Genomic DNA, 72,089 nt, shown 5'->3' on the forward strand with positions numbered 1-72,089 from the left:
GAACAGAAATCGTAGAATGGGACATGTTCCAAATCTTCCTGTCCCTTTCATTACCCGTTCGTAATCAGGGACTGTTGATATTGACTTTATATACATATCAAAACTCGTTTTATATTATCACTGTCATCCGAGCTAGTTTTCTGTTACCAATAAAAGTTTCGCATATACTTCACACATGAAAAAAAGCTTAAACAGGTTCATGTGGGGAGATAGTAACTCGCTTTCAGTGGTAAACAACACCCCTCCCTAACAGCCACTATACTGCAGAGGCAATAAAAACAAGTACTTTTATTATGCCAGTGAATAGAGTATGAGGAGTCTGTGTAATATATTTCTCAACAAATAGTGCAATTAGAGACAACTGGGATAAAAACACTAATTAATGAATCACATGTCCACTCATACAGAAACTATGCTGTATAGACTGAAACAAAACCACATGTTGCATTGGCAAACACAGTACCTAACTAAAAACTATTGTTATTAATTAGATGTGTGTGAGTTCGATTTCCCAAGGCAACAAAAAAATTCAATGGAACGTGTTAAAACTAAGTAATATATATATATAATGAATGTTATGGCAGTTTCACACATGGAATTCTTTTGAAGAGAGTTAGTATTTCAACTCAATTGTCAGCTATGCTTTTATCTTTCGGTTGGGCGATCTTTTGTTAATACCGCACCAATCATATGTGCGTTTTAATAACCTGCCTTTGCTGTCTGTTTCGCATTACATTACCGTAAAGGGAGAAAAGTCACAAAAGCGAAAAATGTTCCTGGTACGGGGATTCCCTTCTTCAGGTAATATTCACTAATTTCATGTTATCAGTCTGTGGTGTGCCAGTATCGGTAAGTGGTGATATTATTTGATCTATTCTACATTAAAAAATTTAACCCTGAGATGGATAAGTGGCTGATAAAAAATATAAAAAAAATCTTGCGAACAATCAGAAGAAGCAGAAACACTCAAAAAAAGGACAGTATTTCATATTTTACCAGAACAGCCCGCATCGTCTTAAGAACCAAACGGTAAGAGGCAAAAATGTAATATATGCATTTGATTTTTGCAATATTCGCTGTCTATGTTTTATATTGAATATAAATACAATAAATATAATAATAATATATCTCTATTACGATTTTGTTTCGAGGGGGGGCTGTGATATATTTTAATTTTTGCAAAGGGGGCCCTGACATCCAGAAGTTTGGGAAGCATTGCTTTAGACAAAAAAAAAGTCACCACAGGTTGCTCCACTAGTTCTATTTTCGAAAAGTTCGGTTTCTTTTTGGACGGATGGTGTAGATATTAATACGAAAATCTTTAATTATATCAAAATGTGAAGTGTATATCATGTAAAATTAGAAGGAAGTAGATATTTTTAATTCGTTTACTATGAGAGGTCGTGGCATTGGGACATGGGGGGAGGGTTAGAATACTTCAAAATAAAAAGAAATTTAATCAATTGCATATAGGATGCTTATGTCTCAGATAATTGCTTCATACACATGTTTGTTGCTTTCACTCACAAAAGGTTATTTTACAATGGTAAAGAAACGGCGTTAATGTTATTGAAATGAGCATTCCAGAAATAAAAATTCATTTGAAATACTACTGAATATAATTTTGTGATATTTTAAAAAACTTGAAATAAGAATGTAATGCAGTTTAACTTGTTCATAAAAGCAGAAAGAGTTGTTTTCAGCCATCAGCAGCAGATCTCAATCTGTAAGCATAAGAACGTGACATGCATGTTTTCAAACATCGTGGTAGTGCAAAATAAAATAAAAAGTAATGTTCAGAACTTGTTTATTGCAATAACTTTTGCTTGATAATATTTTTTTTTTTTTCAGAATATTTTAAAACAATTGTGTTACGCTAGTGCGGAATAGGGCAGGTCCTCTCCCCCCTCTCCCCCCCCCCCCAAAAAAAAAGAGCTGAACACTTGTACAACACATGGACAATTCTTTTTTTTAATTCAAATATTTCTTTCTTTCTTAAATAACTGCATCAAATAATTTATGTTTTCGATAATAAAATTGAAATTGTGATTATTGCAAATTAAAAAATTATTTTGAAATAAATATTGTATCTAACTAAAAGAAATAAAAGAAATATTGGTGTTTCCTATTTAGGAAACAATTGAAAACAAAATAAGACTGCTAGTGTATTATGCAACACTGCTTGAGGCTCTTTAGTGTCACTTGTAAAGAAGTGGTCCTTCTTTCGCAGCAGCTTTTAGCCGTTACCTACAACCGAGGAGAATGTTGTTAAGACAAAAGTTATTTCCAGCAGCATTAAAAGTCGTCATATTTGGAATTTTTTAAGGGGGAAAAAAACTAATACTACTGAGCTTTCCTTTTTTTTTTTTTTTGTTGTTGCATAGATATAAACTATTTTTATTTTTTTTTTAAATGGTGAAAATGTAGAATAGAATTTTTATAACTTAAAATAATGTCAACAGACAGCTGAACAAATGATTGTAGAGTGCAAAATAAAGTCAGGAATTGGAATTATCTGCGGGTACAAAAATATCACTGGCTTACTTCTTTTATCAAACGGTAAAATGCAGTCATATATTGAATACAGTCTGTGAAAACTTTCGATCACTAAAAAGAATATCCTGATCCATCAGTTGGATCAATGAAGTAGTGTTTGGAGGGAGAAACATGACCTTGAACTTGGTGAAGATCATCGAGATAAGACGGATGACCTGGAGCATTATCTAGAATTAATAATTTTTAATTCTACATTTTCTTTCATACAATCGCTTTCCATTTTACTCGCATTATAGTTGCCAATTTTTGAGTCATCCACGACTTCTTATATCTCTGCTAATGAACTGGAACGTTTTTGAAGGCTCATGGATTTCCATATCAGAAATGGTTTCAGTTTATATCCAGTCACATTACCCCCTAACAGAATCATAACACAGTGTTTATGAGCTTTGAGACCAGGAGTAGATTTCAGCTTTTTGTTGATGAATTGTCTGCTCTAGCATATTTTTCTGAAACAAGGAAGTCTTATCCATGTTAAATATTTGCTGTTGCAAATAATTCCCTCTGTAATAATTTTATCCAATTTGTACACAAACTCCTTATTCTATAACTTTTTTCCACTTCAGATTCCCTTTCAAACAGATTAAGGAAGGCACTTTCTCTCTAGGAGTAATTGGCTGTTCGTGGTCTACAGGGATGGGGTTTAGTGTACCGGATTCCCTCTCCAACTCAGCCCTCAAAAGAGAGGCTTGGGTTATTTCCTTTAATCTCCTTTCCAGCTTCAGAGTGAGATTGAAGCACCCATCAAAATCCCTGGCTCCCTTCTTAAAAATCACCCCTCAAATTATCTTGTAATCCTATTTTAAACTGTTGAAAGGCCAGCCATATTAGATGGGTGCCTTCCTCTGGGTTTGATATCCTTACAGAATTTGAGATGGACAGTACCCTGTTGAAGAAACTAGTCACTCCTTCATTATTCCCTTGTATACACATATAATTTCTTCAATACCTGGGGAGTTCCTCTCTTCTGAGTGAACTTATCAATTAGTATTTCTTTAAACCTTTGGTAATTGGTCAATTCTCTTAAAGGGGGGGGGGATGAACACAAGAAGTTCATAGCCTTTTCTTGTAAACTATTATGGAGTAGGACTAACAATTGAAAATCGGACCATCCCCAGCCCTTTTTAGCTCTTCTATGTAAAAAAAATGTGAGATGACATCATCCGAATCCTCGCCCGAGAACTGAGGGAACACTTGTTGGGGGATTGATGCATCGAAAAAACTCATTGTCTTCCATTATTGAACTATTAGATGGGTTTGACATGCTTACCTCTAAGTTAACACAAATATTAATTAATCTTTGCTTTTGTTAAGAATTTCTGGTTGGAATCCAAAACCAGCTTACTGTGATTTGTATATGGTTCTTATTTTAGTTATACCAACCACATCCTGTCGGTTGGCTGCGCCATTTATGTTGTGTCGACTTTTTTCTAATATATCTACCCTTTTGTAGATATATTACCGGCTTTGCTTCTCACGCCATCGACACAAAACAGAGTTCACTTGAACCTGTAGTGTAGAAAGATGCTACAGTACAGTACGTTCAAATTTGATTATCTATTTTATCAAGTGAAGCTGTGTGCCAACGTCCTAATTTTAATTGGAAAGACTGTATGCCTGTTTCTAAGTTGCGGGAAGTGATTTCTGTTAATTGGTGGTAATTTTTAATATTTTGTTTAATTATTTCTTAATTAATTATATATCTATTCCTATGTCTCTGAACTGTAATAGGTTTCATTCTAATGGATAACCCACATATGAGATAATATATGCATGCTGTATGAATCATTCTTGTATCGAGAATTTAAATGTTTTTCTGTCTTCTCCTTGAAAGTAGATCATCGCATATTGAGTGAAATATAAAGAGGTAATAAATTTTATTTTCTCTTGCAGGTTATTCAAAATCTATAGAAATAAATAAAATATCAGCACACAAAGTGTAAAGATTTAAAAAATTACCATAGAGAACCCCTTATATTCTAAAAATAAGTTACTTCAGTTAATAGAATAACGTAAAACAGGCAAGTAAAAGAAAATTGTGAAAAGCATGGAACACTATCGAAGACTATGAAGCAAGGATAAAGAAGACTTCAAGAGAAAACCAACGGAGAATTGGATAAATTAACTTAATGAAATTAAATGTGAAAAACGTGATAAAAAAATCAAATAATTCTCTTCAAGATGGAATATCTTGAAGACTCATACAAAGAAGGAAACATGAATAGTTAAATTTCCGAACAAGAAATCTTGAACAAGAAAAATCGCATGAATAAATTTAAACATAGATCAATGAACTTGCTATCTGAATAACCGATCTGCAACAGATGAAACATCTGCTGAAGTTCTAAGAATTGTTGTGTTGCGTCTGCATGATTTCGTCTTCCCAGATTCCTTCTGGATAGATAACAATTAGAAAGCATTTGTTTTCTAGTAGAGTTTTAACTGTATTAGCAGAGATTCAACAAGTTTAAAATATTTTTAAAATAAAATTTTAAAAAAGTTTTAAAAAGAATGGATGAGGTTGTATCTGATCATTGGCTTTAATTAAATCAATAAAACAAAAACTAAAATAATGGTGACAGCATCAAAAAAGTAGAAGATAAAATTGTAATTAGAGGCAAAAATGATTAAGTAAAATAAGTCATATAACATAGAGGAAGTATCTAAGAATATGGATGATGTGTGGTGAAAATAAAATCAATTCCTATGGCAAAACAAGTATTAAAGAAAAGGATCATATAAAGTAGGTTTAGTAAAAACATAGAGAAAGGAAAACTAATGAATAACTTGCAAGAAATAAGAATCGAGTATTGAAAACAGTTATCTCCTGGCACACATGAAGAAACATAATGAATGAATTGTAAAAATTATAGAAGGGGAAATATACATTCTAGATGAAGAGTTTACATTTTCGGAAGAAGTTATAAAGTTGTTAAAGAGGAAAGCCTGAAATAGATTGATCTGGAAGAAGGAACTCTGAATATCCACAGGAATTATCCTTTAGAATGATGAAGAGAACGAAATCTGAAGAAATAAGAACAGAGAATAATATCGACCATAGAATGGCTGTTTGTGTTACTTATAATTTTAAATCACAATTGCTCGTCTGATAATAAATGACACAACTGAATAAAGTGGTATTTCTTAAATTCAATCCCAGATTGAAGAGCCATCTTTAAACGTTGACCGTTATTTTGCAGTTTCCATGTTTGTAAGAAATGTGTTCATATCTAACTTCATCCTTTGTGTTCTTCCTCAGGACATGTTCAACTTCCGATTATAATCCGACCCCATGGCTCTTTGCTTAGCTTATTTTGTCATGATGCCTTTTAGCAAAAGAAATCAGGTTTTATTACTCCATTTTAAAGAGTGAAGATACTCACTGTAATTGTCCATTGAAAGTTTTAGTGTTATTTCTGTGTCAACGATTCATTACAAATATTAAATTTCTAGATTAAAATTCAACATTAATTGCTATTAAATATTAGATAATATGTTGAATATTTTATTTACTAAATGGAGTTTTAATTTAGCATTAATTACCTCGTTTTTCTTTTTCAGATTGTTAATATGGTTACTACATGAGATATTTTGCATACTAATGCATTAAAACCAAGCTGATAATCAGCAATGTATGAAGATTGTTATCTTGTTGGAAACATTTCATGTAAGATTTCCAAAATAAAATTCAAATAATTCCGAGGAGGTAGCATATCTAGTGGCATAAGAGACAATCATCAAAATGAGAATGGAATCGATGACCAATTCTCCTCCTGCAAGAGTAAAGAATCCGGTTGAATCGCAATTTCTATTAAAATATCTAAACTGAGATAAAAATAGTGAAAAGTACTTTGAAGAAGTTTTCAAATACTTCGAGACTGAAAATACATATGAGTTCATTCTGGTGAGAAACTTTTCTCTGCGAAATTTGCAACAAGATGTTTTCAGGCAGTTCGAGACAGAAAAGTCAACTAAGAGTTCATACTCATGAGAAACCTCTATGCCAAATTTGCAACAAGAAGATTTCAAACAATTCAAACCTGAAAATACATCTAAGACTTCACACTGGTGAGAAACCTTTTGAATGCGAAATTTGCAATAAGAAGTTTTCAGGCAGTTGGAGTCTGAAAAGTCATCAAAGAGTGCATACTGGTGAGAAACCTTTTCTATGCAAAATCTGCAACAAGAAATTTTCAGAGATTTCGGGTCTGAAAAGTCATCAAAGAGTGCATACTGGTGAGAAACCTTTTCTATGTGAAATCTGCAACAAAAAATTTTCAGAGATTTCGAGCCTGAAAAGACATCTAACAGAGCATACTGGTGAGAAACCTTTTCTGTGCAAAATTTGCAACAAGCAGTTTTCAGACAATTGTGTTCTAAAAACTCATCTAAGAGTTCATACTGGTGAGAAACCTTTTCAATGCGAAATTTGCAACCAGAGGTTTTCATATAGTTCGGGTGTGAGAAAACATATAAGAATTCATACAGGTGAGAAACCTTTTCTATGCGAAATTTGCAACCAGAGGTTTTCGGAAAATTCAAAACTGAAAAGACATCTAAGAGTTCATTCTGGTGAGAAACCTTATCTTTGCAAAATTTGCAACAAGAAGTTTTCAGACAGTTGTGGTCTGAAAGCTCATCTAAGAGTTCATACTGGTGAGAAACCTTTTCAATGCGAAATTTGCAACAAGAAGTTTTCAACCAATTCGAGTCTGAAAAGCCATCGAAGAATTATTCATGCTGGTGAGAAACCTTTTCTCTGCGAAATTTGCAGCAAGACGTTTACAGTCATCTCGAGTCTGAAAAGCCATCTAAGAGTTCATACCGAAAAGACAAGAAAGTGTTCACCCCAGAGAGAAACTTTTTTCATGTGAAATTTGCATCAAGAGGTTTCACAGAGTTCGCATTTGAAAACACATCTGTGAATACATATTGATGAGAAACATTGCATTCTCCAACGTGCAGGAAAACATTTTCGCTAAAGGAACATCTTGTGACCCACTCAATAATTCAACACAGCTAATGAATGGTGGGTGAATGTGTCCTTGTCACATATGTACAATTATATTTGCATTTCTCCATGTCACCCTTTTAAGCACAACTTAAAAAGTATTCCTTGTGAATGAGTTCATTATTAGTTTTTTGAAAATAAATTATATATTACAGAGAAGCACTGCCTTTCCAAGTGTTACTTAAGTTTTAAAATAAAATCCTCTTGAAAGAATGGATACACAGTTTCTTTAACCGAGGACCTGCGATTTTGTTTTTGATGGCATGTTGTTTAAATTAAATCGAAGGCTTCGCACTTTATGATGAAAAGAGAACAAAAATCTTTTTTGAGAGAAATATTTAAAGTACTTGGTTTTTCTTACACGAGGCGGATGAAAATTATTTCAGATCACTGATTATTTTCTTCTGTGGGAATTCTCGATAGAATTTTATTCGTGGTAATATCTAGTAACCATGAAATGTTTCTGCCAAACCTTTTTAATGTGCAGCTAAACTACCCCTCGTTCTTTGAAGTTCATATGTTTCAAGACCATCAGAGTAGGGAAGAACACAAAAGTAATGAAAATGAGAAGACAGCAGCAGCTAGTATATGGAAATGCACAACTTCAATGTACGAGGTTTGGATTTTTTTCCTCTTAAATATCAAAGAGAATTTTTTTCAGTGACTTTTTTGATGAATAAAAAATTTAATTAGTTTTATTGTACTCATTATTGGTTTATTTATTTTTGTTTTCACTATCAATTCATATTTTCCACGTTTTTTAATTTAGTTTGAAATCATAATTGTTTTCTTCTGCTTTGTAGAAAATTTATTACTCGTACAATCTGAATCATAGATTGTAATTGCTAAGCAATTTCTGTTGAGGTAATTCACTTTCTGAAATGTAATAAAATTCAGTTAGTTTTGTAAATTTGTGAGAATATTTAATATAACTGCTTTTAACAAATACATGTTTTAATGTATAATCTTTTAAAAATAATATAACAGAGGCTTTAGATATGAAAATATGTCTCCAGGGATATAACTGAAATTCAGTGCTAAAGAATCAAATTAGATCAAGTAATCACACACACACACAGTCATTTCTCCACTTCAAAATAAAACTTCTCTCCTCAACAATTTGTTCATTGAAATTTTACTTTCAACTTCCTAGAGGAAACTAAATGAATTGATCCGAGTATTCTCTTATATTTATGACAGTGATTTACCTAATTTCTAATCCCATTTGTATTCACTTTAAATTCAATTATTTTTCTCATTTATTTCTCTCATGATGCTCTATTGGTATGCAAAATTTCTTCCCTTCCATGTTTCATTTCATTTCAGATGACACCAAATCCACAAGATTTCATAATGACCAAACTATATTTATAGAAGTGCAGCAGAAACATTTGAAGTGTTGGCTATTATTATAACTTACATTGGTAAAAGGTGTCTGATGAGATTCAAGACAATGTTCGAAAACGTTCATAGTGTTTTCTATTTTGGAAACATTTACAGTCGACTGTAATTGCCAAGTGTTTTACGATCAATTAGTAAAATTTCTGGCTTATTTCATTTATTAGCATTAATCTTTGAACTATAAAATAATAAAACTGGCTTCATGGAAATGAAATGAAAATGCCACTGTCATACTGACTGCAAAGACAAAACACAAACTACTAAAGTTAAAACTTCAGTTCCACTGCACAAGGATGCTAAATCACTACTTCAATCCTTAACGAATAACCATCAGCTTGTCACATAAATGGACTGCATTCACTCAGCTACATTAAATAGTGATTATTATGAGCATAAAAGTCACCTGCGGATCCCACACCTCCGAATTAAAAAATTAGAATAATCAAAGAAAATGTGTTGAATGATTTGGAATTCTAATTTATTGCAGAGAATGTTCTTCTTTCGCTATGTCTAATCCCATGTTAAATGGGGTCGGCATTCCCATCTTTAATCTTCCAGATTCTCTGGTCCAGGGTATCTTCCTGACTCCATCCTTTCTCCCTAAGATCCTCTGCTGCATTATCCCTCCATCTGAGTTTGGGCCTGCCTCTTTTCCTCCTTCCCTCCCCCTCCATATGCTCCACTCATTTACCAACATACTCCTCACTCCTTCTCTCTACATGACCGAACCACCTCAGCTTGCTTTCTTGTACCTTCTTACTGATCGGTCCCAACCTTGATCGTCCCTCTGATGTTGTCATTCCTTATCCTGTCGTTCTTTGTCACACCACTCATCCATCTCAACAGCCACATCTCTGCCACCCCCATCTTCCTCTCCTGTGCCTTTGTTATAGGCCACATCTCCATGCCATGGAGTATTCCTGGCCTCACCACTATCTTATACAGCTTTCCTTTCATTTTAAAACTCACTCTCTTGTCACACAGGATCCCACTCATCTTCCTCCAGTTCATCCAGCCGCATGTTATTCAGTGCTGCATTTCCTCATCTAGGTCACTTCCTCTCGACTACTGACCCAAGGTACTTGAATTTCTTCCCTGAAGTTAACCTTTCACTCTGGAGTTGTGTGATCATATCCTCGTCACTCCCTGCTGACATATATTCGGTCTTTACCTGGTTAATTTTCATGCCTCTCTCCTCCAATACCTTTCTCCACCCTTCCAGGGTCTTTTCAAGCTTCTCTCGGGATGATTCGCAGAGAACAGTATCATCGGCAAACATGCTCCCTGGCACCTCCTCGATGTCCTCCACTAGTACATCAATGACCATTCAAAGAGGTAGGGGCTCAGAGTTGATCCCTGATGGAGCCCTATGACAATGGGGAACCCCTCTGTCATGCCGACACTAGACCTCACCTGAGTTTTTGCCCCTTCATACATCTTCACCAACCTCATGTACTTTTTTGACACCCCTTTCTTCCTCATACACCTCCATACCTCCTGTCTGGCCACTCTGTCGTACACCTTTTCCAGGTTTATAAACATCATATGTAGCTCCACCTGCATCTCCCTATATTCCTCCATCAATCACTTTAACACAAATATTGCATCCGTTGTCCCTCTTCCTGGCTTAATCCAAACTGCTCCTCACCAATTTTTGTTTCCCACTATATCCTTCCTTCAATTACTCTTTCCCATATCTTCAATGTGTGTGTCATTAGCTTGATCCCTCTATAGTTGCCACAATCTTGAACATCTCCTTTTCCCTTGTAGATTGGGACAAGAATGCTATTCCTCCATTCCTCTGGTATCTTTTCCTGTTGGGCTATTTTCCTCATCAGAGCCCATAACATGTCTATGCCCTCACTGCCCAAGCTTCTCCACACTTCTCCAGGTATCTGGTCCCCCCCCACAGCCTTTCCATTCTTCGTTTTTCTCAGTGCCCAGTACACTTCCTCTCTGCTTCTCTTGCACCAATCCTTTGTTTGCCTCTCCATCCTCACACCTCTCTTGGATTCTCCTCATTTAGTAGATTACGAAAATATTCTTCCCATCTTCCTCTGATTTTGTCCTCCTCTTGTAGTACTACTCCTGTGACATCCTTTATCTGCTTAACTGATATGTCTTTTGAGGCCTTATCTCTAGCTTTTGCTATTCTCAACAACTTAGCTTCACCACCGTTTCTCTACAGTGCTTCATAAACCTCTTCAATTGTCCTTGCCACAGCTCTCTTTGAACTTTTCTTCGCTAATTTATATGTCTCGTCGGCTCTGGTTCCAGTCATGTCCCATTTTTTCTTTGTCTCTTTCTCTTTCCTGATCTTTAACTGCACCTCCTCATTCCACTACCATGCCTCCTTATCCTCGGGCAGCCCCTTTCCTGGTTTCCCCTTTCCAATTTTACTAATATTTCGACTGTTTACGTCCCACCATTCTTCCACATCCTCTGGTAACTTCATTCCTTCCAATACCTTTTCTTTAAACTCATTCCTTGGACCTTCCTCTTCCAATTTTCACCACTTTATTTTCCTATTTTTCTGCCACTTCTGTCTATTCTTCTTTTCCTCTTTTATATCACAGTCTACCACAACCTACCTATGCTGTGCCACTACACTTTCTCCATTAATCACTTTACAGATTTTCACCTCCTTCAGATGTTTCCTTCTGCACATAATATAGTCAATCTGACTCATCCTATCCCTGCTCTTATAAGTTATCAGGTGTCCAACTCTCTTCTTAAACCACGTGTTAGCTGTAGCCAGGTCGAAGGCCACAGCATGCTCTACGATTCTTTTACCTTCTTCGTTTCTTTTACCATTACTCCAACCCCCGTACATCCTTTCTTCACCACTTCGTCACCTTCCTACATGCCCATTCAGGTCTACTCCGACGATCACTCTCTCACCATTAGGGTTTCCCATTACTACCTTGTCTAGTTCTCTCCAGAATGCCTCTTTCTCTTCCTAATCACACCCTACTTGTGGAGCGTAGTAGGGTGTGATACAAGGCTCTGATAGTTGTATCCTCCAATCTCAAGTTTAACACTCATAATCCGATCGTTCTTCCGGCACACCTCGCCGACTCCACCCTTCAGCTCCTTCTCGATGATGATTCCAACTCCGTTTCTTCCATTCTCATTCACCCCGCTGTAAAACAGTTTATATCCTTCTGTTTATATCCTCCTTTGCTTTATTGCCCTTCCACCTTGTCTCCTGCACGCACAAGATCTTCAGCTTCCTTCTCATCATGTCTACTATCTCCCTACTCTTTTCGTTCATTATACCCACAAGTGACCCGATTCTTACTTTACACACTTTTTCTGTTGGACTCGCTTCTTTACCTAAACCCGTCCTTGGTTCGTTAGGCCCAAGCCCACGGGCGACAGAACTGCGCGTCGTTTATGGGAGATGCCCTAGACATTGTCCTTTCTCTGTTATTCGACTTTTCATCCCTGGTTTTGCCATGTTTTTTACGGCCGGATGCCCTTCCTGACGCCAACCCACCCCATTTATCCGGGCTTTGGACCGGCACTGAGATGGGCTAACTTGCCCTCCCCAGTGGCTGGCTAATTTATTGCAAAGAATAATTATTACAAAATATGAAATAGTGTCATCTAAATCAACTTACTTTGTAGATTATATAACCATTTAATCACAAAAATGTAATTTTATTTAAAAGAAAATGGTTATTTGAAAACCTTCAAAATATTAGAATAATTTTTTTATATCACTGAAAGTATTACAACATTCCAAATATCTTCCATCGCTTTTGAGGAGAGCATAGAAATAGCATTTATTTCCTAAGCTGCGGGATGGGATGACTCGTGTGTGAGGAATTGTTTGCACGTGAATTTCAGTTAATCATTCGCTAAACAGGTCGAACGAGTGACATATTGGAAGCTAAGAAGTTTCGTACGGTGTCTCTATGCAAAGAAGGCCAAACTCCATAGTTTTAGCTAAGGAATTGAAATGGTGTCAAGCAAGCATGAATAGATTATTGAGATCTGATCACCGGAGTTTTCGAACCTTTCGTTATTACTTTAGTTATTACTAAAAGTAATAACTGGGTGTGAATATGTCTAAATCTACGATGTTGGGACAAATTCACAAATTAGGTTTTCAATCGCGTGTGCCTAAGATGAAGCTCTTTATGACTTCCAAGCAAAAGGCGGCTAGAGTGCGATGGTGTTAGCAAGGACTTTGTAGGGTCAAGAGGACTGTAAAAAGGTACTTTCATGCGATGAAATTATGTTTCGTGTGCAGGGTCGGCATAACACGTTAAGCAGACGATGCATCTCATCGCGGCGCCTTCTTCAGTGGCCACTGAAGTGAGTAGAAATATTAAAATAAGAACATGTTTTAATATTACAGTTTATTAAATGGGGATATGCACTAAATAGATCGTATTTAATACTGCGAATTTTAATAACATTTAGCAAACTGCAAGATTTTTTGTTGTGTGTAGTATAGAGTTGGCAGAAGCAATGGATGAGTCCGGTTGTCGCCCAGGGTCCTGAGTTGTAGAGTAGATGAGAGTTGTAGAGTAGAGGGCATCTACTCTACAACTCTTCGTCTCACTACTCCATCAACACCATCTATCGCGACAACCACCACTAGTACTTTCACAAACATCCACGCCCAAGGCGGGATTCGAACCCACAGCCTTTTGGCTGAAGAGCGGATACGCTAACCACTCGGCCAACCAGGTCAGCTAATATACTGCATAATTCCCGTATATATATATGCCCATAATTACCTTCACCTCACACAATTTAAAATAAAAATTCCAGTACAAAAAAATGCGTAAATATAAAAATTCGTTTAAGCGGGAATTCGTAAAGTGAGAACTACCTGTATTGTTTTATTTTACTTCATTATTTTTTTATGAAAAAGTGTGTACTTTGAAAAACACATGTTAACCTCCCAACAGGCCAGAACATCTGTTTATATACGTCCAGCAAAATTACTAGCTATTATAATAACGGAATTAACTTACGTCAGTTATTCTTTATTCGTATATGAATAAAGAATAATTGACGTGAGTTAATTCCGTTGTTATAATAGTTAGTAATGTCTACTCACGGTATTTCCTTACTGAAACTTATGTCCAGCAAAATCTGGATACGATGCATGCTCTGTTGAAAGAAAAAGAACAGGGATAAAAAGTGCACTGTGGACGTTATGTTCATTTGAATATGCGATAAATCTTCATGCTGAAGAGAATTCATGATTATCGAAGCATCTCATTTGTGAATAACAAGAAACACAATTCCTTTGTCCATGCTGGTTTACTGAACCATTACTTATATGGGATAGACAAAAAATATAGAAATTATTTTTGTTTATTCCTTTTTATTGTACAATTTTTAATGCCAAGACAAAATAAGAGATCCTTGCATACTTTATTCATTTGAATATTGCATTATCTTAAAAAATTAATGTCATTTTTAATTTTATATGCTGATTTTGTGTAGTCAACAATACATTTTAGTTGTTCTCAAAGAACTTTATTCAAGATTATTTAAAGTATTGTATTTTGAAAAAAAAAAAAATAGGGTGTCGACTTTCCAGATTGTTATTTTTATTAAAAATTAAATTTAGTAGATTGCCTGAAGGATGCACTTTGACGACTTCGCTTTATAGATAATAATACGAAAATCATCAGTCATATCAAATGTGAAGTGAACATACTGTGAAAAGTATATAATGTGAAATTGGAGGAATGTAGATATTTATAATACATTTACTATTAGCAGTCGTAGCAGATCGATAAAACGAGGGGAAGGGGGTTCAAATACTTAAAAACAAACGAAATTTTAATAAATTGCATATAGGATGCGTATGTCTCAGATAATTTCTTCATATACATATTTATGTTGCTTTCACTCACAAAGGGTTCCTTTACAATGGTAAAGAAACGGTGTTATTGAAATCAGCACTGTAGAAATAACGATTTGTTTCGTTTTACAACTAGAAGTTCATTTGAAATACTACTGAATACAACTTTTGCGATATTTTAAAATTAGCCTTGAAATAAGAATGTAATGCAATTTAACGTCTTGTTCATAAAAGCAGAAAGAGTTGTTCTCAACCAGCAGCAGTAGATCTCAATCTGTAAGCATAAGAACTTGACATGCATATTTTCATACATCGTTGGAGTGCAAGATAAAATAAAAAGTAATGTTGAGAACTTATTTATTGCATTAACTTTTGCTTGATAACATTTTTTTTTCAGAATATTTTAAAACAATTGTGTTACACAAGAGCAGAATAGGTCAGGTCCGCTCCTCCCCCACACCAAAAGCTGGACACTTCTGCAACACATGCGCAATTTCTTTTTTTTTTTTTAATTCAAATATTTTTTTTTCTTAAATAACTCAGTCTCCCAAATTTGGGGTGGTCTCATGCACCCAAATTTGTTGAGATTTGGAATGTTTTGTAGAGCTGAGGCAGATTCTATGAATAATTGATATGAATAATGAAAACTTACTGCAGTGTATTACTTTGGCTTTCTTCCAACGTATTCTGTGGCAGGTATCCGGAGCATGGTCTGCAAGCCCAGAGTGGCTGTACTGGTGAAACCAGATGTAGTCTTTGTGTTCCGAAATCCTGATATTCGCTGTTTGGCCAAACTAGAAAAGTTTACAGCTGCAAGGGACTTGATATACCCTAGGTAGGTTGGTTTTTAGTAGAGCGGATAAGGGATGCCAATTTTTTATATGGTTTATAACAAGAAGTGAGGTCATATTTTTTAAGGATTTTGGTTATTTTTTCCGAGGTTCACTGGATGTAGGGAATGAATGGTGATAAATTTAGTGTAATCTTTATTGTGGAGGGGGATTGTGGTTTACTGTTTTAATATTTTTGGTGGGTTGTAGCCATTGGCTAAGAAAGTTTTAAGGATGTGGTGTAGTTCCGTGTTTAGGGCCTTGTCATCTGAACAGATATTTTGCCCTGTTATATAGTGTTTTAATAATCCCATATTTTTGTGAGGGTGGATGCTGGGATTGCTGGTTGAATGTATCAGCCTGTATGGGTGGGTTTTCTATAAACAGAGAAAACGAAGGATCTATCAGGCCGGTGTATGATTAGAGTGTCTGTTAAAGGGAGGCTGTTGTTTTTCTCTTTTTCCAAGGTGAACAGGATTCTGGGGTGTTGGTTGTTTAAGTATGTTATCTGAGCCATGTGTCCAAATAGTGAATACATCATGCACGTAGCGAAGCCAAACAATGGGTTTTTGTGGGGCAGAGTTTAAGGCTTTCTCTTCAAAAGTCTCCATAGAGAAGTTAGTCATGGGTGGGAGGAAAGTGGTGAGCCTATGGCTGTCCCCACTATCTGTTTGTAGAATTTTCCCTGCGAAACGAAATAGCCCGAGATCATTGTGAACTGAAATAGGGCTGAGATATCGGGAGGAAATTTGGATTGGATGAGCTCTAAGGTTTCCTTCAGTGAGACATTTGTGGATAGGAATGAGATGTCAAAAATGACCATTATGTCAGTATGTTGGAGTGAGAGGTTTTTTATACTTGCTTCGAAGTGGGCTGAGTTTTTTTGTGTGTGATGATGTGTGTTGCCAGTATAGTGTGTGAATGCTTTGACTAATTTATATGTGGGGGAATCAATGCCATCCACTATGGGACGAAATGGCACGTTTTGTTTACGAATTTTTGGAAGTTCATATATTCGGAGTGGGGGGGGGGGTCTAGAGTTAAAAGGTTTTAGTTTGTTGGTAACTTCCACAGGCCAAGAAGTGACCTTCTTAAGAAACCTATGGAGTGGTCTAATTTGAGAGCTGGTGGGATTATATTCAATAGTAGGTAGCCGAATCTCATAATAAAACATTAAGTAAGATTTCCTATGTAGTCCTTTTGGTTGAGAACCACAGGGGCGTTTCCCTTATCCGCTTTGGTGATTATTATTATTTTTTTCTCTCATTTCCTGTAGAGCTTTATATTTGCCTCAGGATATGTTGGTTTTTGGTGGTCTTGCTTTGGTGAGAACACTGCTACATCCAGTCTGACATTGTTGGCAATATGGTTTGGAAGGTTGCGGATTACATGTTCTATCTGGATCATTATTTCTTCGGCGGGTATTTTTTTAGGAGATAAGTTGAAACTGTGGTCACCTGCAAGAGCGATGAGTGCTTCAGGCTTCAAAACAACAGAAGAGAGGTTGAGTGGTTGCTGTAGTATGGAGGTAGTCATTTTTCAAGTTATCAAATTTCTTGGTGTGCCGACTATATTTTATCAAATTCTTTTGTTGCAGAAGTGCACGTGACATCATAGAGTTGGCAACACATGACTATTAAATTATTTATGGAATTTACAACGTATACTGGAATATTAATTAAAAGAAACTTTAATAAATACTTCCTATATTTACTTTCGTTGGCTGATGTTAATCAGCCCAGTGGCCAAGACACCCAATATCGCCCACTAGGGGGTGACATTAGGAACAAAAATAGTTTCTTACCTTCATCGTCATTTGCTTTTTCTAGTGCCTACCTGCACATATCATTTGTATCTTCCCATGAAGATGGCAATGGGACATTGCCAAAATAGGAAATATTTATTAAAGTTTCTTTTAATTAATATTCCAGTGTATGTTGTAAATTCCTTAAATAATTTAAGTCATGAAAGCCTTTCTACAAGAATTTTAAAAATATTGGTGTGTAATTTGTTAAAAAATAGAAAGTAATTCATCTGGAAGATTTCAAAAGATACCTTATTTATAAATAAGGATTAACTGGCTTATTTATATACACAGTTTATCTTCAGTAGACATGGAAAGTTAGAATTCCAGCAAAGAAACAAAAAGTGCGATACTATTTATGAATGACACGACTTGTGAAAATATATTAGAAAGTTGCATTCAGATCCGAGGCCATTATTTGTATATACTAAATATCACGCTAAAGATCGAAATAGTGGGCTCCCAATCGGTGCCTTTCGAATCCAAGAACGCGTAAGACACCTTCAATAGAAGGAGCATACTTTGCCACCACCACCTTTTTGTTCAACTCCCTAAATAATGAAATTTGAATGCATACTGTTCGAAAATAAATTATTCTCTTCTTTTTTAATATTATTTTTCCTGGGATATGAGTATTATTAATTTAAATATGGGCTTTCTTTCGTGAAAGAATTAGGACTCATTTCCTGTGTTGTATTCCAGTCAATAAAAGAACAAACGTGATTAAGGTAGTTGAAATCCGGGAATGTTTTCTTCATCCACGAAAAGCAATGTGTAAAGAAGTTAACATTTCAACATAACAATTTGTTCTGTACCGTACTGTTATGGGGTGACCAACTGCTTTTTTTTATGCATTTTAAAGAAAATTAAAATACGCAGAGACAAGCACAGCTGGGGAAAAAAAGCTCAGATTTTGTTTACTCTACATGGAATGCAGAACATAATTTAATGCAAGATAAGGAAATTAAACATCAGATTGTTTTAAAGGAAAACTGTGTGAATTACAAATAATTTATAATGGTTCCCAATATCTTTATTATTTTTTTTTTTATTTTTGAGGTTTTTTGATCAACCGTTTAATTTTAAATGCTCATATTTTTTTTAAAATAAAAAGAAATAAAGAAAACTTGTTATGCAAACAGATAAGATTTGATTTACAAGAAAATGAGTAAAGTTCGTTCTATTAAATTCATTATTCACTAGGCAAGAAAAGTTATTCGCATTATTATAATTGTAGCAATTAAAGATGATTCCTCATCAGCACTCTAAAAGACGACATGCGATTCTGAAATGAAAAGGACACGGCTTTACAATGCTTCTACTTGAAAAGGAATATTATCTTGTTGGATCTGTTGCACAATCAGTTCTGAATAGGCAATTACTTCATTTCCCTGCAAGATAAAGATGCTGTAAATGAAAAGGAAATAATCAGTTGGCATTTGAAGAAACAAATATCTTAATATGTGTTTAATGAGATGAGATGAAATCAGCTGCATAGATGAATGAAAACCCCAAAGCATTCTATCGCCATAAAGCCAGAGTATGAAGAAAGTCTCTAATGAAAAATAAATCTTAAAAATTCTGCTGGTATGATGGTAGAAAAAACTTAAAGAAAGAATTAAATTAGTGAGTGATTATTTTTCCAGTGTTCTTCATCAGGCTGCAGTAAATCAGAACCTCATGTGGCAGGCATGGACGTCACTATGAGGTAGATAAAATGGAGGTGCTTGAAGTGTTGAAAAATCTCAATAGGAAATTTCATGGAAATAGATTATATCTGGGGGCGTATATTGCATAAATATGCACAAAGTGAAAGCAAGGGAGTATTAATACTGTTTTAGTGATTATGGTTTTAAAATAAGTTGGTTAAATCAGAATTCGAAATGGGCTGATAATGATGTGATACTTTATGGATGATGAACATTGCTTGTACCAGGTGTGGGCCAAGTTGGATAAAAGATAAATCATAAAGTACAGTACTGTGGTTCTTTGCTCAAGCATTTGGTAGAATATCGAATGAAATATGTTAAGTAAACTGTTGCAAATAGTGATGAATTTTTGACTGAAATCAAAGAATAGTGTACATCAAATATTGGATACAGTGGTGTATCCAATGCCCTTCTTGATTAATCTATTGCTGCTTATTTACTATATTAATAATAGCAGAGATACTACAGTCAGAGATATTCAGTTATAGTAATGCTGATGAATAAAATAGGCTTAAAAATTATTTACGATTACTTCAAAAAATTTTGACATTATGGGCAAAGGAAAGCTGTTTTTTAATGTATGAAAAGGTAGAGTTATGTTTGAATAGAAAAAGTTTCAATCTGCATATCACACTGATGAAATTTCAATTCTGGGAATTAATGAGAGCATGGATATCCTCATGGATCTCCATATCCTCATCAATTCGATGAGGATATGGAGATCATGTCTGATGTCATTTCGATTTTCAGAGATAATCTTAGAAAAATTGGGAAAACTGCACATCAAATCATTTGGATGCTTAAAAGCAAGCTTCTTTATATATAGCTTTGATGCATGCAAATATGGAATTTTGTGCTCAAATTTGGTCAGTGGGTTTCTTCAGGATGTAGAAGTCGTTGAGAGCATTCAATGGCAATTCCTCTGGATATGCTTTTAGGTATGTGGAAGAAATTCCTAAGGCAGAGGAGCAAGAGATCACAGTTGGAAGTTGAGTAACAGTGTACTTGTACAGGTGTAAGGTTTAGATTGTTTTGCCATGAGTGGAATCGTATGCGTGAAGTGGTTGCCAATTAGAACCTCCGATAGAATTTTTTATATATGATCCACAAATGAAAGGCCACAAGACACAGCACATTTGCACCCATATGGCGGCAAGGAGGAATTGTTCACATGTTGTGTGAACAATTTTGGGTTTGTTCACAAAGGACAGAAGCAGATTGAATGAAAGAAGAGGCAGTGAAGTTGGTTTGTTGAGTGTCAAGTTTGACTGTAAAAGAATATTTATTAGCAGTGGCTGTTGGTCTAATGATTTTGAAGTAGACTGGAGGAATAATAGTGTCAATTCAGCATTACACTGTGCATTAAAGTATCTGTAGTAGAGGCACAGTGCAGAAACAACATATATGAGAGGGCGATTGAAGTGGTTGTAGAGTATTGTCTTGTGCAAAAAAAAAACGCACTAAGTATTTTGGAGGCTGCAGAAGCTGTAGTTGAAATGTGGTTGTGCCAGGAAAAACTGGATGTACAATTCAGTCCAAGAAGAAAAATCTGATCATGTTTGGATATCTGAATATTACTGAAGGTTCTTACCTTCAGTAATATTGATGCAAACTCTTTCCTGCGAGAGATCAGACAGATTTGGTGGCATTAAAGCTTACAAGGTTGATCTTGTCCCACTGGAATATAACTATGATTTCCGAGTTCAGGTCACTGCACATGATAGACATCGAGGATTCTAATACTTGAGTACTACAAGGCTTTTCAAAAGAAAAGGAGGAATGGAGTGTCCTGTCATCATCATCAGCAGAGCTATGGATAGATTTGAAAAAGACTAGATGATTTATATATGAGAGGAAGTGAAAGAACAAAACCCTGGGGTACCCATACATAATTGAGTAAATGTGATGAGGGTAAACCGTTCACCATGATTTGTAGTGAGTGACCAGTGAGAATGTTAGTAAGGCAGAAATTAGAAAGGCAGTTGTTAAGAAAGTTCCTTGGATAATTCTTTAAAAATGCCTTTGAAATGTCGAGAGCAACCATGGGGGTGTCTTGAAATTTTTTAATGGCTTGAGTCTAGAGGTGGGTGTTGAAAGAAACAAGATCAGCTGTAGATTGAGAGTAGCAGAATCGATAGCGTTGGTTAGGATTAGTTGATATGTCTCCTGTTTCCATGTTGTGAAGTAGATGGCAGCTGAATATAATAGGCTGAAGTGGCAACACAGGATACGTCTTTGTTCTCAGGCATAATTTTTAACACAGTAGGTGGGATACTATCGAGACGAGGAGCTTTCTTTGTGTTCAGGTTAGTAAGGATTTTTCAGATTCTTTTTTGTCGGAAGACTATGGCTTCTATTAAGCGTATCTTTGTTGGTGGATGTAAAGGACCTTTCTCCAGGTCCCTTACCACCACCAATGCAGGAATTTGAAGAGAAGAGTGATGCCAGTAAGTCGGTCTTGTCTTTAGGTGAGGTAACTGCTGTACCATCAGAATGTGACAGTGATCGGAAAGTCGGTCGCAGAAGTTGCTCTCAATAGGCTTGGCATCAGACCAGAAAGACCGACTGCCATTTGGCAGAGGTGAGTTTGCAGCATTTGGCCCTTTCAAAGTCTGACTTCAATTTGGTGATGATTCCTTTATGACTATTGCAAGTTGTAGTATGGGCAGAGTGGGCAACAGAAGATTTCGTCTTGACCCATTTTTGATATGCAGAGGTATTTTTCTTTTACAGTATTTATTCACTTTTTTGAGCAGCAGGCATTTGATGGCTCAGAAGAATTTGGAGTGGAATATGAGATGAAAGCCTTCATTCCTGTGAGGATATCTGTTCTTCAGTCTGAGCTGGTGTTTTGATCAGAAGAACTGAAGCTGTAAATGGTACAGGGGAGAGAGAGAGAGGAATAGAATAGAATTCCTGGAGTTACTAGAGGAGGACTGACAAGTACAGTATACCTGGAAGGGGAGCTTGTTGGGAAGAGGTGAAGTGTGTTAGCAAATTGAAGGGATTGTCGGGTATTCTGGTAGTTAGGTGATGATATGAGATAGGTCATTGCTGATGGCAAGCATATCAGCATCCAAACACTGGAGAAAGGGGATCCAATTGATGTTATGAATTTTAAGTCTCCAAGAAGGATGGCCTCACTATTGCGGTTTTCGACGGCAGAAAAATCAACTCTAGACAGAGCAGTCGACAGACTTTGGAGAACGATAGGGGCAGCATATGAGAAGTGCATTTTGATTTGGTAGAGAAATTTTGATCCACATCAGATCAAACAGTAGCTAATCAAGAATTTCCATTCCAGCATGGTGTGTCGGTTCTGTTAAATGCCCTTGTGATGAAAAGAGCTGTGTAATTGAGTAGCCGTGGCAGTTGAGGATGCCAGTTGGGGTTTTAACAGGAACAGTAATTCTGGTTAAGACGGCCATAGATTCTGTTACACATAGTTTGTATTGCTGTTTATGCCATGGATTCATAAAGGTGAAGTGTGTTGGCAAATTTGTGTGTTTGGTGAAGCAGATGTGAAAACTTTTTTTTTTTTTTGGTAATAATTAGTGTTTATATGTTGTTTAGTAGTTGGATTTTTTTTTTTTTATGGTTGGATATTTTTGTTTGTTTTTTATCAAAGGTTTGAATTATTTTTGTGGGTGAAATTTTTGAGATCGCATTTCTTTTGGTGACGGTCCACTGTATATAGATGTTGCGCATAACTACAGATCCGGTTTACACGTTAAGCAGGTGATGCATCACATCAGGGCATCTTCTTCAAAGAGTGCTGAAGTGAGTACAAAAAGAAAATAAAAACAGATTTAATATTAACATTTATTAAATGTGGATATGCACTTAATATATTGTAATAAATACTGTGACTGTTAATAACATTTTGCAAAAACTGCAAGTTGTTTTTCACTATGCATAGTGTTAAAATTGGGTTTCTATTTATTTTTTTCTATACATATATTTGTGTTATTTGTATAATCTATCATATACTTTGTATCTACTTATTATTTAGCTTCTTTATCTTTTATAACTCTTTTACCATTTTTTTTCTCTTTACTTCTTCTATACTTAATTTTACTTTTCTTCTGTACTTCGATTTACTTCTATATCGCTATTCTTCATTAACCTTATTCTATCCTATCTTTATCTAATCCTTTCATGTACTTTGTTAGCTTTATCTTTGCTCTACCTCCAGTATTCTTTACCTATACCGGAGATCACTAGAAGTTTATTTTTGAAATAACGACTGCGCCACCAGTGGTCTCCTTGTGGTATAAGAATTATCAATACTTCCAGTCAAGCTCGCTTTCTATCCTAAGGTCCTTCTCAGTTTCACAGTCATGGCTGACACTTAACCTCAATTCGTAGCTATTTGTAAACTCCCCACTCATAGGATCGTGTTTAGTTGGAAATAGTGCATTGCGTAAAGGATCAGGGGGCATTCTTTCTAAATAAAACAAACATGTTTATTTATATTGAGACAATCATACAATTTACACACTAATGAATTACTACTTCTTACTCCACTCTAAGTTTAACACTTAAGAGGAAAACTTCCTTTAGATCAAGTACGTAAGCATGCAACATAATACAAATCATTAAGCAATTTAAAGAGAAAACTATGAACCCATTTACAATATAGGAATTATCATGCCTTGTTAACTATACTATAAATTTCAGCCTTCACTTTATATAAACTTTTGTTTATGCAAACTATTTTCATTATACTATATATAGTAACTCTGTAAATTTATTAGTCCTTCTAAAAGAGTTTCATAACATAGACAAAATTACATTGAAAATAAACTCACTTGACTTCTTTATCACTATAGTGCACTTCACATTTCCTTTACAGATTCCCTGGCTTCTTTTCCATATGAGGTCTTAGGCTTTCATTTTGAGATTTCAAGAACACAGACATTTCATTGACGAATGGTTGGCGAACCAGGAGCAAAACTTCCAGATGTTATAGACTCGGGAGAAGGTCTGACGATCGAGGCCTCCAGCAGGTTGCTCCACTGGCAATGCATTAGATCCAGAGCAGCTGCTCCCACAGAAATTAATCGACTCCTGCGGCTTTCCATCTCAGCATCATTCGAACGGGATGAAAGTCGTGAAAGTCGATGGTCTCCTTTTGTCGATCTCGATCCTTTTTCTATGGTATTTTATATTTGGTTTTTTGTAGGACCCCGGATGAAAGTTTGAGACCCTTGAACATTCCTGTGCAATCTGTCTTGGCCTTTCTTTAACGCGGACTTCTAGTTCTCCTAAGTGCACACTTAATCCTTTTTACAGAATAGTGGAATGAACTGCATCTGATGTATACTGCCCTCTTTTTTTACCATTGACATTGAAGATGGCATCAGACTGGCTTTGAATACAATAGGTTTCCTTTTCACTCTATACTAAATACTAACATAATATATTTCCGATTTCAGAGGCATTGCCCTTGAACTTAGCATTTTAAGATATCTTCCGTTTGCACAGTTTAGCATAATAATTCCTCTGGGTTTAAATACATGGGCTTTTAGTATTGTTTACATAGAAAATTACAAGTTTACTTTTGTGAATTTTGGATGTGACCCCTGTAAAAGTCGATGCAGTAAAAAATGAAAAAATGTTAGCTGCATTGAAGTTTACAATAGGATAGAGCTGGTGAAAGCACTAGACGAACCAAGCGCTCATCCAGGGTGATCGTTTCAGAGGGCGACCTTACACTACCGACTTTTTTTTTTTTTTTTTTACATGCAGGACTCATTCAACAGGCATGGTTCGACAGAGCACAAGCTCTTGTACTGCCGTATGTGACGTCTCTTTTATGTTCTTCAAGGCGTTATTTAATGGATTTTTCCGTCTGGTCAAAATAAGATTTATTGCAGTTGCACCAAATTCTTTAAGTGTCAGGATATTTCAGGTCATGTTTGTGTAGTATAGAGCTGGTGGAAACACTTGACAAGCCGAGCATTTGCCCAGAGCGTCGGTTTAGAGAGGGCACTGTTACTACACTACTTAATTTCTTTTTATACCTGCAGCATGCATTCGTCAGTTAGGATGTCAGGTGCGCACGCGTATCCGGCTCTATGTTTGTAAGTCATCGAATTGTTGACTGCTGAACACACCACGAATGTATAGTTCTTTCTGACAGAGGCAAGTATATTCAAAATTTAACCTATCACTTTAAAATCAAAACTTTTAGAAATTCTATTCTATATTTTCACCATTTAAAAACCGTTTACATCTATGCAACAAAAAGAGAAAGTTCCGAAAATGACGACTTTTATTGCTTGGAAATAACTTTTATATTGACAATAACCTCCTTAGCTGTACGTAAAGGCTAAAAGCTGCTGTGAAAGAAAGCCAACTTCTTTAGAAGTGATACTAAAGAGCCTAAAGCAGTAGTGTGTAATACATCAGCAGTCTTGTTTTGTTTTCAATTATATTCTTAATAGAAATTCCAATATTTCTGATAGTATCTGATACAATATTCTAAATAGAAATTCCGATAATTCTTATATTGTCTTATACAATATTTATTTAAAATAATTTCTTAATTGGTAATAACCACAATTTCAATTTTATTATCAAAAACTTAAATTAAAAAAAAAATAGCGTATGTGTTTGTAGAAGCGTTCAGCTTTTCTTTTGTTTGGGGGGGGGGGGGGGTACCTGCCAGTCTGAAAAAAAAATGCTATCAAGCAAAATTTATTGCAATTAATAAAGTTGACCATTACTTTTTATTTTACCTTGCAACTACTACGATGTACGGAAATATGCATGCCACGCTGTTAACCTTTCTTGGGTGGAAGCAGCGTACATATTCGTACATACACGCTGAAATTATCTGAGACATGTCTTATACAGAATTGATTTAAATTTTGTTTGTTTGGAAGTATTCCTTTTTTTTTTTCTCTCCAAAATATTTAGAATAATTATTTTCAATTTATTTCTTGAAGAAATAAATTGAAATTTATTTCAGAATGTTACTCCTGGAACTGAACTATAACTACTCTATTTACTTTACTAGTGGTTTGAAGGTTTTCACAGACAGTATTCAATATCCATTACTTCATTTTACCACTATCAAGAATAAATAAAATGCATTGCTGACTAAGTGATTAGGCAAAATTAGAAGAAATAATTAAAAATGACAGTGGTTCTGAAGGTGATGCAGTATTTAAGTGAAGAAAGTATGCGAGGATTTCTGGTTTTAAAAATTGTACACTAAGAGGAGAAAACAAAAATAAAATAATTTCTATATTTCTAGTGTATCCAATGTAACTAATAGTCCAGTTACCGAGCATAGACCAAGGAACTGTGTTTCTTGTTAAGCTTTCTTGTTCAGCTCGTAGAATCGTCCATGCACTGGACGATTCTACGTCTTTCCTCCCAGGAAATTCTGGAAGGAAAACTGATCTTTGAACTCGCACTATTTCAGAGGTTTACGATGACCTCTGAACTTCAACTCCCTGTTTACCAACATTCCCAAGTCCCTAGCCTTATCAATCTCTCGAAGTACAGTTGCGTCAGTTAGAGTGTTCGTAATTTTTTAATTCCAAAATGCATAACTTTACCCTTTTCCACATTGAACTGACATTCATTATCATTTGTCCATTTGCCAGCTTATTTAAATCATCCTCTACATCAGCTTGGTTAATTATTGAGCTACCCAACTTTGCATCATCAGCAAGCAACTGAATATCTTTCTTCATCATTCCCTATGTCATTTATATACAAATTATACAATAATGGTTTGAGCACAGAGTCTTGAGACACATCATTGGTTATCTGCTTCATCCTGGATTCTGCTTCTCCATAAACTACTTTTTTGGTATCTGTCCATGAGCCATTCTCTTATCCATATCACCAGTTTAATATCCATCCCCATTTGTTCTAATTTGCGCACCAATATTCCATGGGGTATCCTCTCCAAACCCTCACAAAATCCAGCAGGATCCTTATGTAGAAATAATAAGGTGAGTGCCAAATATTATTCTGTAGTGTTATTGCTTTGGGTATTTTCTCTGTTCATCCACTTCACACAGGCTCCTATTTTATAGTGAGTTATTGCTGTCTTAAACAAATATTCGCCACTATCTTTTGATCTCTTCCATTCAATTTTTTTTTTATTTTTTACTCATAATACTCCAAGTTATTTTCAAGTATTTTAAAGCCTTCTGTCCATAGGGTGGACACAACTCCTCTTATCTCAGCAGTTTCCTGCAACTGGTCTGAAAGGTGGTATAGCGTCTAGCCTCTCATTATCCAAAGTGGTTATCGAATTTATGACCCTTTCCACAGCATTACCATCATCACTAACTGCATGCAATGGAGAGGGAGATGGTTGTCAGAGAGAAATCAAAAAGTAATGTATGGTGGTGTGCGGTGAAAGATTAAGTTGGTGATCAGTGGTTGGTCGCAAAGCTCTATCGTTCCCATTTCGGTGAGCAGTCATTCATGTTTAATTTCTTCATTAACGATACTGAAGGTAATTTAAGGAGTATTAATTTGTGTGCTGATAATGCTAATTTGAGGATGACAAGAGTAAATAAAATACGTAGAGATCTTTGAAAATGACTTGAATAAGACGAAATCATGTGATGTAGAATGGCTTCTGGATATTGATCAGACTACAGATATGGTTGATGGCTGAGAAGAAAAAGAATTTCAGAGAGGCATGTAAATTTTCTAGAAAAAGTGCCAGAACTCGCATCTTTTTAAGCTTTTTATTAAAGAAAATGATATTCAAAACTTAATTTAAATGAAATAGAAAGAAGCTGTTGCTGTCATGGAGTCGCATAAATGAATTAAATATAATTTATTTTCAGTATTGTTTTTTTATTTTAGATATGATCAAATGTGAAATTAAACAAATTAAAATATACAACCAAATATAAAAGCAAAAGTAAATTTGTAAAAAATTATATAATTTAAAAGAAGTTTATAGTGCTTTCCAAAGATTTGTCCAATTCTCGTCGAACAAATCGTCTCAACTCCTTTCTTTGCTTTTAGTATCTAAGGCTGTATGTCCTCCTCTAAGTAACCAGAGATCAACATACTTTGAAGGATCGCAAAGTCTTAAAAGTGGTTCCAACAAGTTTGGTGAATAAAAGTGCCGAAACTGTTTTGGTCGTCAACAAAGCTCTTGTTGGGGTGATAATTAAATTCATCTGCGAAAATCCGCGTTCACATTCGCTTGATGAAATGGGAATGGCATTCAGAGCATGTACCAAACGCAACAGATTTTCTGGGTATGTCTTATCGAGAATGTATTCACGGAATCCACGAATCATTTCTCTTTCATTATAATGAGCGTGTATTTTCTTGATCACAGAACTAATGTAAAGAACTATTTGGGAACATTGATCAAGTGTTAGCAGATAAGTATTTTAATACTTATCTGCTAACACTTAGTTTCACCAAACTTAAGCTGTTGGCTTCAATCAGGGTACAAGCAGTGAGGTTAACAAACATGTCACAAAACTAATCTTAACTGTAAATTCTAAAAATTATAGTTACAAACTGAAATAGCATTGAACGTGAATAATACACGTATCGCGTGTAAATGATTTACTAGTTGTTGCTAAGGGACGTTCTATAGTTAGCATTGAAGTTCATTTTTGTGTGTTCAGAGAATTTAGGGTGTTCCATATCTCTGGAAGTATTAAACCTTGGTTCCTGTCAAGGTTATCTGCAGTGCGCGCGACTGTGGCTGCTTCTTTAGCAACAACTAGTAAATAATACACGCGATACGTGTATTATTCACGTTCAATGCTATTTCAGTTTGTAACTATAATTTTTACAATTTACAGTTAAGATCTATTTTGTGATGTTTTTTAACATCAGTGCTTGTATCATGATGAAGCCAACAGCTTAAGTTTGGTGAAACTACTCGGTATTAAAATACTTATCCGTTAACACCTGATCAATGTACCCAAATAGTTATTTACATTATCTCTTTCATTTAGTTGCAGTCTGATTGACAAATTTCTAATTTCCACCTCTCCGAATGTTAGCTGAACATCAATGTCAGGCCAATATTTTTTGTCAAGCACGCGAGCCCAAAGTGCTAGCTCAACATCTTCGCTGTCCAGCAACATTTTTTTTTTTTCAATTGACCCTTTCAATTTGGTATAAAATGTTTTTGGGTCAATAGGAGGATTATTTTTTGGAGCTTTTTCGTGAAGTAAAACTCCACGAAAGTGCAGATCACATACAGCAGCCGCAGCACATCTATAATAGGGTCCAAAATTCTGTCTTCTTGTAGATATTATTTTTATCTCTCCTAGGATCATGCATCGCATCTTCAATATGATGCAGTAGAGATTCAAAATTATTCCACACAGCCAAAACTGAACGGAAACTAGATGACACCCATCGAGTACTAAAAATTCTTCCAGTTTTCAGCAGCTCAAGCTCTAGTGATTCTGTACATAAATTCAACCCTCTAGTGACCTTCTAATTCAACCTTCTAATTCTAGTGATAAATGATTTGAATCTATTGATTTCTGAAATTTCCTTTACAGCATCACTTACTGATAATTCTAGTCTGTGATTAGCACAATCACAAACTATAATAGAAGGAAATTTAAATCTTCTGTCATCACATAATAGTTAAGACATTGGAGTAAGGAATCAAATACACTTTTTGCCGTTACGTTTTCAAGTTCAATCAAGTCCAAAAATAAATTTATCGGTGAATTAATTCCAACACCTTCGATACAGCATCAAGTATACACTATGAGAATGGTTTTATTGCTTATTGTTGTTGATTTATCAATGAAATTATATTTTTGGATTGAACGATTTCTTTAAACACATTTTTTTTTTCTCATTTCTTCACTTACATGATTCACAATATTAATACATTCATTTGTTGAATGAAGAATACGACCCATTTCAAAGAAAAACAGGGTTTTTTTTTTTTTTCGGCTTCAGAAACCATTTTTAACGCTGCTTTATGTGCAGCAGATTCTCTATGATCGAACTTTTTTTTCGAAGTGAGCTCATCTGTAGCTTCCTATCTTTGCCAGTATATGTAATCTCATTGTTGGCCCATTCTTTGGAAATTTTCATTCCTATCTTTGTTTCAATTCCAAGAGTTCTAACTTTTCTGCAAGGCGTACAGTCAAGTTTATTTTTGCAGATATACATCCATTCATTGTTCGAGCAAAAATCTTTTTTTTTTTTATCTAATGTCCAGCAGTTTGGCCTTGTCTCCTTAAGATTAGCTTGAGATGATTCGAAAACGTCAACTGACACCATTATTTCGATATTTTTGGACGTCGTGTCTGTTATTATTCTGTTATTATCTCTTTATTATTGGGAACGGTGGTTGAGAAGTAATTTGAAATATTTTTTCATTTTCAAACTTGGGGACAGGCTTTTATATTTTACTTTTATATTTTTTTTTTACTTTTATACACTAAAAAGTAAAAAAAAAAAAAAAAAAAAATCTTTCGCATGTTGTCAATCCACAAATGTAGATGCTAATGGCGTGCGCATGCGTGTTACCAGGCGAAAATTGTGAAAAGCAAAGACTCTGAAGCAAAATTAAAGAAAGCATCAAGAAAACAAACTTTATCCCAAAACAAAAAAAAAGTAAATAACGAGATTAAAAAAAAAAAAAAAAAAGAGTAAAGTTACTGGTGACAGAGAGAAAGAAGGAATATCTTGAAGACTCATACCATGCAGTAAAGATGAAATACCTGCTGAAATTGTAAGAATTGTTTTTTTTGTCTGTGGATTTCATCTTCCCAGATTCCCGCTTGTTAGGTTAGGGTTAGAAATTGATTTCTAAGAAAGTTGTAGCTGTATTAGCTGAGAATCAACAGGATATAATAAAAGTCGTTAAATAGAGTGGATGAGGTTTCATCTGATCATTTACTCTACAAAATAATACAAAAACTTAAAATAATGGTGACAGTGTCAATAAATAAATAAATAAATAAAAAAGGAATATAAAATGATTATGATTACAGGTAAAAATAATGACCAAGTAAAATCACTCATATCTACGAGGAATTATCCAAGATGATGGAAGATGCACGCTGAAAATACGAAGAGAATTACTATAGCAAAATAAGTATTAAAGAAAAAATCATTTAATACAAGTAAGATTAGTAAAGACACGGAGAAAAGAAAACTAACGAATAAATTTTGCAAGAAATAAAAAAGTCGAGTATTGAAGACAGTCATCTTGTGGCACACATGAGGAGACAATGAATGGATTATAGACGTGTTGGAAGGAGAAAAAAGAAGAGGACAGCCGAAATACACCTCAGAGAAAGTGTTTACATTAGTTGGAAGAGGAAAGCCAGAAATAGGGTGATCTGGAGGAGGAATCTTTGCATTTCCACAGGGGTTATCCCTTAGAATGATGTAGAGAAGGAAATCCAAAGAAATGAGAACAGAGAATAATATCGACAGAAGAATGGCTGTTCATGCTACCTAAAACTGGAAATCACAATTGCTCGTCTAGTAATTGACACACAACCAACTGATAGGTGCTCTTTTTAAGAAATTCACTCCTGGATTAACACTTTCATTGCCAAGCTGAAAATTGGAATTTCGTGTAGTGACCAAATTTTTAAAATTTTCCATTTAGTTAGCGACGTCCACGCGATAACGCGTGATCGGCCGTTTGGTGAGAACTCGCATCGCGCGATATCGTTCATTGCCAAGCTGAAAGTTGGAATTTCGTGTGGTGGCCAACTTTTTTTTTTTTTTAATTTTTATTTAGTTAACGACGTCCACGCGATAACGCGTGATCGGCCGTTTGGTGAGAACTCGCATCGCGCGATATCGCGTGTTTGGCAATGAACATGTTAAAAAGCCATTTTTAAACTTTGACCATTATTTCACAGTTTCCATGTTTGCAAGAAACACTTTCATATCTAACTTCATCCTCAGATTTATTCCTGAGGACATGATCAACTTCTGAATATACTACGGCCGCATGGCCATCTGCTTTGCTTATTATTTTGTCATGATGCATTTGGGAAACGAAATGAGATTTGTTAACACAATCGTAATTTTAAAGAGCGATGATATTCTGTTATTTACTATTGAAAGTTTTGCCGTTATTTTTGTTTCCACTATTCATTACAAATATTAAATTTCCAGATTAAAATTCATATATTAAGTATGATTAAATATTAGTTAATCATCGTGCATATCAAGGATTTAGGCCTAGCATGGCCTGTTCCGGCCTTAGAAGTCATCGTTGAATCGTTTAAGAGGACGTCCTGGTTTTCTTTTTCCTAATGGCTTGTATTTTACGGCTTGTTTTGGTAATCTTTCTGTTTTCATTCTTTGAACGTGTTCCATCCATTTATGTTTAAATTTTTTAATTTTTTCTATTACTGGTTCTTTCATAATTTCTTCATTTCTTTTGTGATCAAGTAGGGTATATTTTGCAGTTTTTCTCATAAACTTCATTTCTGCTGTTGTTAATCATTGTCTCTTTGTTTTATTGTCCAGATTTCGCTTCCATACGTTAAGACTAGGGGAGCCCACCATATGTGTGCGTGCGTGTGTATATGGTGGGATAGTCAGAATATACTGAATAAGGACTCGTGGACCAACAGGGCCATCATCTTGATTGTAAGGGAAGCGGCACTCCCATGGACCCCTAGCTGGATCTATCTCCTCTCCTTCTACTACTTTGAGGAAGATCCACTTACTTTAATCTTTCCTATAAGGCCTTATTAGCCAACTCTTCTTATTTTATGACCCCCTATGCTATTAGAGTACTCGAGGGCCATGGGGTCTTTTCATTTCTGGCCTTACAACTATGCCCTCTCTATAAACCTTACTATATTCTTCTATAATCTACCCTTTCCCCTTCAATATACCTTATTCCTCCTATGGGTTTAAATTCGGAAGAAGGCTAGTTCAGAAGCCTTAAGGTAGCAGCCCTACCACTGAACTATTCCATCGTCAGGCTAGTCCCCTGACATGGAGAACATAATCCTACTTGTAAGCTGACAGAAAAAGATAATCGGATTGAATCTATGGGAAACGACCCTAGAATGGAAAAGGGAAAACGAAAATGGAAACGACAAAATATAATACACATAGCAAACTGGAATGCAAGAGGAATAGCATATAAAGAAATAGAAATTTCTTTCAGTTATTAAATGAAAGAAATTTTAAAATAGCAGTAATCACTGAAACAAAAAAGAAATTAAAAGTAACTATGAGAACTGAAAATTTTAATGTGATATACAGTGGAGTCGACAGAGAACAAGCAGGAGTCATGATTTGGATTCATAACTCCCTTTCAAAACAGTTAAAAAAAAAAAAAAAAAAAAATCAGCTAACGCCTTTTTATTCCCGTATATACGGGAGTAGGCGAGGCCATTTAGCCCTATCTAACTTTTTTGGAGACTGCGTGGACAGTTCAATCTCCACTGGTACCCAATCAGAGACAGATGGCCCAAGGCTATCACTAATTAAGCGGTACGCAGTGAAGAGAGGCGGCTCAAATGTGCCGCCATCTCGTGGTCTCTAACCCTAACACAATATATTTAATGTCTGAAATAATGTGGGTTCTACGGTCGATTTTCTTGAATTTACAGGACGAAAAACCCGAGTTTCCGGGAGGAAAAACCTGCTTGCCCGTGCCAGAGATCGACTAACTCGGGAACCGGTCGAAAAAAGGCTTAGAAAAATTTCCTCTAGTCGCCGACTAGACTCGAAACCAAGACTTCCTTCGTGCGGCCAAGCGCGATGGTGTGCAAACGCCATCAAAACAGTTAAAACATTATAAATTATGGAATGAAAGAATAATAGAAGATAGAATAAAATAGATAGAGGCTATTTAACAATAATTAGTTTCTATGTTTCAGAAGAAGGAAGAGAACAGGATAATATTGATTTTTATAATAAGCTACAAAACATATATAATAAAATAAATAAAAATGATTACGTAATTTTAGCAGGAGACTTAAATACAAGAATTGGAAACACGAAAATTAATAATAATATAGGAATACATGGAGAACATACTCTAAACAGGAATAGTAAAAAAATGATTGACTTTGTAGTTTATAATAACCTAAAAATAATGAATTCCTTCTATAAACATAAAGACATACATAAATATACTTGGGCAGCAAGAGGATGGAAATCAATATTAGATTACTTCATATTAAATGAAAAGACATCAACATTTTCACTAGATGTTAGAGTTCACAGAGGATATGAAATAAGCAGTGACCACTTCCTTGTTAAAATAAAATTAAGATTACCACCTAAATGGCTACAAGTAACAAAAACAGAAAGACAAATTGAAACATTTGTTTATAAAACTAGACTATTGAATGACACAAATGTACAATGGCTATATGAACAAAGAATTAACCAATATCTAGATAAAATAAAACAAAATGAAGAAATATTAGTTAACATTTTGAGAATATTTTATTTAGTAAATGGAGTTTTAATTTAGCATTAATTACCTCGTTTTTCTTTACAGATTGTTAATAGGGTTACTGCCATGAGACGTTTTGCCTACTAATGCATTAAAACCAAGCTGATAAGCCGCTTTGTGTGAAGACTTGAGTTGTAGTAAACATTTCATGCTGGATTTGCGAAATAAAAATCAAATAATTCTAAAGAGGTTGCACTTCTAGTGGCGTGGCGTAACGGCAAAGCATCAAAATGAGAATGGAATCAACGACCAAATTCAAAAAACAATGAGTAATTCTCCTCCTGCAACAGTGAAGTCGGCTCAATAACATCTTAACAGATGAAAATCGGGAAAACTATTTCGTTTGTACGTCATCCAAGACGCAGTTATTCATATCAGAATAATCTAAACCGACATCGGAACACGCACAATAATCAGTCGGATAAAAAAAATCTATGTGCAAAGAATGCCACAAATCTTTTAAACGGTCAGATCAACTTAAAACGGACGAGAAAGTTTAGAGCAATCGAACAATAACAGACTCCAGAGATAAACAGCCATGCTAAAAATGTGGGGAAAACATTCATCGTCATGACAACCTAAAAAGGTACCAGAAAATGCACGCGGAAGAAGAAAAAACATTCCTTCTATACGACGACATATCAGAAGAATTTCTTTGATTCAGCAAGTCTTTGAGAGCATCTAAAGACGCACTCAGTCGAGAAGCTATTTTAATGTGAAAATTAGAGCAAGACCTTTTGCTCGTTTACTCCCCTGAAGAGGCACAAGACTACAGTGAACTGCAATGAAAATCTGTTGACGTGAAATATGGAACAGGCGGTTTTCGAGTTTATATTATCTGAATATACGAACTTGTGCTTCATGCATCAGAACACCAGTTCAAGTGCAAAATATGCAAGAAAACATCACTTACAGTCCTGTCATCAAAGACATAAGATTGGCTCGTACTGAGAAACGTGTTCATATTTCCGAATGTAAAAAATGTTTCCTGTTTTAGTTCTTTTGAACTGAATTTGAGAAATTGTGCACAATACAAACATTTCCCGATTAAATTACCAGGCATAGAGAACGCATACAGCCGACCACAAATCAGTCTGCAAAGTTTCTAGTGCAGAAAGGCATATTTCCTCTGATGTGAGCAGCAAATCATTTTCCTCAACGGTATTTCTTAAAACATTCCGTTCTTCACACGAGCAAGAAGCCTTTTCAATCCCAAATATGCCAAAGACAAACTAAAACGCCAAACAGTGTTCACTTGCAGGAAAAACCTTTCTCTTCTGAAATATGTGACAGAGCCTTTTAAGATAAAGGAAAGCTTTTGTTTCACATCAGAGTGGTTCATGGGAAAGAGAAGCCGTTTGAGTGAAATTTGTAGGATATCATATGGCTATAGACAAAGCTTTAAAGAGCATCTCAGATCTCACAATGAAGAAAAACCTTTTAATTGTCTTCTTTAACTCTACGGTCCCTTAAAGGGCAGCAATATCTTCATGCACTGACGGAAGGAAAGCTTTTTCGTGTAAAATGCATGGCAAACAATATTCTCAATCATAAAAACCACATCAAAAGGCAAACTAAAGATAATTGTTAACATCAGAAATCTGTTACAAGAAATTCTTTGACTCATCTCACCTGAGAAGTCACAAAAGAGTTCACATCAGAGAGAAATCGTTTCAATGTCCCGTGAAATTTGCAACTTGAGGTTCTCAGACATTCTGAATCTGAAAAGTCACTAAGAGAGCATACTGTTGAGAATCCTTTCACTTGTCCTCTGTGTAGCTACGTTTTCGCCTATACAATCCCTTAAAATACCATCTGATTGATGAAAAGCTTTTTATGTGTAAAATAAGAGGCAAACAATTTTCTAAATCAGGCCATCATGAAAAAGCACACTACTGATAACTCCTTTGCATGCGAAATCTGTCACGAAAAATTCCTCTACTCGTGTTATCTGAAAAGACACGAAAGAATTCACACCAGAGAAAAACCATTTCCATGCGAAGTTTGCGACAAAAGGTTTTCAGACAATTCGAGGCTGAAAAGTCATCTAACAGTGCATACTGGTGAGAAACCTTTTCTATGTGAAATTTGGAATAAGAAATTTTCAAACAGTTCTAATCTGAAAAGACATCTAAGAGTGCATACTGGTGAAAAACCTTTTCAATGCGAAATTTGCAGCAAGAAGTTTTCAAACAATTCGGATCTGAAAAGACATCTAAGGGTGCATACTGGTGAGAATCTTTCTCTATGCGAAATTTGCAACCAGAAGTTTTCAGGCAGTTTGAATCTGAAAAGACATCTAAGAGTGCATACTGGTGAGAAACTTTTTCTATGTGCAATTTGCAACAAGAAGTTTTCAAACAGTTGGGATCTGAAAACACATCTAAGATTTCATACTGATGAGAATCCATTTCTATGCGAAATTTGCAACAAGATATTTTCAGGCGGTTCGAGTCTGAAAAGACATTTAAGAGTTCATACTGGTGAAAAACCTTTTCTATGCGAAATTTGCAGCAAGAAGTTTTCAAACAATTGCGATCTAAGAACACATCTGAGTTCATACTACTCTACATGCGAAATTTGCAACAAGATGTTTTCAGGCACTTCAAGTCTGAAAAGACATGAGTGCATACTGGTGAGAAGCCTTTTCTATGCGAAATTTGCAGCAAGTTTTCGAACAGTTGGGATCTGAAAACACATCTAAGAGTTCATACTGGTGAGAATCCTTTTCTCTGAAATTTGCATCAAGTTGTTTTCAAGCATTTCGACACTGCAAAGTCCAAGAGTGCACTGAGAATCCTTTTACTTGTCCCACGAGTAGCTCTAGGTCTTCGAGTATAGAATCCCTTAGAAAGTACCAAAAATGCTACCATCGGATTGATGAAAAGCTTTTTCCATGTGAAATATGTGGCAAACAATTTTCTGAATCACGCTATCTTAAAAAAAAACATGAAAAAGCACATCAGTGATTCCTCCTATGCATGAGCAGTCTGTCATGATATAAATTTCTCGGCTCGTATAACCTGAAAAGACATAAAAGAGTTCACACCAGGGAGAAACCGTTTCCATTCGAATTTGCAACAAGAGGTTTTCATTTAGTTCGAATCTGGAAAGACATCTAAGAGTTCATACTGGTGAGAAACCTTTTCTATGCGAAATTTGCAACAAGAAGTTTTCAGAGTTCGAGTCTGAAAGGACATCTATGAGCACATACTGGTGAAAACCTTTCACTTGTCCTGTACAGCCCTACGTTTTCGGCTTTACAGTCCCTTAAAAAACACCAAAAACGCTACCATCTTACTAAAGAAAAGCTTTCTTCGGTGTAAAATATATGGGAAATAATTTTCTGAATAAGGCTATCTTAAAATTCACATGAAAAGGCATAGCACTGATTACTCCTTTGCATTAAAAAACTCTCAGAAGACATTTTTCGAATGGTCTCACCTGAAATGACACGAAAGTTTTCACACCAGTGAGAAACTTTTTTCATGTGAAATTTGCAAGTAGAAGATTTCAGACAGTTCAGTGTGAAAAGACATCTAAGATTACATATTGAGGACCCTTTCACTTCTCCAACAAAGCTCTTGTAGACATTGTTTATTGCTATGCGTTGAAGAAAGATGCGTTATCGGGAACCTGCTGAAACCAAGCAGGGATTTTCCGAAGTCAATTCAAGGGTTCACTATTTTTTTTTCTAAATTGTTCTAGTAATTTCGAAATAAAATTCTCTTGAAGGAATGTATACACTGTTTCCTTAACCGACTACCTGCGATTTTCTTTTTTTTTTAAGGTATTCGGTCGGTTCCTCGCACGTTTAATTAAATCGATGGCTTCGCACTTGACGATAAAAAGAGAACAGAAAGCTGTTCCAACGCTTCAAGAAGAGCTTGGATTTTCTCGTACGAGGCACTAGGAAGACGAAAAATATTTTAGATCTCTGATTAGATTATTTTTTTGTGAGAACTCTCAAGTGAATTTTCTACATGCTAATATCTAGTAACCATGACAAGTTTCTACCAAGCCTTTTTAATGTATAGTCACCCTCCATCCTTTGAAGTTCACATGTTTAAAGACAGTCAGACTAGTTAAGAACACGAAAGTAATGAAAGTCGGGAAATAGCAGCTAGTATACAGCAGTACGCAACTTCAATGTACGCATTTAATAAAACCAATTAACTAAATTAAAATTTTAGTTAATTGGTTTTATTATTTTCGTGGTCTTTTTTTTTTTAATTTTTACTACCACTTCATATGTTCCACGTTTTTTTTTTTTTTTTTATTTAGTGTGAAATGAGAATTGTATTCATCTGCTTTGCAGACAATTTATTCTGCATAACATGCGAATTACAAACTAATTGCTGAGCAAATTCTGCTGAGGTTCACTTTATACTCTGATCGGTTCATTTAAAGACCAATTTATAATTATGTTATGACAGTGATTTACCTAATTTCTAATCTAATTTTTAATCACTTTAAATTTAAATTTTATTTCTCATTCATTTCTCTCGTGATGCTCTATTGGTATGCAAATTTTTCTCTCCCCCCCCCCATTGTTTAGTTTCATTTGAGATGACACCATACCCACAAGATTTTGTACATGATCCAACCTCTTTCTAGAAGTGCAGGAGACCATTCGAGGAAGTGTTTTAGGATCAATTATTAAAATTTCAGGCATTATTTCATTTATTATATTATAATCACTGCATTATAAAATAATAGAACTGGTATTATGGAAACGGAATGAAAATGCCTGCGCGATGGGCAAAGCACGTCGGGTGTATTATTATTACTGGTAGGTCTATCAAAAGCATGAAGGCCATCCCACTATGCCCAGCTATGGTAGCAGGTGAAGAGAGAATAGATGGGCGTCATCTGACTTAATTTACTGCCAATTAGACATTCATGGCAAAGTATTTAACACAGCATACCATGCCAGCTCAGACATTGCCCAGTTCAACAAGGTCAGCATTGCTTATTTGGTAGCAGCTCCAGGTGTGGCAATGAGAAATTAGCGACTGGTGCTATCACTATCTCTGAAAAAATAATGAAAAAACTGGATCCAGATTCAGCCTCTGTAACTATTTAATGACTAGAACATGGAATATTAGGACTCTACTACAATTAGGTCAACTCAAACTACTATAGCACGAATTAAAAGGTACAAATGGACTGTTATGGGACTTTGTGAAATTCGATGGCCCAAAACAGGAGAGCTAACAACAGATGAAGAACATTTGCTTCTATACTATGGATGTTATTGCAGCGGAAAAGTTGTTGGGTTTTTGATGCACAAAACAACGAAATTCTATCATGGAATTTAATCCTATCAATAGCAGAATTGCTTTATCCGCCTAAGAGGAAAACCACTCAATATCATCATCATACAGGTCTATGCCCCAACCACAGCCCACGAGGACTCCTGAAGTAGAAGAGCTTTATGATCAACTTAATGCAACCATCACTGTAGCGAATAGAAAAAAACCTTTTGATTGTACAGGGCGATTGGAAGAGACATCGGTAAAGATTTTCTCCTATTTGTCAGACCGTATGGTTATGGGGAGACAAACGAAAGAGGTTTCGAAATGATCAATATTTCCTCACCATTACTAAAACTGTTTTCCCTTAAACCTTCCAGAAGATGGAAATGGATTTCCCCTGATGGTAAAAACACACAACCACATTGACTTGATCATTGTAAGCACAATATTTAAAAACTCCAACCATTTCCTGGAGCTGAATTGATAATAAACCACAATTATGGTAATCACGAATATGAAATTGAGGGAAATATTACCTACCAAATCAACTCGTAAAAGGTATAATATATCGAAACATTAAAAGCCCCGAAATAAATATATTATATAAACAAAAAAAGTTTGAAACAAGCTTCAAAAAATATATCTAATCTGAAACCAAATACTTCACACAAAAGATAACTGAAACGTCCGAAGAGATTCTTGGATACAAAAGGAAAGTCAATAAACCATGGATAACCAAAAGTATTTTGGACCTCTGCGACAAAAGAAGAAATTTAAAATCTCGTATTAACAGTGGTGACAACAGACAGCAGTATAAAAATATTACCAAGGTTATTAAAAAAAAAAAAAAAAAGTCAAACATCCTAGAAACCTTTGGATACTAGAGGATTGCATAAATATAGAGGATCTAAAAAAAAAAAGTGCTTTTCAAATTATCAATAAATTAACCAAACCTTTTAAATGCAATTAATTATAGTATAGAAGAAAATGGAACTCTTATCATAGATAACCAGAAAATACTTGAAAGATGGAAATGTTACGCAACCAAGCTTTTTCGAGAGGACCACCAACTGACTGATAATATTTTGGTCTAAATTTTGCCAGGAGGTTTGGAGGAAGGAGTTACCCGATATTAGAAGTCATTGTAGCATTAACTCCTCGAACACAGAAAAATCACCGGGAATTGATGGTGTTAGAATGGAACTGCTACGCGAAGGAGGTGACATCATCGTAGACACCTTGCTAAATTTATTTGAGGATGTAGAACTATTCCTAAAAAGGGAAATAGCACTAAATGTAGCAACTATAGAACAATAAGCCCTATTGGCCATCCAAGCAAAATCCTCTTAAAAATATTGTCAAGAATAGAAAAGAAAATAGAAAACAGTCTATCAGATGAACAAGCAGGTTTCTAAAAGTCCAGAAGTACAATCGACCATATTTTTACAATATAAATAACAAAAGAATCTGTCACAAATTTTTAGATCTTCAGAAAGCTTTTGACTCAATATGGCGTGAAAACATTAGAACATTATATGGCATAGACAATAAAATCATAAGGATTATTAAATCTCTTTATTCCTAATCCGATATCAGAATTGAAATTAAAAATTACAGTAGTTAACCATTCCAGGCAGAAAGGGGTATAAGAAGTAAGACTTTATCATAGGCATAGATGCCTTAGACGATTTGAAATGAAAACTCTTAATGAATATGACAATGGAATAGTAGTTGGCAGACTAAAAATAAATAACTTCGTTTTGCAGACGATATCATCTTCTGGCAGAAAGTGAAGAAGAATTACAAGAGATAACCAACCGTGTTTCCAGAATGTTAAAAAAATATGGATTTTAAGTAAACCTGAAAAAAAAATGATAACCTCAAAATCAGACATTGAACCCTTAAAGATACAAATTGAAAATATAAACAAGTTCACTTATCTAAGAAGCACGTTGAGTCAAGATGGTCGTTTAAAAACACATAAAAGACAACTGTGGCCCTACAGAAGTTAAAAGCATTGTGAGAGATAACAGAATAGCAATCGCAACCAGATTAAGATTGACTATGGTGAATTCTATCCTGTATGGCTGTGAGGCCTGTACTTTATTGAGGGAATATGAGAGGAGACTCCTGTGTTTTGAAATGAAAACTTACAGAAGACTTTTGAGAATTCCCTATACCTCTTACGAAACCAATGAAAATGTCCGAAAACTGACTGATTCAATAAACAGGGAAAAAATTCTGACAGTCATCAGAAGAAGATAGATGAAATGGGTCGGACATGTGGAGAGGAAAAATGGCATTCCAAAGCAAGCACTAGAAGAATCGTTCAAAGATCGAGGGTTAGAGGCCGGCCTCAATTAAAATGGACTGATAACAAAAAATGGGCAAATTCCTCCCTTTCTCAGCTGACAACAAGAACAACAGACCAAGATGATTGGAGGAGGCTAACAAAGAACATTATCTAACGGCCATGAGTGACCCAGCAATCCATTTAGGTCTACGGGAGAGAAGACTGTCATACTGGCAGCAAAGACAAACCACAAACTACTAAAGTTAAAACTCCAGTTGCACTGCACAGGGATGTTAAAACACTACTTCAATCCTTACCGAATAACCATATCAGCATGTCGCATACTGGACTGCATTCTCTCAAGCACGTTAAGTAGTGATTGTTATAAACATAACAGTCACTACCTAAAAGCCACTCGTAGATTCCACACCTCCGATTCAAAAAATTAGAATAATCAAAGAAAATGTGTTGAATGATTTGCAATTCTAATTTATTGCAAAGAATAATTATTACAAAATATGAATTAGCATTGTCTAAATCTATTTACTTTGTAGATTACGTAACAATCACATAAAAATGTAATTTTAATTATAAATAATAAATCAGTTAACGCCTTTTATTCCCTTATATGGAATAGGTAATTTATTATCAAAAAAAAAAAATCAGCTAACACCTATTTTGTTCCGTATATTTTGGAGACTGAGTGGGAAGTTCAATCTCCACTGGTAGCCAATCAGAGATAGCTGGCCAAAGGCTATCACTGATTCATCAGTAAACAGTGAAGAAGTCGGCAAGATAGTGTCGCCATGTCATGGTCCCTAACCTTAACACAATATTTTTAATGTCTGAAAATAGTGTGAGTTCGACGGTCAATTTTCTTGAGTTTACGGGACGAAAAACCCGAGTTTCTGGGAGAAAAAACCCGCTAGCCCGTGCCAGAAATCGACTAACTCGGGAACCGGTCGAAAAAAGGCTTAGAAAAATTTCCTCTAGTCGGCGACTAGATTTCAACCACCAAATCCTTTCTTCGAGCGGTCAAGCGCCGCAGAGTGCAAACGCCACTTCTACTGAGCTACACAGGCTTTAATAATAAGAAAACTTATTTGAAAACATTCAAAAAAGTAGAATAATTTTTTATGTGATTCAAAGTATTCCAATATTCCAAATTTCTTCGATCGGTTTTGAGGAGAGCGTAGGAATGGCATATATTTCGGTAGCTGCAGGACTGACTTGTCAGTTGGATTTCATTTAATCATTCGCTAAACAGGGGTCGAACGAGTGACATATTGGAAGCTAAGAGGTTTCGTGCGGTGTCTCTACGCAAAGGCCAAACTCCAGTTTTATGCTAAGGAATTGAAATGTTGTCAAGCAAGCAAGCGTGAATTGGGTATTGAAACAGTATTCTAATTCACGGAGTTTTCAAACCTTTCGTTATTACTTTTTCCAATGTCGCACGTTGGTTATTACCTTTCGACTGCTGTTGCAGCGATCGAAAAGGTAATCATTACATCAAGAGATTAGAGGAGATTGAAGAATGTAGAAAAACCGCTTCCGATGTGCGATGTATTTTCAGAGGAGATGGAAAGAAAGGTGCGAATATGTCTAAATCTACGCTGTTCAGACAACTTCAGAAATCGGGGTTTCAGTTACGTGTGCCTAAGAGATGGCAGCTCAACTTCCAAGCAAACGGCGGCTAGAGTGCGATCGTGTAAGCAAAGACTGTCGTGGGGTCAAGACGACTGGAAAAAAAGGTACCTTTATGCAATAAAATTATGTTTTGCGTGCGGGCTCTGCATGACACGCCAAACAGGCGATGCATCACACAGCGCGCCTTCTCTAAGGGCTGCTGAAGTGAGTACAAAAATAAAATAAAAACACGTTTTAATATTAGCGTTTATTAAATGTGGATATGCACTAAATAGATTGTATTAAATTCTGCGAGTTTTAATAACATTTAGGGAAAAAATGCAAGTTTTTTCCGCTATGTGTGTAGTATAAAGTTGACGGAAGCAATGGATGAGTCGGGAGCTCGTGCAGGGCATCGTGTGGCAGGGGGAGACCTTACACTATCGACTTTATTTCTTACATGCAGCATGCATTCGCCAGTAAGGACGTGAGGTGCATACGTATATCCGGCTTAATATCTATTACGAAGTGACATTTAGGCGTTCTTTGAGGAATATACCTGATCATTACGTCATTACGTTGTTAACATCATTACCTCCTTCGCCGCGCACAATTTAGAATAAAAATTCTCATCCAAAAAATTCGTAAAAGTGAGAACTACCTGTACTAAGTTTTACTCGTTTCTGACAGTGGTGATCTGATAAACCCTCAGACCCACAGCTTCGAAGTCCAGTGATTTTTATCATCTGATTTTGATATGTGGAACAATGTTGAAACATTTCACCAAATACGGGCATTTCAAACTTTTCTAAAGAAGAATAATGACTATTTTATCCTTACTAGCCAGTCCTTTTCTAAGCATCCAAATAATCTTCTCTGCTATTTTGCTAATTTTTGTAATAGGCTTCTCTGAAATTCTTTGTCCTTTCAGCCACCAACCACAAAACTGTAGTGTGATCAATATCTACAAGTGAAATTTCATTAATACAATGTACAGGTTGAATCTTTTTCAACCGAAAGTTCACAACTCCACATTGATAGATCAGCCATTTTAATGTTAACATGATTTCGACTGATTCAAGTCACTTGAAAGATATACGTATGTTTCACTTATTCATGTCACCCTCAAATTAGCATTATCAACAAACAACTAAATATCACTCATTAAATTATCTTCAGTATCTTTAATGGAGTAATTAAACAGTGATGGGTTGCTCACTGAAATGTGAAAGATAGAGCTTTTGGGACACACCACCATACATTACTCTTTGATTTCTTTCTGACCACCATCTTTCTATCCATTTTACCAAACACTAAATTCATCCCCTGTACACAGATATAATGAACACTATATCATACCTATTCTGATATAACCATTTTTGAGTTATATCCGAATTGAGTTCGGTCTTTAACTAGCTTCTTAAACTTTAATCACCTCTTCACTAAAAGGTCTGTAATTTTCAGCCTCTGGTGTTGATTTGGCTTTAAGTAATGGCAGTACCCCACCTTCCATCCACTCTCCTGAAGCTCTACCAGATCTAACACGTAAACTGCACATCCTAGTCAAAGGAAACGTGTGATAAGCCATCAGGTGTAAAATCTCAAATGGCAGAATTCCAGTTAAGATTTTGCAATATTGCATGCGTCTCCATTTCCTATATTTGCAGCTCGTCGCCTCCCAAAGCTCATATCGATGTGTGTCACATCGGGAACTGAGTTAGTGCAATTGACGAAAAACCTTAGCAAAATATTCACTCCCGAATGGAATTATTTCTCTTCATTGGGTTACCCTCGTACCAGTAGCATTACTTAAAGATATCTTTCCATAATAACCTTTCCTCTTACCCACAAGAAAGAGAAAAATATTTGGGATTCTCTTTGCCCTGCACAGCTGATTTTACCTCATAATTTCTTTTGTATTCCTAACAACGTTGGTAATCATTCTTGCCCGCACTTGTTTAGTGAATATCTCTCTAACTTGCATTTCTATCTATTATTTATTTAGTATTTCGTTGTATTCAATTTCAATAGTAGTTAATTACGAAATTTTAATCTAATATATCGTTAGATATTTATATCAAAATAATTAATAATGACAAACTTAAAAGTAAAAACTGAAAGGAATAGTAATTAAGATCTTCCCGAATCAACATTTCTACATGGGACAGTAGTCATGATGCCAGAATTATGGAACTGATGCTACAAAGCGATAATGGCCCAAAACAATACATGGGCCATTATCGCTTACATCGATGTGGTTTGTGTTGTTCTCGTCTGGTATTGAGGAACACGTTCGTGTTAAACTTATCTGAGTATGATATATAATGGTACGGCTTTGAGGAGCTGTGACTTTCCCATGCTATTTTACAATATAAAACCAAAGACATAACTCTATCCAGAGAAACAGGAATCGCTGAAAACATCGTTCAGACCCAAAGGTATGACAAAATTTTCTAAACTCAGATCGCATCATTAAGAGAAGACCGTCATAATAAAAAAATGAAATAATCTAACAAATGTATTGGGAAAACTTGAATAAACTTATGTATAATTGATCTTTATAAAAATTTTAAAAAAATCAGAATTATTGTTTAGTCTTTTGTTGGTGTTAAATTTGCGGCTTTATACGGCAGCTAGAATTACACTTAAATGCAAATAAAAAAATATTTACGCTATCAACAGGGTAGAAGGACTTTTACGTAAAAATTCCATCAATTTTTATATTCATTCAATCTTTACAATAATCACTCTTACAATATTCTTTGATTTTACCATTCTAGTGTGATTTTTGATTATTTGAAAAGGTTTTCTCAATACTTAAAAGACACCAAATAATAATATGTTCCCCAAAATTTCGGTTGGCACGTGAGAAAATTTTGCATCAAAGATTTGGCGATTTTGCTTATGCACAAGTTGCCCACCCCTGGTCTAGAGTCTAGATTTAAACAAATCTATAATACTGCTGCGCGTTTGGGAGTTTACGGCGATAAGGGAGCTGCGGCGAAAACGCCAGCTAGTCTTACCAGCGGTGACGGTGACTAAGCCTCAGATTGTCAGAAATGCTGTCTTTTTTTTTTTTTTTTTTTTTGGTGTGTATTGAAAAGGGCGGCAAACTCAGGGATCGCCACGGGCGACAAAAGCTCAGGCTACGTCACTGTAACCCCCCCCCCCCCGCCTGCCACGACCGCTCATCATATTATTCTCTCTCAAGCAAAGTCGTCAAAGCGCGTCCTTCAGGCAATCTGAAGTATTCTACGAAATTTGATTTTGAACAAAAATAAAAATAACATGAGCCGAAACGTCCACAGCCAGTTTTTTTTTTCCCGAACTATTTTAAATAATTATCTGTTACGTTCTTCGAGAACAAATAAATTGTATTGTCGACTAGACAAAAATAAAAATGACATTAGTTTTCGCAGGTAATGCAATATTCGAGTGAATAAAGTATGCAAGGATCACTTACTTTGTCCTGACATTAAAACTTGTAAAATAAAAGGGAAATCAAAAATAATTTCTATATCTTCTGTCTATCACATATAAGTAAAAGTCCAGTCAACCAGCATGGAACAAGGAACTGCGTTTCTTGTTACAAACAACTGAGACGCAGCGATAATCACGAGATGACTTGGTTAAGTGCTCTCTTCAGCGTGAAGGCTTATCTCGCGTTCCAATGAACATGACATCCAAACTGCAATTTTTATCCCTGTTCTTTCAACAGAGCACGCATCGTATCCAGATTTTGCTGGATGTATATAAATAGACCTCCTGGCCAGTTGAGAAGTTAATATGTATTTTTCAAAGTACACAGTTTTTCATTGAAAGTAGTTCTCACGGATCTAGTTATACGGAACCTTTCCTCTTTAAATGCGAAACGTAGCGTATCAGGTAATTTCTTACCTTTCAATAATAACAGTGCAACTCATAAACATTCCAGCACGTTATTGGTTTTTGACGGACTCTTTCCTTTCCAACGGGCGTTTCGTTAGCGCGGTAGTCTACGGGAGACCGCAGCGGACGCATTTATGCGTGAGCGGTACCCCGTCTCCGTTCGCAACCGGATGTGACGTTCCCGATAGGAGGATGAAACGGAAGAACTCCAAGCTGACATCTTTGTGACGTGCAGCTCTACGGCATCCCAGCCACGATAATTGCCCAACGATAGCTTTTAGCTAAGGCTCTAAATAAAGTCTTACTTTTAGCGGGAACCGCTAAAAGTAAGACTTTTAGTGGGAACCGCAAGCCAAACATCTCGTGTGTATTGAAACCGAAAGCCAAACATCTCGTGTGTGTTTGGCTCTTGCCGAGCCAAACGAGATGTTTGGCTCCAAACATCTCGTACGGATGCTTGGCTTGCCGAGATATGTGGCAGACCGAATCCGCTGCATGCACACAAAAATCTCACGCCAGGGTCTCAGTTGTACGTGCTTGATCTACTTTGCCACGCACAAATAAGCATTTTTGCTTTGCTATCGCCACACATAAACGCTGCACATCATGCCTGCACAGCTTACCTACTGTTACGGTTAAGTGGAGAGAAAAACGTTTATTTATTGCAAAACGAACGGGCACACATCACGAACAGCAACTAACTCCCTGCGCATATGTTTGGATGTGTGTGTGTGTGTTTGGTTTGAATTGTCCATTATATGGAAACCGACGCTACAATACAACCCACGATATCCACCAATCGTACCGCCGTTGTCTATGGCGGATTCCCCACCATAAAAAGTAAGCATTTTCCAAAATTCAGGTTGGTTGCATTAAAGCATACAAAAGGTAAGATATTGTCTGCGATGCAATTCAGAAATTTTGTCGAGGAGTGACTTCAAGGAAATTGTGATCTTTACTTACTAATTCACAATTACCCACTTTAAAAATGTAGAAATCGGGTGACTTTCACAACTTCTGACTGATAATGGGCCGCATGACCTTTAAATTAAGGACTTCATTACATTACCGCAAAGCAGGACGCAGGACATATATGGCGCAGAGGGTGAAGCTTGACGCTTTTCATATTCCCTGTTGTCTGTTTCGGGAGCAGTGATGGGAGAGATTTGTGAGCTATTTTAGCTCGCCCTGAGTGGGCAGAAGTGGTTATTCGTCGTTGGGTGTTAGGATGGCTTTTGGTCTTTTATGTTTCCAGTAGTCATTACCGTCATAGTTTCCGGCTTGTTGTATCATTTGGTTTGGATGGATAGATGTCTTCATAAAGAATTTTTCTGCTAAGGAGCGTAGTAGTGGAGAGATGTAGGGGATATTTATGTCCCGGTGGATCTGGGCGTTCCTGATGAACCACGGGGCGTCCAGAAGCATTCGCAGGCATTTGTTCTGTAGTCTTTGTAGCTTGAGGATGTTTGTCTTGGAGGTATGGCTCCAGGCTGGGGAGGCGTATATGACTGTGGGACGGATCACTGTCTTGTATAGTAGTATTTTATTTGTTGAGCTTAGTTTGCTGTGTCTGTTGATCAAGGGATATAGCTGGGCGATAACTTTTGAAGCTTTGGTGCATATGCTCTTGATGTGGCTGTTGAAGCATAATCGCTTATCGAGAAGTATTCCTAGGTATTTTGCTTCAGTCTTCCAGGGAATTTTAGAATTGAACAGGGTGATGTCTCCTTTGGGGGATGCTCGTCTTCTTGTGAAGAGTATCGTTGTACTTTTCTGGGGGTTTAATTGTAGTCGCCAGTCTTTAAACCATTTTTCTAGATTCAGGATGGTGTCTTGTAGTTTTTTGGTGACGAGAAGTGGTTGACGAGATCTGGCTAGAATAGCCGTGTCATCAGCATAAAGGGCGATGGGGGATGTGAGAGGATTTTGAGGGATGTCTGCCATATAGATGTTGAACAGGATCGGGGCTAGCAGTGATCTTTGAGGAACTCCAGCGAGGATTTTCCGTTGGGTTGAGACTGTTTCATTGATTTTGACTTGCATCCTCCTGTTGGAGAGGTATGATTTGATCAGGTGTATCATGTTTAGTGGAAGGTTAGGGATGATAAGTTTGTAGAGGAGGCCTTGGTGCCAGATCTTATCGAAGGCCTTTGAGATGTCTAGGAAGACAGCTCTAGTGTGTTGATTCCAATTGAATCCTGTGGTGATGTATTCTACCAGTCTATGGATTTGATGGGTGGTGCTGTGATTTTGACGGAAGCCAAATTGTTCTTCTGGAATGATATTTAATTGGTTGACATGATCTTGGAGTCTGATGAGGATGATTTTCTCAGCTATTTTCCCTAAATTAGATAGCAGGCTGATGGGACGGTAATTTTCAGGTAGGTGTGGGTCTTTGCCTGGTTTGTGAATTGGGATGATGTCAGCTATTTTCCATGAGTGGGGGAAGTGCTGCCATTTGAGGATGGAGTTTATGATGCTTGCCAGATGTGCTATGGCTTTGCGTGGTAGTGCCTTGATGACTTTGTTAGTGATGCCGTCAGCACCTGGGGCTTTTTTGATCTTGAGATGGTTGATGATGCCGATTATTTCGGTAGGTGAGATAGGCATTATAGGACTTGGATTGACATCGGGACGATTTACTGTGAACCTGACTTTACGATGGATCTTGTATACATGGCTGATGTTTAGGTTATCATATGCAGGACTGCATTGTTTCTCTAGGTTTCTTGCTATGGCTTCGGCTTTGTCAGCATCTGTGTATGCAAGGTGCTGTTCTGCTTGCAGAGGGGGAGGGATTTGCGCTTGATCCTGAGGTTGTTTAGGAATTTCCATATAGAATGATCTGCTGTGGAGATGGAGGTGAGCTTGTTGGTTCCTGTGGTTCTGAAGAGCTTCTCGGACAGATTTGTTTAATCTGTTGAGGGCTGTTTTGTCCTGAGGAGCACGAGTGTTGTGATATCTTTTTCTTTGTCTGTTTTTTTCCCTTATTAAGTCTATGATTTCTTCCGGGAGACGATTTTGTTTGTGGGTAATCGTGGATACTGTGGCTGCTGTTATGGCTTTATTGATTTGATTGGTGAGGTTCTTTATTGCCGTGCCTATTTCTTCCTTGGCTTTTATATGGGGAACCGGACCAATGTGTTCTGGTAGCACTTTCTTGAGTTTCTCCCAGATGATGGAGGTTTGGGGGGGAGGTGACTGATCTTTGTTCCCTAAGTGAAGTAGGATTGGGTTGTGGTCTGATGATAATTCGTTCAGTGCTTGAATGCTGTGCTGATATTTGATGTTGTGTAGAATGGCGATGTCTAGGATGTCGGCTGTGCCAGTTGGACTGTGGTGGGTTGGTTCACTGGATCCTGTTACGACAGCGTTGTTTAATCCTGTGTAGCTGAAGAGGATACGGCCATTTTTTTCGTGGTTCTGCTGTTCCAGGAGGGATGTTTGGAGTTTAAGTCCCCAGTGTACGATGATGGATTCAATTGTGCCTAGTACAGCATCCAAGTCAGAAAATAGCAGGGTCTTAGCAGGGGAGTTGTAGGCTGCGTAGATTTTAAGTCTTCCAGTTGAATTTGTGTGGACTTCGACACCGGTGAGTTCTAGGTTGGAGGTTGGGGGGGGGTGAGTATTCCATTGTGCCTGATGCAGTTCCTGATAAATATGGCTGTACCACCACCTCTGTAGTCCAGTCGGTCGTTTCTGTATAGTGTAGCCTCTCAGTTTTGGATTGTCTGCAGGTCTTAGATGAGTTTCATTAATTAGGATGACGTCAGGGTTGTATCTGTGAGAGAATTCTTGAAGTCCCAGAGTCTTGTTTTTTAGGCCATTGGCGTTCCAAGCGGCGATCTGTAGTGAGTCTAGCATTAATCTAGTTTTATTCATTAACAAGCATTGATAATATGGTTTGGGTTTCTTTTAGAAATCTTTTTGTGGAGTTTGGTGAAGGGTTTGACTTACTGAAGTCTTGAAGCATGTTTGCCAATGAGGCTGTGAAGACTGTTGTCATGTTTGGAAGAATTTGGTCCTCCTGGATATATTTGGATGAGCGGGCAACTTCGGCATATGTCCTGCTTCGACGGTGGCTTTCCAGACTGTTGGTATTTTCCACTTGTGTGAGCTGGTATTTTGTTTTCTTTTGTTGCGTGTCAGGCAACTGGGGAGCAGTCAACTCAGGTGCCTGTGGGCAGGGTTCAGAGATCTGTTTCCTTTTGTTGTCTGTTTTATTCTTAGGGTAGTGACTACAGCCTCTGTAGTTTTGCCGGGTGGGGGCCCCCGCAGTTCGCGCATTTGGCTGGTGAGGTCCTGGGTTTTGAGCAGGTTGCTGTAGGGTGTTTTTGCCCAGATTTGAGGCATTTGTAGTCTGCTCTGCAGAGTTTCTGTGCGTGTCCGTACTTCTGACTTCTGTAGCACTGGCCTGACGAGGCTTTTTCTTAGTGGTTCTGTTGTGATTTTCAAGCCACAGATCATTGTTAAGTTGTATATGTTATTGTGTGTGTTAGGTATCTCAACGAGTACTAGGGGCATTGGACTCTTGTCAGCCCGTAGCATTCTGCTAACTTTGACAGGTGGGAGATCGTGGAGGCAGAGGTCTTCAGTAATTTCATCTGTGCAGATGTTTTCTGTTACTCCCCTGAGTCAACTTTTAGGTTTTTCTCCGACTTCAGTGAGTAAGTATGATATTTAATATTTGACTCGTCCATGGTTTTTGTGAGGAGTCTGTAGTCGCTTACTGTGGTAGGCTGGATTTAACTCCGTCGTCTACGTTTTTTGCCCAAGAATAGGCAATTTGGTGGTTTTGCATAATAGGCCTAAGGGCCGTCCAACGTTCTTTTTCCCGTAGAACAATTGGGGGAACTTTTTCGTTGTTGGGCGTGGGGAGGTCAGTGTTGGGGGCCTCTTCTTCCATCCCCTCGTTTACCTGAGTCTCCGCTGTTTTACGTTTTTTCCGTGCATGGGTTTCTGTATCATGTTTTGGAGTGGGAGCAGAGATTATCAGGTTCATCTTCCCTTCTTCCCCTGATGTTGAGTTGTCCCCTTCTGTGGAGTCGTCTATCGCTGAATATAGGTTTAGAAACCCTGGCCACTCTACCTCAAATTTCTTCAACAGTTTTTTGAGGAGGTCGAGCGCTAGCTTCTTATCCAACGATTGGATAAAGTCATCGGGACTTAAACTGGTCATGTTTGAAATATTCAAATATATGCTTATATGCTTACCTGAGCTGGATCTCAAGGATTTCCGTATAGCGCATAAACACAAAATATAACACACTAAAGGACTATCGCGAAACCGCAATCACTAATTAACAACACAATCATCAGCTACTTGATTACCTTCGCTTTCCGCTTATATCAAAAATCTGAATCAACATTCCGAATTATTCATAACAACTATTTAACCTGATAACCTGATAACCTGATATGGCTTGATGGATTACAGTCCCTTGGACTTCTATCCCTTAATCGGTATGGAATAGTCTTGTATTAAGTGTTAGCGAGCACCTGGCTCACCCTATTTAGGGTTGTACGGAGGTACCAGAATCGATAAGCAAAGCAGCTTTCGGGCGCTTATGTTTCCACCTATCGTGTTCGTCATAATTAGATGACTCTTGAATGAGTTGATTTGGATGAACAGCTGCTTTGGCAAAATAAGCAGCAGCACTGTTATGGAGGAAAGTGGAAATATCTGGAATATCGGCATCTCGATGTAAGAGAGTATTTCTTACAAACCACGGAGCGTTGAAGATCATACGGAGGCACTTGTTTTGTATAACTTGTAGCTTTTTGATGTTAGTGGCGGAAGTGTGACTCCAGGCCGGCGATCCGTAAGTTAACGATGGTCTGATAATTGTTTTGTAGATCCGTAGTTTGTTATCAGTACTGACTTGGCTTCTTCTATTGAGCAGAGAATAGAGTTGTACTATTGCAGAGTTTGCTTTTTTGCATGCATAAACTATGTGGGAGTTAAAGTTTAAACGGTTATCAAGTTGAATGCCTAGATATTTGGTGCTAGATCTCCATGGGATGGCTGTGTTAAAAAGTTTAACTTCTCCAACATGAGATGCTTGTCTTCTTGTGAAAAGAATGGCAGTGCTTTTATCGGCATTTACAGATATTCTCCATTTTTTGAACCAGTCTTCTAAATTTGTTGCTGCAGTTTGTAATCGCTGAGTAGCTATATTAGGCCTGAGAGATCTGCTGAGAATAGCCATGTCATCCGCATAACTAGCTATAGTGGTTAGTGATGTGCTAGGAACATCAGAAACAAAGATGTTAAAAAGAAGCGGTGAGAGCAGCGAACCTTGAGGGACACCAGCAGTGATTTTTTTCAGTGATGATCTAATTCCACGCAACTTAACCTGAATTTTACGGTCCTGTAGAAAGGAGTTAATAATTTTGGTAAGATAAAGAGGGATGTTGGCTGCAATTAATTTGTAGATGAGACCTTTGTGCCATACAGTATCGAAAGCTTTTGCAACATCAAGAAAGATAGCTCCTGTGTGCTGTTTCCAGTTAAAGCCTGTAGTGATGAACTCAGTCAGTCTGTGAATTTGCTGTGTAGTGCTATGTCCAGTACGGAAGCCAAATTGTTCTTTCGGAATTATGTGATTTTTATTCACCTCCTCATTAAGTCGGTTGAGAATGACTCTTTCTGCTATTTTTCCTAGGCATGATAGAAGACTGATGGGTCTATAGCTCTGTGGCATCTGAGGCGCTTTACCAGGCTTGAGAATAAGGAAAATATCGGCTTGTTTCCATCTTGAGGGGAAATAATGAATTCTCAGAATTGCATTGATAATCGCTACTAAATGCATGACAGCTTTGTGTGGGAGGGCTTTAATTGTTTTGTTGGTAATTTCGTCCGGGCCAGGGGCTTTTTTGTTTTTAAGCTTCCTAATAATTGAATAGACCTCTTTAGGTGAGGTGGGGCAGATATTTTCACAGCTACAAGATCGCCGAAGTACTGAACGTACCCTACGATGTATCTTTTCTATGAAGACTAGATCCGCTTGCGCATAATTAGGACGGCACTGAAGTTGCAGGGCTTGAACGAGCGCTTCCGCTTTTTCGTTATCTCTGTAAACAAGGCCTCTTTCTCCGTGAATGGGCTGGATGTTAGAGCGATCTGTACGGAGAGCTTTAGTCAACTTCCACAGAGAATTATCTTCAGTTTTGAGAGAACAGAGTTTTCTTTCCCATTGCTGGTTTCTGTGATCTTTTAAAGCGTAACGGACTAGGTTGGACGCTCTGTTTAGTTCTCGACGGTCTTGCGGAGATAGCGTGTTGTGATAGCGGCGTCTGAGCCTGTTTTTGTTCCTTATCAGAGCAAGGATTTCTGCAGGAAGTAGGTTGACTTGAGCTGGGGTAGAAGTAGAGCAAGCTGCGGATAAGCCAGCCTGTATTTTAGATTCAAGATTGTTGACTGCCGCGTCAATTTCTTCACGGGTGGAAATAGTCGGTACTGAGTCTATGATAGTGTTCATTTTAGTCTTGAATTTTGCAACGTTTGTGTGGGAATGGCTGGGAATGAGCTCAGGCTCCTCCCCTAAACTTAAGAGTACTGGATTGTGATCTGAGCTTAGCTCGTCAATCACTTGAAGTCGGAAATGATGAGAAATATTGTTAAAAATAGCAATATCTAAAACATCAGGTCTGCCGATCGCTCCGTAGTGTGTTGGCTCAATCGGGCCTGCAATAACGATATTTCTCTTCAAGGAAAAGTTATAGAGGATCATTCCGTTGTTATTAAAGCTTTTGCTGTTCCATAAAGGATGCTTGGAATTGAGGTCTCCAGCTACAATTACTGCTTCATTTGTATCTAGTAGCTGAGAGAGATCAGAGGGGAGTAGAGGTTTGCCAGGGGGGTTGTATACAGAAAAAATCTTTAAGCTGCCTGCATTGTTGGTAAGAATTTCTATGCCCGTCTCCTCGAGGTTAGATGTAGTAATCTTCTTAGTCTCATTATAGCGAATGTTTTTTCTGACAAAGATGGCAGTGCCTCCACCTCTGGCATTAAGTCTGTCATTTCTAAGTAACGAGTAGTTTCTGAGTTTGGGATTATCGCAGGGACGCAGGTGTGTTTCGTTAATGAGGAGAATATCAATTTGTAAATGATCTGTAAGCTCCTGTAATTCCAAAATTTTGCTGTTGAGACCGTTTGCGTTCCAGAATATTATCTGCATAGAATTTGATGTTAAAGCCGGATTAGTCATTAATCATGGAGAAGATGACTTGAGTATTCCGAAGGAATTTGTTGGTGTCGGCCTGGCTTGGATTTGTTTTGCTGAAGGCCATTAGCATCTCCCCAAGTGAGGCAGCGAGTATTGCTGAAGAATTTGGACTGCTAGTTGTAGGGAGTACCTTAGTGTTACTCGAGGAAACCACAGAAGCATAGGATTTGTCTGGTGTAACTTTCCGCCCTTGGAATTCAGGCACGGATCTCACAATATTTTTCTGAGTGGGCTGAGTTAATTCCTGTCTAGGCTTTTGAAGGTTGGATGGGTGGAGAGTGCAACCCCTGTAGTTTGCAGGGTGTGGGCCACTGCAGTTCGCACATTTAGCAGGTGTGGTCTTTGGCTTGACGCAAGTGTGCGAGGGATGGTTGCCACCGCACTTCACACATTTGTAGTCTGCTCTGCATAGCATTTGCGCATGCCCAAATTTTTGGCAGCGATGGCATTGACCAGCCGATGCCTTTCTTCGTAGTGGTTCGGTCTTGATGACCAAGTTGCAGACTATTTTAAGATCGTAAATTTCCCTCTGGTCTTTACTGATCTCTACTAAGACCAGAGGCATGGGACGCTTGTCTGCGCGATACATTCGCGAAATCTTGACTGGCTCCAAGCCTTGTAATCTGAGGTCAGTAGCTATTTCGTCGGTTGTTATGTCTTCTACCAAACCTCTGATCACTACCTTGAGGTTCTTTTCACTCTTAAGTTGGTAAGTATGGTATGGAAATTTATGATCGTCCATAAGTCTGGTTAACTGGCGGTAGTCCGTTGTTCCTTCAGGCTGTATACGTACTCCGTCATCTGTGTTTTTGGCTGACGAGAACTTGATGTTGCTTTTCTTCATCGTCTCTGCAAGCAACGACCACTTTTCTTTAGATCGCAGTACTACTGGTGGGATCCTCTCTTTGGGCTGTATTGGTATAGTTGTCTCAGTGCTTGCACTAGATTGTGCTGATGTGTCCATTTGAGCGACAATTTCTTGTTCTGCAGCAAGAGACTCTTTCTTCCTCTTCTTTCTGCTGACTTCTTGGTAATCGTTATCGTCTGTGTCAGCTGTAGCGGTGGAATTGACGCTGTCATGTGTAGGGCGAGCAGAAAGTTCGGAGGTTCGAGGGTCTTCATTCTCGACCTCCATAATCTGGTGAATTTCTACCTTTCCTGGCCATTTTGTGTGCAAGATGTTGCCTATTTGGCGAAAGATAGCGAGAAGTTCCTTGAAGGAGAGATCTTCATATGGTGAATCCATAATGTAGACTTGAAGTGGGGGAAAGGACCTGCCTTGTCCCTTCAACCACTGAGTGTTGTACTGGGCGGGAAACAGGAGAGAACCTGGAAAATATTTTTGAAGTTGAAAGGAAAAAGTCTTACCTGCTCTGATGTTCGAGCACGCTGGTGGCGCATCAATAATCACTATTTAATTTCAGTGGTGAAATAACTCTGAATTAAACATTTAAATCAATTAAAAACAAAACTTAACTTCACGCTGTACTACTACAAGGAACGCTGATAAACACGTCTGAACTCACTGAAAAACAACAACAGCCTCCTGGGCCTCCACCTCCATAACAACTATTTGAATCACTGATCACATATATAAACACTTGGCAACCGCCATTACACACCAGCGCCCTCTCCCACATTACCGCAACAAATGACGTCGACTTATTTATTCCACTACTATGTGCGACCCCTTTCGGAGTTAAATTTAATTGAAGGCGGAGCAGTAATGTAATATAAACGGAAAAAAGAAATATGTAGAATGGGGAACTGATTAAATCCTCGATATTGGAAGTATAAATATTTGAATTGGAAGGTCTCGAAGAAACTGGTGATGAAACTAATTGCACTTTCATTTTTAATATCACTGGGATGGTCTGAAACTCCATTTTCCAGAGGGCAGATGACAGAAAAAGAAATCGTTTCCTACATTACTCGACTGAAACTGACGTGAAAAATTCATCACAACTTATGCAACAAAAATCACCCAATTGTAAGTTGTTTATGCAAAATCTTTACATAAATATACATAATTTCTTATTCATAATGAATTCAAAAGTAGTTCAAAAACCTATAAAAAAATCCAACCGCAAAAATATATCAAATTTCCAAGCAAAAAACCCAAGAACACTAATTCTTACCATAAAAAAGTGTCCACATCAACTTCAACAAATGTCCATTGCCTAAAAAAGAGCAATATAAATGACGTGCATCACCACCTAAGGTCATTGAATCCAGAATTACTGTTCTGATCGTACTCCAACTGGCGAGGCAACTCTCACTGTCCATCTCAACTGTCCCAACTACTGATTACACGTCTCTTTTTGTCATAAGGGCTGAACCTGTGCATTCACCAGAACCGACATACCAAGCCAGACTGTAAATTCTTGAATCCCTACCGTTTGATCTGTCTTGGCTCAAAACAAAATTTCTCTATTAAATCAACCTCCTCTTTTCGTTCCTCAAACTCTGTCAACCACTTTAAGTTATTCAACTATATATTTTTAAAGCTGAACTTTCTTCAGTCAAAATATAGCAATAGTGAAGTTATTCTTCTTGAATACTTTCAAGTCCACAACTCATATTGACTCTCCCAAGGATTCATCGATGAAGCAGGCTGGGATGTTTAGGTGTTGTCACCAGCAATCGAATGGCTCAAGATGAATCTCTTGTTGCCCACTCTGCTTGTACTACAGCTCGAAACAAATCATCAATCTTCCTACCAGAACACCTGACAACCCCGTCCCCTCCAATTTTCCATTACACTTGACCTCTTTCTAACAAGCTCCCCATCCCTGTATACTGTGGTTGGCAGTTATCCTCTTGGAAATTTGACACTACAAGGGCCCTATCTGATAGGACCTCAATGAATTCTATTCCTCCCTCTCTCCCCCCTGGTCAATCCACTGCTTCAGTTCTTCATCTGCTCAGACCAGATAACAGAATCATCCTCACAGGAATGAAGGATTTCATCTCTTATTCTACTCCAAATTCTCAGCTCCCTCAAAACCTTGGTTCTCATAAAAGGGTGTCAATGCCGTAAAAGAAAAACCTGTGCTTACAACGAATGTCTCAAGATGAAATCTCCTGTTGACACTCTGCATGAACTACAGCTCTCAACACTTGTAAAAGAATCATCACCAAGTGCAAGTCAAATTTTGAAAAGGCCAATTGCTGCAAACTGGCCTTCTGCACAAATGGCAGTCCCTTCGTCTGGTCCCTTGCCAAGGCAACTGTACACAACTTCTGCCCACTGAGGTTTCCTCTATGCTCACATCCAGATGGCACTGTAGTTAGCTCTAGCTGAAGAAAAGTTCAAATTACTGGCTTCTCATCTCATCCAATTCCTGCACTGATGACCTGCAGAAAGTTCCCTTAATCCACCAACAGCTCCCTTCATGCCTTCCATAGTCTTTCAACAAAAATAAATCTAAAGAATCCTTAATAATATGAACACAAAGAAGGCATTTGGTTCTGCTGCTATCCCACCTACTGTGTTAAAAAAATGTGCCCCAGAACTAACACCTTTCTTGTATCGCTGTTTCAATCTATCGAATTCAGCTCCCATCTATCCTACAACATGGAAACAGTTTCACATCCAGTTCATCCCAAAGAAAGTGATAAAAGTGAACCAATGATTGCTCTCACTTCTGCTCTCTAAAATTATGAAGAAGCTCATCAATAACCAACTCCTGAACCACCTAGACTTTCACCAATTAATCAGTGATCATCAGTATGGATTCCGCTACCTGCGATCTACAGCTGATCTTTCTTTCACTGTTCCCCCTCTGGACTCAAACCATAGATAAATTTCGAGAAACTCACATAGTTCCTCTTGATATTTCAAAGGCATTTTCTTGGGTATGCAGGAGCATACATAACAAATTGCTATCCCACTATCTGCCTTCCTCACACTGCAAATGGATCACTAACTTTCTCTTTGTTCACTCACTAAGTTTCATGGTGGACAGTTTTTCTCCTCAGATTTCCCCAACAATGTGGGAGTACCCCTGGGTTCTAATCTTTCATCCACTCTCTTATTCTTGTATATAAATGAATTGGTCTCTCATATTTCCAATTCTTCCATAGCTTTGCCGATGACAGTATACTCCATTCCTCCTTTTCATTCAACAAACCTTGTACTGCTCAAGTATTAGAATCCTCAACATGTACCATCACCAGTAACCTTAACTCGGATCTCCTAACTATACTGCACTGTAGCAAGGGCAACCGTGTCAACTTCAATGCCACAAAAACTCAGTTCTGTCTGATCTCTTACAAGCGATAGGTTGCATCACTCCCTTTACCTTCAGTAATATTGAGATATCGAAAGATGATGAGAATCTTCTAGGACTGACCTCCCCATCCGATCTTTCATGGCAAATCTACATTTCAACTGTAGCTTCTGAACCCACAAAATACTTGGGGCAATGTTTCATGCAACACGCCCTTCACAGCTGCTAACTCTATACAAAGTCCAAACTGCCAGGCCAATTCCACAAGTCTCTGGTAATATTTTAACCCTCAAATGCATAACTTTACACTTTTCCACATTGAAATGACATCCATTACCCTTTGCCCATTTTGCCAGCTTATTTAAATCCTGCAAACTCTGAATATTAGCTTGATTTTTTTATTATGCTTCCCAACTTTGCATCATCAGCAAGCAACTGAATATCGCCCTTCATATCCATTCCTATATCATTTATGTACAAATTAAACAATAACGGCCCAAGTATAGAGCCCTGGTTGCACACCATTTTTCGCCTGCTTCATCCTGGATTCTGCTCCTACATACACAACTTTCTGGTATCTTCCATATCTCTTATTCATATCACCAGTTTAGTATCCATCCCCATTTGTTCTAATTTGTGCAACAGTATTCCATGGGATATCCTGTCAAAAGCCTCAGCAAAATCCCGAAGTATCACTGTGTAGCCATTCCCCTTGTCAAACTCAGATGTCACTCTGTCATAAAAAGTTAATTGTTTCAAAGGCAGGACGACCTTTAACAAAATCATGTTGGCCCTTATAGAGTATCATATTCTGATCCACCCAATCCTGAATTCTGATCTTATTAAAGTTTTGCAATTCTTTTGCCACCACTCCCGAGATGGCAATTGGTCTGTAATTTACTACCGCAGTCTTAGAGCGTTCTTTATGCAAAGGAACTATTTTGCCTTCCTTCCGCTCCCTAGGGACCATACCATAGGTCAATCTTAAATGAAATAACCAAGTAAGAGGAGTTGACAATCCCCTTGCACATTCATGTAACACTCGAACTGATATTCCATCTAAATCTAGAGCAGAGTTTGCATTTAAATTCTGCAATATACTAAGTACCTGTGATTCATTAACTTCAATTCTCACATAAGTTATTGTTACCGGTACAGGGATATTCTCACTTGGGTGATAGACTTTTGAAAAGTGCTCACTCAGTAAGTCTACTATTGTTCGCCCACCATTTGTAGGTCTCTGCTTGGCGTCATCTTGCCAAGAATAGTCGATGCATGCTGAAGGGGAGGAAGAAATGAAGGACGTACGAATTGGTCGCCAACACGCAAAATCACGTGCTTTATATGTAAAATTTTCCAACTGTTATACAAGCAACATAGTTAACTACAATAATCATAAAAGAGAAGTTAATTTTCCGACCTGTAATAATAATAAACAACTCATCCCACAATACAGACTGATTACCCTATTATCGGAATGGATTCTCCTTTTTCTGACATGCGCAGAAGTGTCGAAGGATCTCTAATCGGTGGGCGAACTATATTACATCTGATTTGGTCACCTCGATACCATCAGCACCCACTAAGGTTATTCTTGCAAAGTCATTCTTCCTTTTTCTTGCCGTGTAGCAAAAGAACTTTTTGGAATTACCCCTCATCCCTTTGGCTAAGATCTTCTCATAATCTGATTTTGTTTTTCTTACTATGCTGGTAACCTATCTAACCTGAGCTTTGTACTGCTCATGAGTGGACTGATCAATTTCCTCTTTGAAAATTCTCCATAACATTTTTTTTTTAATTTATTTTTATTTTATTTTTTTTTATTTTTTTTTATTTTTTGAAGATCAAGCCTAATACTGCTACTCATTCATTTAACGTATACCTTGTTAATCTTCCTAACCATGGGAAAAACTTACTAGCAAAAACTAATTCCGCTAGATGTCGCTATATGGAATTAACAATTCAAAGTTTACTACTGAAGCTTAATAAACTTTGCAATTTTAATATCGTTCGTAGCAGTATTATAACCATGATTTTAAGTACGTTTGCTTTCGTGACTTCCCACCAAAGGATATATATATATATAATACTCCTGATATTATAAAATATTGCAATATATTATATATTCTATTAAATATTCTTAATTATATATATATATGTGTGTGTTAGCATATATATATATATATATTATATATATATATATATATATGTGTGTGTGTGTTAGCATATATACATATATGTGTGTGTGTGTTAGCATATATATATATATGTGTGTGTGTTAGCATATATATATATATGTGTGTGTGTTAGCATATATATATATGTGTGTGTGTTAGCATATATATATATGTGTGTGTGTTAGCATATATATATATATGTGTGTGTGTTAGCATATATATATATATGTGTGTGTGTTAGCATATATATATATGTGTGTGTGTTAGCATATATATATATGTGTGTGTGTGTGTGTGTGTGTGTTAGCATATATATATGTGTGTGTGTGTGTGTTAGCATATATATATATATATGTGTGTGTGTGTGTTAGCATATATATATATATATGTGTGTGTGTGTGTTAGCATATATATATATATGTGTGTGTGTGTGTTAGCATATATATATATATATGTGTGTGTGTGTGTGTGTTAGCATATATATATATGTGTGTGTGTGTGTGTTAGCATATATATATATGTGTGTGTGTGTGTTAGCATATATATATATATGTGTGTGTGTGTTAGCATATATATATATATGTGTGTGTGTTAGCATATATATATATGTGTGTGTGTTAGCATATATATATATGTGTGTGTGTTAGCATATATATATATATATATGTGTGTGTGTGTTAGCATATATATATATATGTGTGTGTGTGTGTTAGCATATATATATATGTGTGTGTGTGTTAGCATATATATATGTGTGTGTGTGTGTTAGCATATATATATGTGTGTGTGTGTGTTAGCATATATATATGTGTGTGTGTGTGTTAGCATATATATATGTGTGTGTGTGTTTGCATATATATATATATATATATATGTGTGTGTGTGTGTGTGTTAGCATATATATATATATATATGTGTGTGTGTGTGTGTGTGTGTTAGCATATATATATATATATGTGTGTGTTAGCATATATATATATATATGTGTGTGTGTTAGCATATATATATGTGTGTGTGTGTTAGCATATATATATGTGTGTGTGTGTTAGCATATATATATGTATGTGTGTGTGTTAGCATATATATATGTGTGTGTGTGTGTGTTAGCATATATATATGTGTGTGTGTGTGTGTTAGCATATATTTATATGTGTGTGTGTGTTAGCATATATATATATGTGTGTGTGTGTGTTAGCATATATATATATGTGTGTGTGTGTTAGCATATATATATGTGTGTGTGTGTGTTAGCATATATATATGTGTGTGTTAGCATATATATATATGTGTGTGTGTGTGTTAGCATATATATATATATATGTGTGTGTGTGTTAGCATATATATATATATATATGTGTGTGTGTTAGCATATATATATGTATGTGTGTGTGTTAGCATATATATATGTGTGTGTGTGTGTGTGTGTGTTAGCATATATATATATATAAGTGTGTGTGTTAGCATATATATATGTGTGTGTGTGTTAGCATATATATATGTGTGTGTGTGTGTTAGCATATATATATGTGTGTGTGTGTTAGCATATATATATGTGTGTGTGTGTGTTAGCATATATATATGTGTGTGTGTGTGTTAGCATATATATATGTGTGTGTGTTAGCATATATATATGTGTGTGTGTGTGTGTTAGCATATATATGTGTGTGTGTGTGTTAGCATATATATATATGTGTGTGTGTGTGTTAGCACATATATATATACTGTAGTCAAGCCCTGGATAACAAGGGTAGCCAATGGTAGGCCGTATGTATGGCAGCAGGATTCCGCCCCTTGCCACACCTCTGGGAAAAGTCAAAAATGGTTGTCTGAAAATTTCTACGACTTCACCAGTCCAAATGTTTGGCCTCCGAAATCCCCAGACCTTAACCCCATGGATTATTTTGTATGGGGCGCAGTTGAAAAAGACACCAATCGCACTTCCAGTAATACAAAAGCCCAGTTAATGGATAAAATTAAAACAGTTTTTGCGGCCCTTCCCAGGGAGACTGTAGCATCAGCTTGTTCGAGGTTCCGAAGCAGAATTGAAGCTGTGATCGATGCTAATGGTGGTTATTTTGAGTAAATCTTGTTGATAGTATTGTAATTAACTCTGCCTGTAATGTTTTTTTGTCAATTCATTAAATTTAATAGATACAAAGAAGATTTTCTTTTTCCTTACGAAACTGTCAAATTTATCCCGAACACCCTGTATGTGTGTGTGTGTGTTAGCATATATATATATGTGTGTGTGTGTGTGTTAGCATATATATATATGTGTGTGTGTGTGTGTTAGCATATATATATATATATATATATATGTGTGTGTGTGTGTGTGTGTGTGTGTGTTAGCATATATATATGTGTGTGTGTGTGTGTGTGTGTGTGTGTTAGCATATATATATGTGTGTGTGTGTGTGTGTGTGTGTGTGTGTGTGTGTGTGTGTGTGTGTGTGTGTGTGTTAGCATATATATATATATGTGTGTGTGTGTGTGTGTGTTAGCATATATATGTGTGTGTGTGTGTTAGCATATATATATGTGTGTGTGTGTTAGCATATATATATATGTGTGTGTGTTAGCATATATATATATGTGTGTGTGTGTGTGTGTGTTAGCATATATATATATATGTGTGTGTGTGTGTGTGTGTGTGTGTGTGTGTGTGTGTGTGTGTGTGTGTGTGTGTGTGTGTGTGTGTGTGTGTGTGTGTGTGTGTGTGTTAGCGCATATATATATATATGCTAACATTAAAATATGCACCCACGATAGAAACTCTCAAACAAAGCGATCTGAAGTGTAGTCATCATGCCAGCGGGTAATCCTTGAAACTATAACGTAATAACAAAGGGTTAGACAAAATATATGTATGTGTGATGTGATGGTTTCACATCATATGGTTTCACATCATATATATGATGTGAAACCATATTATGTATCGAACTACTATTGAACTATTCAGTTACGCCTAGTAAAGTTTTTGACACTACTTACTGCCTTGTGTTAGTTCTGTATCTTTGTGTCGCTGTTAGTACCTTCCGGTGGCGTTTCCGGTTATGATTTCCTATGTCAGTGTTTCTCAAAGTGTGGTACGCGTACCCTCGGGGGTACGTGAAATGTCTTCAGGGGGTCCGTGGCAATTTTCGGCTTTGCATCATTAACGCATGGAATAAAATTTAATGTATCCGTGAAGTTGGAGATCGTAAAACGTTCTTATTGTATCACTGAATAAGGTACAGAGACATCTGCAGGCTGTGTAATATGTTTCTCAACAAACAGTACAATTAGAGACAAATGGGATAAAAACGGCACTAAATAATGAATCGCATGTCCCCTCCCACAAGACTCAAGCAAAACCATATGTTGCGCCACATCATATGGCTTTGTTTGAGTGAACGTGTTAAAACTAAGAAATATATAGTGAAAGTGTTTCAGATATTATATAAGGAATTCAGTTATAGCATTTCAACTCAACTGTCGGCTTGCCTTTGTCATTTAGTAGCGCGATCTTTTGTTAATACCGCACCAATCATATGAACGTCTTCATAGCTGCTTTATCTCTACTGGCCTACCGTTACTGTTTGTTTCGAGCTCTGCTTTCACTAGGCATTTGTTGAAAGACTGCTCGCTAAACACGGTAATTTTTTTAATTTTCAAATTCTTAAGTATTGATCATTGGTTAAAGACTGGATTTTTAAAATGCACAAAAGAGAGGAACACAGTAGATACAAGTAGCTGTCAGCAACAAGAAAACGTTGATATTGTATCTGGATCAAGTGAAATTGATAAGGGTGTGTCGTCTGACATCTCTAAAGAACCAACTAGGAAGAAGACGAGAAAACTTCGTAAGTACGATATGAATTACTTGAAATGTGGATTTTCATGGACGGGAAATGAAGAGGAACCTATTCTATTATGTGTAATTTGCGGTGAAACTTTAAAAAATTAAAGCATGAAACCATCTAATTTAAATCGCCAGAAACCTAATGAATACAAGGACAAACCTGTCGAATTTTTCAAAATAAACTAAGAAATTTAAAATAACCTCAAAAAGTGATGTCGATCTTGTCAGGAGGTGAAAATATGAAGGCTTTAGAAGCTTCATATCGTGTGTCGCTATTAATAGCAAAAAGTGGTGCAACGGAAACAATTGGTGAAACTTTGGTCAAGTCTGCAGCAAAAATAATAGCGGAAATTATGATCGGAGATAATGCAAAAAGATCTTTTGATCGGATTTGCCTTTCAAATAGTACCGTTCATCGAAGAATCACTGAAATGGCTGAAAATATAAAACAAACATTATTATCAGATATACGTAAGAGTCGTTATTATGCGTTGCAGGTAGACGAATCCACCGACATTACAAATTTTGCAAATCTTCTAGTGTTCGTTAGGTACGAAAAAAATCAAAAAATTCATGACGACCTTTTATATTGCCAACCCTTGCCAGAACATACAACAGGAGAAGAAATATTGAACAGTATAAATACCTTTATGCATCAAAACAAGCTTGATTGGAAAAGTTGTGTTGGAGAAAGCACGGACGGAGCGAAATCCATGGTCGGATCTAAAAAAAAAAGGGCTTGTTTCAAGGATTCAAGCTGTTGCACCAGATGCAAAGTCGACACAGGAAGGCTTTAGCTACACATATGATGTCTACAGACCTAAGAAAAGTTCATGATGAAGCTGTAAAAATTATAAATTATATTAAAGGCCATCCTCTAAACGCCAGACTTTTCTCTCAACTTTGCAAAGAAATGGGAAGCAACTATACACAACTGCTTTTACTTTACCGATGTTTGTTGGCTTTCTCGTGGAAAAGTCCCTACTCGTTTATTTAAACTTCGGAATGAACTACAATTTTTTCTTGATGGAAAGTTTGAATTCAAAAAGCATTTACATCATTGGAAATGGCTCAGTCAATTAACATACCTGGCAGATATATTTACTGTATTAAATAGTCTTAATTTATCTTTACAAGGCAAGGAAATTTCTATATTTCATGTCCAAGATAAAGTGAACCCCACGTTGGCAAAAATGAAGTAATGGCAAAAGCGGATTGGTAATGGAGAATTTGACGCGTTTCCATCGCTTCATGAATTGCTCGCAAGTTCAAATGAACAAATTGATGATGATGTGAAAATTACTATCGTGCAGCATTTAAAAAACTTACAAATGAATCTAGAAAAGTATTTCCCTGAATTGAATATTAATATTGAGTGGATAAGATACCCTTTCAATATCAGTAATTCAATATCTGACCTGAACTCGGAACTCATAGCTATATTCCAGTGGGGCAAGACTGTAAGCTTTAATGCCACCAAAACTCAGTTCTGTCTGATCTCTCACAGGAAAGAGCTTGCAGCATTCCATCTTACCTTCAGTAATATTGAGATATCCAAACATGATCAGATTTCTCTTCTTGCACTGATCTGTACGTCCGATCACAACCACATTTCAACTATAGCTTCTGCATCTTTCAAAATACTTGTCTTTTTTAAACAAAAGACACTACTTCAGACCTCCACAGACCCTCACTCTATAAAAATCTAAAATCCAGTTAGCCATGGAATACCGCTTCTAAATTTGGAGTGGTGCACCAAGCTCCTCTCTAAGATTGCTCGATTCTTTCCAGAAGAGGACAATCTAACTAATCAATAAAACTATCTCGAATATCCACTTCAATCCCTTTCTCATAGATGTCAGTTTCAGTCTTGTGCTCTTCTACAGATAGTTTCATGCACAGTGTCATGCTGAATTGACATTATTATTCCCCCCAGTCTACTTCAAAATCATTACAACAGCCACTGCTAACAAATATTCTTTTATAGTCCATCTTGACACTCAGAGAACCAACTTCACTGCCTCCTCTTTTATTCCATCTGCTTCTGCCCTTTGGAACAATCTCGCCCACTATGATTTCCCAATAGATTAAAACCTCAGCTGTTCCAGCAACATGTGAACAGATTCCTCCCTTCTTCTATGCCTCTTACTGACACACGGTATTAATGCGCTGTATGCCTTGTAGCCATTCGTTTCTGGATCAGATATAAAACATTCTATCGGATTTAAATTTAATTGGCAAGTTCTCATTGGCAACAACTTCACGCATACGATTCCACTCATTCGCCACTCTCATAGCAAACAATTTGAACATTACATCTCTACTAACTACACTGTTACTGAATTGCCAACCGTGATCTCTTGCTCCTCTCTTAGGAATTTCTTCCACAAACCTCAAAACACCCTGAGAGGAACTACCATTGAATGCTCTCCACTACCTCTACATCCTGAAGTGAAGAAACCCACCAACTAAATCCGACACAAAATTCTAGATTTGGATGCATCAAAGCTTTATAAAGGGGATGGGAACTACTTCTTCGCTACTAGGTGGCATGCTTTGAAGCACTCAATTGATCAGACGTGCGGTTTGGCCAATTTTTGTAAGAAGATCCGTGAAATTCGGAGCTATGTCAGCCATGATCTCCATATCCTCATCGACTTGATGAGGATATAGATATCGTAACCGTCTCTGATTTACTTTTAACCAACAAACCTCTCTTTCTCTCTCTCTCTCGTTTCTCCGGATGCTGTTGGCACATTCTCCCTCGATGAGTCTTTGGACTCCCTGGAGGTGTCTAATAATAATAATAATAATAATAATAATAATAATAATAATAATAACTCGGCTTCTAATGAAACAAATGTCATAAACAGTTGACACAACACTAATGAAGTTTGCCGCTTTCTACAACAAAACTATAAAACAGGTGGCGCCACTAGTTTCTTCTATTTTCTATTTGTGTACAGTAGTCACAAATGCTAGAATTATTGAATTGATGCTACAACCAGAACACTACTTTGGCAATTTTCCCTTACAGTTCTGTGGCTTATCTTTTGTTGCTCCAATCTGATATTGGCGATCACGTTTGTGTTAAACTTATCTGAATAAGAAATTGGATAAATACGGCTTTGAGGTGATGAGCCTTTCCGATGACATTTTTTAAATCCCCCATACGTCCGAAAAATACATTTTCTAATGCGGATCCTGCCCCACGCAGAATCCGCATTAGAAAAATAAATAAATAGCTCATTTGAATTACGTGCTTGACAGTTCGTTTCATTTAGCATTTCTGGTTAAGTTTCCATAAAAAGCATTCAGTTTTAGAGAACGTCTTTTTGTGACGTAAAACTTTATATGCAAATTCGGTTTTGTTTTCCCATTGAACTTGTGATTGAATTGTTGTTTATAAATATTGAGCTGATCACCTTTTCGCTAAAAATGAATTCTCATGGAAATGAGACTTCATTTTTTCATGATATATATAAAAAAAAAGAAAAACTCTTTATGTGTTAAGTATGGCACAAAGCATTTAAGCGACCAGATCATGGAAATCAGATACTTCACTTAAACTGCACAAGATTTGTAAGAGTTGTTAAGTTTATGTTCAATATCCTATCGGAGACAGCACAGAGCGACCAGATCGACAAGTGAAATGAATGAGTACTCTTACAAAGACAACATTTCGATTTTGTAGGTAGCAAACTTAAAATAAACTAAATAAGAGTAGATTTCAATGAAGCAAATAGAATTCAACCAATTCAACTTTTATTCGCAGTACCAGACTGTTAAGGTAATGAACAGCATGAACTAATAAAGGGTTTCCCTAAGTTACACTTTCACTGAAATATTATTTTAGTTTCCAAAATGTATTGTAGTAATAACCATAACTAATACTAATACTAATCTAATGTTTACGGGGAAATAGAAGAATATTTTGTATAATATTAGAATATTGTATTTAAATTAAAATTTTATAATCGAAAATATAAAAGTTACAAAATATTATTTATTTTATTTATTCACAAAATATATCACGGGACATTTTTCTCGAGAATATTCTGTATGTTCTATTATTAATGCTATACGACATTTTTTTTTTTTGTGCGCTGAATTTTATACTAATGTTAATGCAAACACTAATACTCGCTAATGTTTGTAATCAAAAGTTATTCGTGACAAGGGGCATTAATGACCTTACATTCGTTAGGCGAGAGGCAGGAAGGAGAGGTTTATATCCAGTTTGAACTTGTATTTCATTAATATGCCAGTCAGATTTCACGGGCCGGATAAGTGAAGATCGGATAATTCATTTGCAAAAGGATTGGATTTATCATTTTAATACAAAATTTTATACTTTATTCATTAAAATCTGAAAAAATATACCGACATATAAAAGTGTACATATATTGGAGGACAGTAATCTGATCAGTTCAATAATATTATAAAACAGTACTGTACGTTATGTATATAAATAAGAATACTTAGAATATTATATAACATAATACAACATTTCATAATATATAGAATATTATATATATTGGAAATATTCGAGAATAATAATAAAAAATGTCACCAGTTCGAACAATGTAGCCTTACCGCATAGTACAAAGCCCACGTAAAATATCCTAATTTCCAATGCTTTTATATACAGCAGAAAGTCATAATATCTAATGACTGCTGTTCGGAGGTAAGGTAAGAAAGTTTGGTGTAAAGTCACGTCACCAAACTTACTTAAAAACTCGTTATAATGCTTCTCCAAACAACATTAAAATTTCCAACTTGTTTACGCTTCAGCAATAAACTTGGAATTGTTAATTACATAAGCGACATCTAGCGGAATTTATTTTTCTACTGAGTAGGATATTAATGTAATTGCAGGAGAAAGATATTACAAGAGAAGTTTCAGGGAAGCAATACGGAATGTATTCGCATGGTCGGGAGGTTTAAAGAATGGAGGTTTTAGATGCATGAATAGTAATAAAAGGTGTGATCTGCAAAAAAAGAAAAAGAAAATGGTATGGAGGGCTCTTACAAGAAGAAAGGCAGTAGCGAATTCTCCATGCTTGCTGCGCAAGCTCATGACTTGAGAAAGCAATAATATTTATTTGTTAATAAATGCATGCATTTGTAAGCATTCCATTTAGGCTTTTATTTTTGTAGACAGAAGACGTCTTAAGCTTGCGTGGCAATAATTGAGCTTTGCGTTATGTATCGAAGGCCGATGCTTGCTCGTCTAGTCAAAGCTACCTTGGCTTGCTCGGTTGTAGGAGCTTCCAGGTCCTCGCTGCAGCGCTGTGATTTCATGCGCGCGCATAGCCATTTCACGTCGTCTGACTCTGTTGCTTAAACACAGGCCATACGCAGTCAACGTAGCTCTAGCCAGTGAGCTTCATCCAGCGTTTACAAGTGTGAGTGTTGCTTGGGAAAATAAGTTACAACCAACTTTTTATGACGATGTTATTGACCAGTTCATAAAGAAGAACCTTAGGGTAGAATTTGTATTCAAGTAGCTAAATTGAAAAAGATAGAATATCATTTGTAAAATAAATGTTGTATTTGTATGATTAAATGTACATAAATTTCTAAATATATAGTTTTAAATGGTCAGTAATTCATTATTCCGCTAATTAGACTTCAATCACACCTCTCACAAGGATAACAAGAGCAAGCGTCAATTTCAAGACCAGCATTCGCCCTTGAAGAAAGGTGATCAACACACTCACGAGCAATACAGAGTTCAGGCTAGAAAGGTTACCAGCATAGTAAAGAAGGCTAAATCAGATTATGAGAACACCTTAACCAACTAGATCAAAGGAAATTTCACAGAATTCCTTCGTGGCAAGTAAAAGAAAGAATGACTGTGGAAGGATAACTTCAGTGGGCGATGACAGTAGTGAAGTGACTGAGTCAGATGTTGCAGGGAGATACTGAGTGACCATTTTTCAAAAATATCACACACGTGAGGATAT

At 36.6% G+C, this 72,089-nt stretch overlaps 1 protein-coding gene across 1 annotated transcript; it reads left to right on the plus strand.

Moving 5' to 3' along the window:
* Positions 1-6,403: 6,403 nt before the first annotated feature.
* On the plus strand, positions 6,404-38,315 carry LOC150093509 (uncharacterized). Its single transcript, XM_090413642.1, has 3 exons — positions 6,404-7,426; positions 14,438-14,489; positions 36,430-38,315. The coding sequence occupies exons 1-3, from the start codon at positions 6,495-6,497 to the stop codon at positions 37,267-37,269; spliced, it is 1,824 nt and encodes a 607-aa protein (XP_090269768.1). The 5' UTR covers positions 6,404-6,494; the 3' UTR covers positions 37,270-38,315.
* Positions 38,316-72,089: the final 33,774 nt, after the last annotated feature.

Source organism: Typopeltis vanoorti, chromosome 24, assembly GCF_054136105.1.
Source record: "Typopeltis vanoorti isolate ZY-2024b chromosome 24, IOZ_Tvanoo_1.0, whole genome shotgun sequence".
In the NCBI taxonomy this organism is placed as follows: Eukaryota; Metazoa; Arthropoda; class Arachnida; order Uropygi; family Thelyphonidae; genus Typopeltis; species Typopeltis vanoorti.

Excerpts from the sequence above, each read along its gene's own strand:
- LOC150093509 (XM_090413642.1), top strand. The coding sequence starts at position 6,495 with ATGTTTTCAGGCAGTTCGAGACAGAAAAGTCAACTAAGAGTTCATACT. Across the intron at positions 7,427-14,437 it reads CAGAGAGAAACTTTTTTCAT|TCAACAATACATTTTAGTTG; the intron begins GTGAAATTTGCA and ends GATTTTGTGTAG. Across the intron at positions 14,490-36,429 it reads TTTATTCAAGATTATTTAAA|GCAAACAATTTTCTAAATCA; the intron begins GTATTGTATTTT and ends GTAAAATAAGAG.